Genomic DNA, 72,089 nt, shown 5'->3' on the forward strand with positions numbered 1-72,089 from the left:
CAAGTGCTAGCAGTTATGAAAAACCCACTGATCCTGACAGCTAGGGAAAGATGGGACTTAAGCCCAGGTACTGAAGCTCAGAATTCAGTTTTCCTTTGACTACAAGAGTGATTTTCAATGGAAATGGTACCATACCTTAAAGAGGGTTTTAAAGTTAACTGGGGAAGTTTTGATCATCACAGTGATTAGGGGGTATATTGGCATTTAACAAGGAGGAGCTAGAGATACTTGATAAGCAGATATGTTTCTCAACTCCTTATGTACACTGTCAATTATGGGGAGAGCCAACAATACCCAGTTGAATGCTATTTCTGTTAAAACCAAGCGTATTCACTCTCTGTAAGTGCAAGCGTCTGTCTCCTTCATAAACGCTTCTAATGCAGCTGGGCCTGAGCATGTGCAGGAGTGCATCGTTTTCTCTTAAACTGATTTCCTTTTATTCTCTATATTACAATTAGAGCATCCTATTTTTTAAATTATGCATATTGAGCTTATATAACCTATAAATTTTATTTTGAAATAATAAAAGAGAAATTTAAAGATGTATTTTAAAAGCAGGCATTGTTGGGGTTGAGAATCTCTGAACTACATTAAGCTTGAAGGGAGAGACATGGAGAGGTGAAGGAATCAGAACATGTGAGAGAACAAGCAATGATGAGTACAGACAGAGCTTGAATGTGGAAAAAAAGAGAAAGTCAAGAGAAGAAAGTTGCAAAGCAAGGATGAGAAAGGAGGTCATCTTCATGGCCCTGACATCCCTCCCTCCTCCTGTGAGTTCTCTCTCTTTCCCACACTCAGGTCCTTTTTCTCCTTCTTCATGGTCCCCAAACCCCCAGCCTGAGGATGGTGTGAGATGCCCAATGACAGCATATCACTGGCAGAAATCAACTACAAGTGACTATTATGAAGATTCTAAACCAAAACTTCACATGACTCTGCCCCTGGGCTGTGAGATGACAACCAGAGAGAAAAATGGAAGTCACTGGCCAGATGCAGAAACTGAGAGGAAACCCCTACTAGAATATTACAAAACAATTTTTAAAGTTAATTATGGAGACCAAATAGAAATATCAATATATGTCAAGCACATCATAAGTTAAAACGCAGACTATTCAATTTTACATGCCCTATCTATACCACGACAATGTTTTCAAAAATGGTAAACCTCTATGAGAGACAGCAAAAGAGACACAGATGTATAGGACAGTGTTTTGGACTCTGTGGGAGAGGGAGAGGGTGGGATGATTTGGGAGAATGGCGTTGAAACATGTATAATATCATATAAGAAACAAATTGCCAGTCTAGGTTCAATGCAGGATACAGGATGCTTGGGGCTGGTGCACTGGGATGACCCAGAGAAATGGTATGGGGAGGAAGGTGGGAGGGGGGTTCAGGATTGGGAACTCATGTACACCCGTGGCAGATTCATGTTGATGTATGGCAAAACCAATACAGTATTGTAAAGTAAAATTTTAAAAAAAAAACAAAAACAAAAATGGACAGAAACTTGGCAAGGCAGGAGTAAAACACTTTCAAAATACAAAAACAATTGCTATGAAAGTACAGAATTTATTTACCACTTTTTCTTTAAAATTTTTGTTACAATTACATATTTTGCCAAAAAATAAAAGTATACCTGTTCATTTCACTCTTCTTCTATTTTCCAATTCAAAGCATCCTTTCTTCCCATCAGTTTATTACTTGACTGGCCTAAACTTCCAAATCAAATGGGTCCTAATTTCCCTTCAAAATATGTATGAGCTTTACTAGGAGATTCTCAGTTGGCACCAGCTGCACCAATGTTTCAAATTAAAAAATGTTTACCATAAATTTTTCTCAAAATGTTAACATCAGTCAAACCCATCTGCCTCATGTTGAAATAAACCAGTTAATTTTAATAACAGGCTACAGCAACTTTTGAACATAATAAAAGCCTACAGAAAACATACACCACACATATGTATCTTACAGAAGGGTAAATCAAAGTTGAGTTTAATTTTTAATATGTGGATAATGGTGGAGTGTTTTAATACAACATATAGGAATCATAGGAAAGTTTGCTCAAGCTTGTGCAGGAGACCTGGCAATGTGTGACTCAGATTACCTGCATCCCCTTAATCCTCAAAGAAATAAATATGTTGTTCTACCTGATAAATAAAGTAGGGAAACCATTAGACCATTCAGGTATGACCTAAATCAAATCCCTATTGATTATAAAGTAGAAGTGACAAATAAATTCAAGGGATTAGATCTGATAGAGTGCCTGAAGAATTATGGACGGAGGTTCATGACATTGTACAGGAGGCTGTGATCAAGATCATCCCCAAGAAAAAGAAATGCAAAAAGGCAAAATGGTTGTCTGAGGAGGCCTTACAAATAGCTGAGAAAAGAAGAGAAGCTAAAGGCAATGGAGAAAAGGAAAGATATACCCATTTGATTGCAGAGTTCCAAAAAATAGCAAGGAGAGAAAAGAAAGCCTTTCTCGGTGATCAATGCAAAGAAATAGAGGAAAACAATAGAATGGGAAAGACTAGAGAGCTCTTCAAGAAAATTAGAGATACCAAGGGAACATTTCATGCAAAGATGGGCACAATAAAGGACAGGAATGGTATGGAACTAACAGAAGCAGAAGATATTAAGACGAGGTGGCAAGAATACACAGAAGAACCATACAAAAAAGACCTTCATGACCCAGATAACCACAATGGTGTGATCACTCACCTAGAGCCAGACATCCTGGAATGTGAAGTCAAGTGGGCCTTAGGAAACATTACTATGAACAAAGCTAGTCAATGTGATGGAATTCCAGTTGAGCTATTTCAAATCCTAAAAGATGATGCCGTGAAAGCGCTGCACTCATATGCCAGAAAAATTCAGCAGTGGCCACAGGACTGGAAAAGGTCAGTTTTCATTCCAATCCCAAAGAAGAGCAACACCAAAGAATGTTTAAATTACTGCACAATTGCACTCATCTCACATGCTAGTAAAGTAATGCTCAAAATTCTCAAAGCCAGGCTTCAACAGTACGTGAACCATGAACTTCCAGATGTTCAAACTGAATTTAAAAAAGGCAGAGGAACCAGAGATCAAATTGCCAACATCCGGTGGATCATGGAAAAAGCAAAAGAGTTCCAGAAAAACATCTACTTCTGCTTTATTGACTACACCAAAGCCTTTAACTGTGTGGATCACAACAAACTGTAGAAAATTCTGAAAGAGATGTGAATACCAGACCACCTGACCTGCCTCTTGAGAAACCTATATGCAGGTCAGGAAGCAAAAGTTAGAACTGGACATGGCACAACAGACTGGCTCCAAATAGGAAAAGGAGTACGTCAAGGCTGTATATTGTCACCCTGCTTATTTAACTTATATGCAGAGTACATCATGAGAAACCCTGGGCTGGAAGAAGCACAAGCTGGACTCAAGATTGCCGGAAGAAACATCAATAACCTCAGATATGCAGATAACACCACCCTTATGACAGAAAGTGAAGAGGAACTAAAAAGCCTCTTGATGAAAGTGAAAGAGGAGAGAGCAAAAGCTGGCTTAAAACTCAACATTCAAAAAACTAAGATCATGGCATCTGGTCACATCACTTCATGGCAAATAGATGAGGAAACAGGGAAACAGTGAGAGACTTTATATTGTGGGGCTCCAAAATCACTGCAGATGGTGACTGCAACCATGAAATTAAAAGAAGCTTGCTCCTTGGAAGCAAAGCTATGACCAACCTAGACTGTGTATTAAAAAGCAGAGACATTACTTTGCCAACAAAGGTCAGTCTAGTCAAAGCTATGGTTTTCCCAATAGTCATGTATGGATGTGAGAGTTGGACTATAAAGATAGCTGAATGCCAAAGAACTGATGCTTTTGAACTGTGGTGCTGGAGAAGATTCTTGAGAGTCCCTTGGACTGCAAGATCAAACCAGTCAATCTTCAAGGAAATCAATCCTGAATATTCATTGGAAGGACTGATGCTGAAGCTGAAACTCCAATACTTTGCCCACCTGATGTGAAGAACTGACTCATTGGAAAAGACCCTGATGCTGAGTAAGATTGAAGGCAGAAGGAGAAGGGGACAACAGAGGATAAGATGGCTGGATGGCATCACCGATTCGGTGGACATGAGTTAGAGCAAGTTCCAGGAGTTGGTGATGGATAGGGAAGCCTGGAGTGCATCAGTCCACCAGGTCACAAAGAGTCAGACATGACTGAGCAACTGAACTGACTTGATAAATCATAGAAAATTGGATTCTGTAACCTTATTCCCCTTGACTTCTTCATGTCCCTCAAAACCTTAACCATTCTTCCTTCTTAAAATACTTCCTTTCGTTTTCACAAAACAGTACTGTCCCAGTCTGCATCAGGTCACTTCTTGTAAGCAGGGACAAGCAGGTCACCCCGCAGGACAAGGAAGCAATGAGACGCACTGCTTCTCAAATTGGTATCCTGCCCAGTAAAATATCCAGCAGATGAGGCAGAACCTCAGTCTGGTCATCTTAACCATCAGAGGGATGGTGGTCGGGCAAGGTCAGACACTCACCTCACAAAAGAAACTATACCTCCAAGAAGTCAGAGCTTGTTCCCTGATCAGTAATTGTGGGGATTTTGCAAACTTGCTAAAGGTGGTGAAATTGAGTGTATTCATCAATTAGATCCATTACATCTATAACCTGCCTTCACTTTCAAGTTGTTTTTTATAAAAACTGTAACATCTTCCAAACTTCATGCCTCATAAATAAAAAGATGTTTGCCTCAGTATTTTTCTGAGGACTTCCCTGGTGGCTCAGATGGTTAAGCGTCTGTCTACAATGTGGGAGACCCAGGTTCCATCCCTGGGTCAGGAAGATCCACTGGAGAAGGAAATGGCAATCCACTCAAGTACTATTGCCTGGAAAATCCCATGGACAGAGGAGCCTGGTAGGCTACAGCCAATGGGGTCGCAAAGAGTCGGACACGACTGAGCGACTTTACCTTCAGTGTTTTTCAGAAATTTGGAGTCAGCACTGTCTACCTCAAGCTTATGCTGGTTAGGATTGGTTCAGCAACCCTCCAACTGGGCTTGCACAAATGTCCCTTGGTGACCTCTTGATGTCACAGGGCCAACACCTCCACCCTCAGGTGATGATGCCACCATTTCTCCACATGTGCCCCAGGAAGAAGCACGTAGCTTAGCTGCCCCTGTGCAGAATGATGATTCTCTTTCCTTCTTCTTTTCTTCAATTAGCTTTCCCCAACCCCCCACATGGGGACTTCCCAGGTGGCTCAATGATAGAGAATCTGCTTGCCAATGCAGGAGCCTCAGATTCAACCCCTGGGTGGGGAAAATCCCCTGGAGTAGGAAATGACAACCCACTCCAGTATTCTTGCCTAGAAAATCCCATGGACAGAGGAGGGTGGCAGGCTGCAGTCCATGGAGTCACAGAGTTAAACAGGATAGAACACACACACACACACACACACACACACACACACACACACACACACACACATACACACACCTCCCCATAACTCTGCTTTATCTCATAAACATCCCAGGGTCCTTGCCTTCCAGGAGGCAGATTTGAGATTGGTTGGTAGGTAAGCTAACCCAGTTGGATAAAAGTTATACCTGCCTCTCTGTAGTTACACCCCAGGGCAGGCAACCGTCCCCTCCACCCCTACAACTCCCCTCACATCTTTCAACCTGAAATTCACCTGTTCACATGTCTCCTCATGCAGAGTCCCATTTTCCTCAAAGTCCCAACTCAACATCTTTCTCCACTAAGTTTTTTCTGACTGCCTCAGCCTGAGACACATTTTCTTCCTTTGAACTTCCTGCCTGATTTCTTTATTTTGCACTTAGACTATGCTAGTTTTGTCTACGTATTTCTGTAGGTAAAGCAAAGCTCTCAGAAGCACCTCTAGGACAGATATTTGCCTGAAAATCCCATGGACGGAGGAACCTGGTGGGCTACAGTCCATGGGATCGCAAGTGCTGGGCATGACTTAGTGACTAAACAGCAGCTAGGGCAGAAACTGCCTCCTCATTCTCTATAATCCCCATTGTTCAAAACAGTGGCCAACCAAAATCATAAAGATAATGGTAATGCCTGCTGTCACTTCTCAACCGTCCATTCCATACCATGATTATCTGAGTGAGAAGACTCAGAACCAAGCATGTGTTCTCATCCATTCCCCTGCTTTTCTTTGAGTCACTGGGTCAAACCTGCTAAAATTTGGCTTCTTAATCTTTAAACAAGACATACATATATCACAGGCATGGCACACGGCTTGGTGAGTAAGTGGCCATGAATGCTTTGAGCTCCCCGGATGACAGAGGCCAGTTATCACTGTTATTCTTCAGTGGATCTTGTCTCGCTTCTGGTATGTTTTGTGAAAAAACAGACTGTTTTGATTCTTCATGTAACTCACTGACTCTTCTGGAGTTCACAGTACACTCCATGCCCACAAATAGGATGCAAACTCATTCCTAGATTGGACTGGTTCCGCCTCCTCTTCTTCCTGCTTGAGGCCAGTCTCAGGAATGAGCAGAGAAAACTAGCCACAAAAGGGAGAATGGGCCTATGTGAAAGGACTGTGATGTTACATGCTAGAAAATTCATACAATGGCAATTACTAATTCAAAAGACCATTTTAACTTTAATTCATGACCTTGATTCAATCCCTGGACCAGGAAGATTCCCTGGAGGAGGACATGGAAATCCACTCCTGTATTCTTGCCTGGAGAATCCCATGGACAGAGGAACCTGGCAGGCTACCATCCATAGGGTCGCAAAGAGTTGGCTACAACTGAAGCAACTTAGCACACATGCACAGAGCATGATGACCACTGAAGGTTCGAGATACGAACCCTAAAAACACGCCAAGTGTTGCAATGTCTGAAGGCCTCTGCACGCTAGAACAGACCAGAACTTCTCAGTTAAATTAAGAAAGGTATGGACTTCCCTGGTGGTCCAGTGGTAAGAATCAGCCTTCCAATACAGGGGACATGGGTTCAATTCCTGGTCAGGAAATTAGACCCCATGTGCCACAGGGCAACTAAGTCCATGTACCGCAACAACCCAGCCTGTGCACCACAAGGAAAGATCCCATGTGCTACAACTAAGACCCAACACAGCCAAATAAGTAAATAACAAGAAAGGTAAAACCTGAAACTGTAATTGTCCCCCTGAAAATTTTCTTGGATATATTTGTTAACTACCCCAAACTTCACTTTTCTGTTCTTAAGAAAAAAAAAAAGGAAGAGTCCAAGCTCTTGTGAACATGATGGCCAAAAATGGTTTTAAAATGCCTTCTTTTGTTAAGAATTTTAAGAAATTTTCCTCCAATTTACAGTTATAGCTTTTGGGTTGATGATAATGAAAGCAGTTCTACCAGAGATGAGGATGATTTTCCCCAGATTTATTTAATGGGTTTTCAATTAAACTAACATAAATTTTAAAACTTTCAGACTTTTGAAAATTTTAGACAGATGTTTTCACTTGAGGGATGGGTTTTGAGCTCTACTTTGTTTTCATTGTTCTGTTTTTAGTCAGTCCTTAAGGGCAATATATATTTTCAAAGTGTTATGTCCAAAGTTGTATTTTGGCTCTCCATTCAGGGTGACTCAAGACCAGTATTTCCCATGATGCTCTCTGGTTTGAGAGTTTAAGAGAATTAACAGTCATAGACACAAATTACTGTTAACAAATGCTGCTAATAAATTATCTGAAAATGAGAATTACTTGACTGAATATTTACTGTATTTAGTAAATATAATATTAACATCTTAAGGGATATTTATTTTAGTCCAATCATGCAGCAAAATTTATTGACTAGCTCTGTGTTCTGGCCCTATGGTTGGATACAGGACCTCACAGGCTAGTGAGAAAGACAAGTAAGTAAGTTTTGTACTATAACTGACATAAACTGTAAATGCTAAAAAAACACTAAATCCTCTGCTGATGCTGCTAAGTCGCTTCAGTCCTATCCGACTCTGTGTGACCCCATAGACTGCAGCCCACCAGGGGTTCCCGTCCGTGGGATTCTCCAGGCAAGAATGCTGGAGTGGGCTGCCATTTCCTTCTCCAGCGCATGAAAGTGAAAAGTGAAAGTGAAGTCTCTCAGTCGTGTCTGACCCTCAGCGACCCCATGGACTGCAGCCTACCAGGCTCCTCCGTCCATGGGATTTTCCAGGCAAGAGTACTGGAGTGGGGTGCCATCGCCTTCTCTGTAAGTCCTCTAGAAACATTTTAAACTCCAAAGAAGATATGAGAAGAGGAATGGAGGAGAGAGAAAGGTCAGGGAAGACTCCCATAGTTCAGTGACTCCTCAATTGAGCTTTCAAAACAAGTACTTGCAATATAGTAGTAACAATGATAGCGCAACTATCAGCACAGCATTGCTCCTAGAATTTTTGCATTCACCTTCTCATTTGTCTGGATAGGATCTCTGCATTACAGAAGAAGAATCTAAGTCTTAAAAAGGGCAAGATTACATAGACAAGTATGTGACTGTTCCAAACAATCTCAGTGAACTAACCAAAGAAACAAAAGTTGAGGTACATTCAAATTTTCCCTAACTCATCCACCAAGACCAATTGAATTGAGGTCTTATTACAACACACTTCTGAAAAGGGAAAAAGGTCAAGGAGAAAGCCAAGAAACGTATTCATTGCCTCATCATCACCACCCCTTCCCATGTTGTCTCATCTCCCACTCCCCACCAGGACCCCAGAACAGAAGACTTTTCAGTCTGAACACTTTTCCAGGGCAGATATCTGAGGTTGGTCCTGCTTTACTTATTCAGAATGAAACATTCAAATCCAGTATATATCCAATATCTCAACCTAAACTTTTTCAGAATGATGTTCACCCTACCTTTTCCAACCTGGAGGAGGAAATGGAAACCCCTCCAATATTTTTGCCTGGAGGATCCCATGGACAGAGAAGCCTGGCAGGCTACAGTCCATAGGGTTCCAAAGAGTTGGATATGACTGAAGCAACTTAGCACTTAGCACCACATTTTACAAAGGCAAAATAATAATAACAATATTCTTCAGGAATCCCCCTGCAGTGGTGAAGGTAGGATTTGACTCCAGCTCTATTTATCTAGAGTCTTATATAAAAATCCATTATAAATGCATTGTTTTTATGATATCCCAGCCACTTTTTACTTTGCATATGCATTAGCCCAATACCTTAATTCTTTTCTTACAAATTCTATTTCCCAAGACACAATCAATTTGTGTATCTACTGCTGCTCCTTCACCAAACTCACAATCCTTGATATGAACATCCCAGAACTATTTACAAGCAAATACAAACTGCCCAACACTATATTGAAAGGTGGGAAGGCAAATTATATAAGAATAAATGTTGTTATGTAAAACATTTCCAAAGCAAAATTAAATTACATTTTGTTCATAGATAACACAGATGTAGAAACATATATATATTTTTGGATCAACAGAATGGTCAACACACATTTCAAGATAGTGGTTTCATGGGGGAAGGGAAGGTACATAGCATGGAAAGGAAATGAGATTAGGGAGAGATTTACATGGGAAGGGTTAATATCCATCAGTAATGTTCTAGCTTTTAAGCTGAGTGGTGAGTACTTGAGTGTTATTTTGCTAGTCTTTACATTACCAACATTAGCTTATGTATGGGAAAAATTCATAATTTTTAAAGCAAGTGTTTATGTCAAGAAAAAAATCAATTTTCAACCTTTACATCAAAGGATGTTTATACATGAAAGCTTACATGTCACTTGTAACCATTGAACAAACAAAATAAAACAAAAATGAAGGGTATCATCTGGCCTGTCTGTTGATGATAACCTCTAAAATATCTTTTTCTCTAATATGGACCAGATAAAAAATCTCCCCAAGAAAAGCCACCGTGATGTTAAGAGGACAGGATCCAGGGAAGGCTCAGAGGTCTACTTGGTTATCCATTATCACAAAATAGCTGCTTTGAGAGCTGCTGAAACCAATACTAATTACTGCAGGAACCCTGGCTGGTTATTTGCCCCAATTCTAAGGCATTAAAAAGGCAATATGAAACTTTAGAGGCTACCATCAGCAGACAAGCCAAATGATACCCTTGATTTTTGTTTTATTTTGTTTACTAGACTCACTCAGCCATCTGCAGGAGACTGGACTGGGAACACAGCCATTATTTTATTCAGTTTTTTGTTCTCTGGCTTTAATAAATTAATGAGGTGTTAACCAAACTCACACATGATAGACTACAGCAAATTCACAAAGCCTGAGGATCTGTATCTACCCTACCAATCATTGTAATCCCTCCAGGAGCATCTTTTCTCCCCTTCCTAGAATGTATGATGTACCAAGCTACATTAAATCCATCACACACACAAACACTAAAAGAAAAATTCTCTGCGTGTTGAAGACTAAGAGTGCTTCTTTAGGGATACTGATAATTTTATCACTTTCCTATAATGACCATATTAGCTTTACCACAGTTTCTAAGGGAGAATGATATAAAAAATTTGAGGGTGGGGAATGAGAGAAAAATCTAGAGTTCTGGATAGGATCTTACATAAGAGGAAAGATGGATTTGTTTTAATTACTCCACCCAGATCAAGAAAGCAGTAAATATCCTAATCACCCATGCAGACCAAAAAAAGAAAGAAAAAAAAATTATAGATTCTTTCTTGGTTGAAGCCATGTAATCTAGTCCTAGTGGAAAGAGAAGCCCTCAGATCAGGCCAGTCAATTTCTAATTGGTTCTAATGAATTCTTCAACTCCCATAAAGACTGTTTCTCTTCTTGCCCCACAGCTTTCTCAAGGGACAGACTTTCTTCTTCACCTTTGGAAATAACTTTCCTACCTAGTGTTCCTTCAGTAATACAATAAAATAATAAAATTATTACCCTAATAACTTTTTCTTGCTGTTTGTATTTAACACATACCTACTAAAATCAAGACATGATGTTTTCTGAGTTCTAAGATGTGTGCTTTAAAGATCAGTTTTCATTCTTCAGATAGAAGGATTATCTATCACAATCATCGATAAGATCAATAACCCATTTTTAAACACTATGAATTTCAAAATGATATGATGGAGATGAGAAAAAACTGTCTCAAAATTAACTTTTCATCCATATCACAACTGCTTTTAATAAAGTCATGATCACAAAATAGATGTCTACTAATGAATCAACCACAAGGCATGTGTTAACACATGTTCATAGAAGTCCTGTATATATGACACAACAAACAAGCAAAAAATCCATAGGTGTCTTTCTGAGTCTCATGGTACCCAGAAGGAGGAAAATCCATTTCCTATTTTATACAAAATATCATAACCTGAGGGCAAAAACATTGAACCTCAGAAGAGCGGACTTAAGTTTGAATCCCTTGGATATGTACACACTGAAATATTTTAAATGGACAACCAACAAGGGCCTACTGTGTAGTACATGGAGCCCTGCTCAATGTTATGTGGCAACCTGGGTGGAAGGGAAGTTTGGGAGAGAATGAACACATGTATGGGCTTCCCTTGTGGTGCAGATGGTCAAGAATCTGCCTTCCATGCAGGAGATGCAGGTTTAATTCCTGGGTCAGGAGGATCCCCTGAAGGAGGAAATGGTAACCCACTCCAGTATTCTTGCCTGGAGAAGTCCATTAACAGAGGAGCCTGTCGGGCTGCAGTCCAAGGGGTCACAAACAGTCAGACATGACCTAGCAACTAACACTTTCCCTTTTGATACATGTGTATGTGTGGCTGAATCCCTTTGTTGTTCACCTGAAACTATTGAAGCATTGTTAATTGGCTAAACTCCAATACAAAATAAAAGGTTTTTTTTAAAGTTTGAATCCTTGGTTCTGATACTGTAAAACTTGAGGCAACCTACTTTCCTGCTGTGAGTCCATTTCCTCATGTGAAAAATGGAGAAAATAATCCTATATCACAGCGTTTTTGAAGATTAAATGAGATGATACAGGTAGGGTCCTGGTTAAAAGTAGATGTTTAATGGCTATACCCCAATACAAAATAAAAGGTTCAAAAGGAAAAAGTAGATTTTTAAAAGTGGTGTTTATCATCTCTGGGGTTTGTTTTACTTACCCTGCCAACTTTCTAATCTCCCAGCTTTCTAACCTCCAAGCTCATTTCCAAATTGTCGTTCCCCAAACTTCTCTGTAGTGGTCAGGACTCTCGTAATCACAGAATACAAATATTCAACACAAACCAGCTTAAGCAAAAAGAGACTATATATATAGTGACTGAGAAACTGAATATATAAATGGACAATGGTCAGACCATGTATCAAAGGAGAACTGTGATCCACAGTCTCTGTAGTAACCAACCCAGGAAGCCAAACCACATCCTCTGCAGCAATCAGCTCAGGACAAACTTGGTCAATAAGTTCCAACTTCCCTAATTTCTTGAATGTGCTTTCAACTTAGGACCAACCAGAGAAAATCAGATATCTCCCCTAACCAATCAAATAGGATGCCCTGCTTCTCATTAACCTGCTCCCAGTTTCTCTAAGCCAGCAATCTCTACAGTAGGGCACACATGAAGCCTTTCCAGTTTCCACGGTAAAGCCTTCCCACTCCTCTGCCCACCCTGACTCTCTACCAAATACAAACACTGGTGGCTGACTTCTTTGCCATAAGCGCTCTGAATACATAGCCTTTGCTTGTCTTCATTTGGGTGATCTTTGTTTATCTTACACCTTGAAAACCGTGGGAGCATGGCTGGATCCAGCAGTTCAAGTGATGTGCCCCTAACTCTTTCTACCCCCATTGCCTACTTTACCCTTCCTCTGGGTGTCAGCACCCTTCCTCTCTAGGGTGCGGATTCTTCCGTACATGTAGGCAAAGAACCAGGCTTATATGGTACAATGTAGGAACCAGAGCAGAAAAAGATCTTTACTTCCTCAGTTTCTCTTACTGGTAATATCATCAACCACCGTTGTCACTGAGGCCAGCCGACCTCCTCCAGTCTGAATCCTGGCCTCAGCAGGGTCGCAGCGATGCCGCACAAAGCTCAAGCTACTGGTGAGCCTGTTCCTTCTCCAGCCCCAACACCACTCACCTGTCCCCTACAAACTGCCCCAGAGAAGGCTCTGGTCAAGGTCACCAATGACCTCAGTTTTCCAAATCCAGTGGTCCATCTATTTACACTCCTCACATTATCCAAATTGACTGCCCACTTTAACCTAGGAAATTACCACAACTAATCCCACAGCTAATTATCTTGCTTCTTACTTAAGAAACTAAAAGCAATCAATATAAAACTGCCTCATTTTGCTATCAGTAACTACCAACCTGGCTTCATCTGTACCATGTACTCAGCCTTATCTCAATGACAGAAAATGAACTGTCCCCAATTCTATCCAAAAACCAGACCCTCCACTTGACAATCAGACTCTTTGCTATTAGAGTTAGTCCCTCCCTGTCCTACATCTTCAATTTTTCCTTTTCTATAGGATCATTCCCACCAGTGTATATGCATGCTGTAATATTTCTTTTCTTTTAAGTCAAAACAAATCAAAAATCTTCCTTTAATCCACATCCCTCCTCTAATTACTGCTCCATCTCTCTTTCTCCAAATGATTACTTATGCTTCCTCTTCTTCAACCCTTTCCTCTTCCAACCCACTCTAATGCAGCTTTTAGTCACCACCTCATCAGCAAACTATTCTTGTCAAAGTTGATGACCTTCACCTTGCCACATTCAAAATCAGTGCAGTCCTAGTTTACACAGCCTCCAGCATCATGTACACAGTTAGTCCCTCCCTCCTTCTTCACTTTCTTCATCTTTATTCCACAACATACATCATCTCAAGATGTCTCCCTAGCACAGAACCTTTGCCTCATCTCTGTCATCTTATAGTGCTGGAGGATGCCCCAGGACTCCTTGTCTGTCCCTCTCTCCAGCTAATGGAGACTCACTCCCTAGGCGAGGGACAGGGGTCACATGCAAAATCCCATGACCCATAGGGGAAGAGTTTCCAAATGAAGAGAGTGTTATTGCCAGAAGGAGGTGGGAAAGCCTGCCAGATAAGCCAAGGCAATTATTCCCACAGCCCCCTACTAACTCAGCCCTCAACCACTCTTGGCACCCAGCAGAGGACTTTGCCTCCAGCTTCACGGAGAAAATCAAGGTGTTAAGTTTCCCTATCCTGCACTGATCGTTATCTCTTTTCCTCCAGTTCAAAGCTACCTCTCCATTTGTTCCCTTGGTCCTGTTCTTTCACTGAGATCTTTCCATTAGCCTCTACCCAGCAAGTCCTCACCATCCTAAAAATGTTCTAGCTCCTGACTGTATTTCTCCTCTTCTTTTTAGTCAAGCTGCTTAGCGGTACAATTCACTATCCACGCTTCCTTCCCATTGTCCCCTCAATGCCACAGCCACCTTGCTCCCGTCCTCACTGCCCTTCTCTGTTAACTCCCCTCCTCTGACCCACACCATTTTGGCATCTCTATGTGCTCTTCTCTGTACACAGCATGTAAAGTGATCTGAAACAAATAGAATAACTGAATTCTCAAATCAATAGGTCAATGCTGCCTAAAAGATAAGCCTGGAAAAGAATAGCAGAGAAATATAGTCCCAATTTTCTCATATTTTAGCTTAGAAATATATATACATAAACATTTAATGTTGATCAATTTTATGCTAAATATCCCTGGTAGAAATAATCAACTAAAAATAACTGACAAAGTAAAAAATATTCATAGAAAACTTCTAACAGAATTTTTTTGTTAAAAAAAAACACTGAAGAATTGCTGCTTTGTTGAAAACTAAAAATTGTCCTGTGAAAAATAATCACAAGCATGTGAAACTAGCCACAACTAAAATTTTGCATGGTAAAAATTTTAAGAATTAAATTTGACAGACAAGTCAACAATCCTTGACTAAATTTGGGTCTTTAATATTTTAAACAGGCAAATTGGGCTTGATTGACATAATGACTACAGAATAAAACAATGCAACAACTGCAAACTGGTAAACTGTCTCTGTAAATTTCCCATGAAAAAGAATTTCTCCAAAGGAAAATAATTTTGATTAAATACCAATGAAAATGGAAAATAATGGGTTATTTTAACAATTCTGAATATAAAATTGATTAAGGCATTGAATTGGCTTTATAGAATTAGCTCCATAAACTATGCTATCAGGAAATGTTACCAAAGTGGGCATAATATTATTTAAAATGTTACCTTCACATAGAATGAACATCCACAGAATCAAGTTAGCAGTGTACTTTCTGTTTTGTTTTTTTTTTTTTAGCAGTATACTTTCAATTCAGGAAGAGTTTCTTCACCTACCACACTAGTTTAACCATTTGCATACCTTATTTATTTATTGGCAATTACCACCTTGGACTGAAATTACAAACAGAATGTAATTTAGTTTACATTACATTGAGCAAAGTAGTCTTATACATCTTTGCATCCATAGCGACTAATACAAAGCCTAGCCTTTGTAAATGCCCAAAGGTTGCCTAACAAAAATGAATCCAGTAAGTCAATATCTGAGGAGAGGATTTTTCAAATTTACTGTACATGAGCCTTTAGGATGTGAGAGTATCCCTGAGATTCTCTTGGTTTCCCATTTGCTTGCCACCTCATGGCTGATAAGTGTCTGCTGTAGTTGCAGACATCACATTCAGGTTCAAGGCAAGAATAAAGGGGCCACCTTGAGTGGTTTCTTTTATAGCAAAAGCTTTCCAAGAAGTTGTCCCATCGACTTTCAAGGATGCCCTACTGGCTAGAACTGTGTTTAGGGCCATCCCTAAATGGAAGAGCAAATGCTATCTTCTCTTGCCCCCTGGTGAAAAGTGTAAAAAAGACTGAGAATGACTTGTGGTTCAGCCAAACAACATCAGCCATATTGTGACCTCAGCAAATCCTCATCTATCCTGTCCCCCAAAGAAGAAGACGAAAAAGAAGAATAGCAATACCTTTATATAGCACTAAGCATGTGCCAAGGATTATTCTAAATGCTTCACACCTATTAATTTATTTAATCCTTACAGTAACTCTTTGGGATTCTATTATCACTGTTTTATAGATGAAGAAACTGAGGCATAGATAGGGTCAGCAGCTTATCCAAAGTCACTCAAAAAGTAACAGCATCAAACACAGAATTTGACTTTAGAATCCATGCTCTTAACCCAAACACTCCGTGGATTCAAAAATAAACTCATGGTGAGTGAGTCCCTAAATAAGTAGTCACTGTCCAAGGCAGCTGTTAGCAATCTTTACTGCATTGTAACAATGTCACCTAGTAAACAGACCTTCAAATACCTACCTTTATCTTTCAACCTCTCTTTGAAATGCAGCCCCAGCACGGGGTAACTTTTTTAATATGCATTAAAATTCAAAACTTGTCCTGCTGCCTGATTTATTTTGGGTCTGTTATCTTTCATCATACACATTTGGCATATGAACCCCATCCACATTGCAGGCTTGACACGAAAGTCTTGCAAATGAGGTCCCAAGACAACAGTAGCCATGTCCTTATTACAGGCCTGTCTTCCAAAATGGGGGACATATTCAAATTCTCACTGAGCCCCTGAGGCCTCCTAATGACTAAGCCTATTTCTTCTAACTAGGATATGTTCCGGAAGTTCAAACATCCCAAGATAAATTTTCCTTGGAGCTGCACATATGGCAATGAAAAGAAAACAAGGCCAAATGATAAAAATAACATTTACCTCCTTCAGAGAACCTAAAAAGTTTTTCTTCCCTAATCACAGCCAAGTGATATTATATCTGAATTATTTCTTTTTCATGGGAATTTTAATATGAAGAACCAGGAATTAATGCCATTACTTTCAATTGTTAAAGAGTTGCTATGTATTTTCAAATTAAAAATAACTTTTCTCTTATAACAGAAGCCATATATATATATATATATATATTCATTGGAGAAAATTAAACCAAAAAAGTAAGAGAGAAAAGAATTTTAAAACCCACAATCAGATCATTCATAGAAAACCATCATTAATATCTTGGTATATGATATATGATAGTCCCACTTCTATATGGGAATATATTATATATACATATATATATTTCCAACAACACAGCTCTACACATGGACATCACCAAATGGCCAATACTGAAATCAGATTGATTATATGCTTTGCAGCCAAAGATGGAGATGTTCCATAGAGTAAGCAAAACACAAGACTGTGGCTCAGATCATCAGTTCATTATTGCTAAATTCAGGCTTAAATTGAAGAAAATAGAGAAAATCACTAGGGCATTCATGTATGACTAAATCAAATGCTTTATGATTATTCAGCAGAGGTGATGAATAGATTCAAGGGATTAGATCTGGTAGACAGAATGCCTGAATAACTATGGACAAAGGTTCATAAAACTGTGCAGGAGGCAGTGACCAAACCATCCCAAAGGAAGAGAAATGCAAGAAGGCAAAACGGTTGTCTGAGGAGGCTTTACAAATAGCTGAGGAAAGAAGAGAGGTGAAAAGCAAGGGATAAAGGGAAAGATATATACCTAACTGAATGCAGAATTCCAGAGAATAGCAAAGAGAGATAAGAAGACCTTCTTAAATGAACAATGCAAAGAAGTAGAGGAAAACAGTAGAATGGAAAAGACTCTAGATCTCTTCAAGAAAATTGGAGAGATCAAGGGAACATTTTATGCAAGAATGGGCACAACCAAGGACAGAAACAGTATGGGCCTGACAGAAGCAGAAGAGATTAAGAAGTGGCAAGAATACACAGAAGAACTATACAAAAAGGTCTTGATGACCTGGATAACCATGATGGTGTGCTCACGTACCTAGAGCCAGACATCCTGGAGTATGAAGTCAAGTGGGCCTTAGGAAGACTTACTACAAACAAAGCTAATGGAGGTGATGGAATTTCAGCTGAGCTATTTCCAGTCCTAGAAGATGATGCTGTCAAAGTACTGCACTCAATATGCCAGCAAATTTAGAAAACTCAGCAGTGGCCACAGGACTAGAAAAGGTCTTTGCTTCCTGATCCCAAAGAAGGGCAATACCAATGAATGTTCATACTACTGGATAATTGCACTCATTTCACATACTAAAAAGGTGATGTTCAAAACCCTTCAAGCTAGGCTTTAGCAGTATGTGAACTAAGAACTTTCAGATGAACAAGGTGGGTTTAGAAAAGGTAGAGGAACCAGAGATCAAATCACCAACATTAGTTGGATCATAGAGAAAGCAAGGGAATTCCAGAAAAACATCTACTTCATTGACTATACTAAAGCCTCTGACTGTGTGGATCACAACAAACTGTGGAAAGTTCTTAGAGATGAGAATACCAGACCACCTTACCTTTCACTTGAGAAACCTGTATGTGGGTCAAGAAGCAACAGTTAAAACCTTACATGCAATAACTAACTGATTCCAAATTGGGAAAGGAGTACATCAAGGCTATATATTGTCACCCTGTTTATTTAACTTATATGCAAAGTACATTATGCAAAATGCCGGGCTGGATGAATCCCAAATTGGAATTAAGATTGCCTGGAGAAATATCAACAACCTCAGATATGCAGATGATACCACTCAGGCCTAAAGGTCCGTCTAGTCAAGGCTATGGTTTTACCTGTGGTCATGTATGGATGTGAGAGTTGGACTGTGAAGAAAGCTAAGCGCCAAAGAATTGATGCTTTTGAACTGTGGTGTTGGAGAAGACTCTTGAGAGTCCCTTGGACTGCAAGGAGATCCAACCAGTCCATTCTGAAGGAAATCAACCCTGGGATCTCTTTGGAAGGAATGATGCTAAAGCTGAAGCTCCAGTACTTTGGTCACCTCATGCGAAGAGTTGACTCATTGGAAAAGACTCTGATGCTGGGAGGGATTGGGGGCAGGGGGAGAAGGGGATGACCAAGGATGAGATGGCTGGATGGCATCACTGACTCGATGGACGTGAGTCTGAGTGAACTCCGGGAGATGGTGATGGACAGGGAGGCCTGGCGTGCTGCGATTCATGGAGTTGCAAAGAGTCAGACACGACTGAGCGACTGAACTGAACTGAACTGAAAGAGCCTCTTGATGAGGGTGAAAGAGGAGAGTGAAAAAGTTGGCTTAAAACTCAACATTCAAAACATTAAGATCTTGGCATCCAGTCCCATCACATCATGGCAAATAGAAGAGGAAAAAATGAAAGCAGTGACAGATTTTATCTTCATGGGCTCCAAAATCACTGCTAATGGTGACTGCAGCCATGAAATTAAAGATGCTTGCTCCTTAGAAGGAAAGGGATTACAAACATAGACAGTGTATTAAAAAGCAAAAACTACATTGCCAAGCACTAAAGAATTGATGCTTTTGAACTGTGGTGCTGAAGAAGACTCCTGAGAGTCCCTTGGACTTCAAGGAGATCAAACCAATCAATCCTAAAGGAAATCAATGGTGAATATTCACGGGAAGGATTGACGCTGAAACTGAAGCTCCAATAGTTTGGCCACCTGTGGGAAGAGCCGACTCATTAGGAAAGACCCTGATGCTGGGAAAGTTTGAAGGCAAAAGGAGAAGAGGGCAGCAGAGGATGAGATGTTTGGATGGCATCACCAATTCTATGGACACAAATTTGAGCAAGCTCTGGGAGATTGTGACGGACAGGGAAGCCTGGCATGCTGCAGTTCCTGGGGTTACAAGGAGTCAGACATGGCTTAGTGACTGAACAACAATAACAACATATACATATATATAATAAATCCCAGGTGGTTTCCTACTAGGTTCCATATTAACAACTACTGTAATTAGATAGAGTTAGTTCTCAGCTTCCAGGCAGTGTCATTGAATACTCGGCCTGGAGGAGTATAGATGGGACTGAACTGGCAGCAGACTTTTAGCAGGAAGCTGATAAGAGCAAAAGGAGATAAAGGTACTGAATTGCAGGCAAGGATCCTTAATCATAGGCCAGACCCAACAGAGGTAAGGCCAATTCCATTTGTGCCCCGAGAACCAGTGACACTTGACATAGTGGTAGTATCAGGGACATGGATCATTTCAGGAATTCCACCTGATAAGCAGATGGGTAACAGAATGGGACCACGCCCTGAGACATGGTAGCATTAAGGCTACCAACACCAATAGGCTGTTGTCAACCTTCGGAGACACAAAGCAGGGGCACCTCCCCAGCTAGAACAGGAACAGAGTAGGGTGAGAGTAGCTTGGAGATCCAGACAAGGGTAAGGGGGCATCAGGACAAAGAATGACTTTCAGGTTTCTGGTTTTATGCAGCTGGATAGATTCTGGTGCCTTTTACTGAGAAAGGGAACTTAGAAGAGGACAGCCTGAGAAGGGAAGTCGCAAACTTACCTTGGTACATGTGAGCATGGGTGCCCTCTGGCAGATCCAGACAAAAGCACTGAGAAGGCAGTTAAATAATAGGTGGATCTGTGTGTCTGGCCAAGGGAGATAACGTCCAAGAGGCAAGAATTGCCCTGCCCTGGGACTGGGTTGAGTGGTCCCCACTTACACTGAGGCTCAAGTCCAAGGATATGCCTCTGTATCCAGGGATGTTAGTAATGATAGTGGTAAATGTCATGATTCCATATTTAGTGTTACTATTATGACAGTTAGAATTTATCAAGTTTCTGTTATATGTTAGGCATATGGATTATCTCATTTAGTCCAGACACAATAGTTTAAGGTGTGAACCATCAACATTATTCTCTCCATTTTAGAAAGGAACCTGAGTCCGAGAATTTAAGCAGTACAAAGTCACAGATGGTAAGCACAGAAGCAGGACCCAACCCAAGTGTGTCAGACCTCCAGAGCTGAGCCTGTACACACTGACAGCAACCTGCTAGGAATAAACTCACAGGAGGGACTGGTAGTCTGGGCTCGGGGCAGAGTTCAGCCCAGCACAGGGGGACTTGCACCATCTGAGTGAGGAAGGCAGCTGAGGGAAGCCAGAGCTGGGAACTTAGCAACAGTGACAGCCTTGGTGGGGGGGACATTTGGGCAGATTAGTTAGGCCTTTCGTTGCTGCCAGTATTATCTTGACACAAATTCCTCCATTTTAGCACACTTGGGATAATGTGGAGATATATAGGCAGAGCCTAATGATTAAGCTAAACATGAGTGTCTCCCTAAATCAGTGGTTATTAAATTTTATATGCTTAAGACTCCATAGGGAGGTTGTTAAAATTCTGATGCTACAATCCCACCTCTAGAGACTCTGATTCAGTAATTCTGAGGTCAGTGTTTTTATAAGCACCAGGTGATCTGGTCTGGATGGTATTCAAATCATACCTTGAGAACCTCCTGGAAAAGCTTTCTCTTCTTGGCCTTTTATCAAAAGCAGTTCCAGTGTCCCTGCTAATTCTCATGAAGTCTTATCTATGAAGAGGAAGGAAGTTTGCAATGACATGCAGCAACACTTACAGGAGGTGGGAGCAACATCTCAGAATCTTTCACACTGCCTGTATCCCTACTCACAGTAAAATACCACAAGGACCCTCTTCTCTACTACAAGGACCCTCTTCCCTATAGAGCAAAAAGATCTTCGGCACCCACTGACAGGTTAAAAATGCTCAGAAATGATCAATAGTATTGGGGGAAATTGTTTCATTGACTCAAGAGAGAGAAATCTCAATTGATGATTTCAGTTTTTCAATGAAATAACCAGTTCTCTGACCCTAGAGATGAAGTGCCCAGAAACCAGACTTCCGAATGTCAATTCAATGACAGGCCCTCTTCCTAGAGGGTGGCAATGAGACAATTTGGGATGGATGACAGGTACACAGTCCTTCTATAGCTCTCAGGTGAACACATGACTGCATGGTGTGCTGACTCCCAGGTTTCTCTTTTGCTATTTGTCTGTGGGTTTTCCCCAGATGACATATATCGATTCTTTTTTTTTTTTTTTGGCATATCATCACATAAGGTTGAAAACACAGGTAACTTTTTTTCATCTTTGTAACATGAATACCTATCTTAGTAGGTTCAAATACCAATTATGTCTACCAGTCTGCCCCCCACAAAAGTGAAAGGTACAAACAGACGAAATATACGAGGGCATTCAAAACTGTAAAGAAATAAGATGAAAGCACTGGCGTTAATTCTCCCAGTGAAGCAGCCAGTGGCAGTGCTCACTCACTTGGCTAACCAGAACACAGGGTATTATACATAGTGCTGCTCAGTGGTTCTCAAACCATTGGATTGCAAAAGGAGTCACCACCCAGAAACTTCTATAGCAGTTTAACAATGACATGCCACCCAGGTGCACAATTAGAGGACTCATCTCCTTGAACAAGCTATGGATCAGTCCGGGTATGGAGCTCACCTAGTGAATTTCAGGTGGGGTGAGATGAACATCAGCACAGGTATGTAAAGGATCGGAAAAAACCAACTTGGTCCTGTGTCTCAGAGGGTTTGATACCAGGAGACATGACACCTAGCGACACCGGGGAATAGTGAGGCTTCATCAGGAGACCTAACTCTAGTCTCGGAATGTAAGGGCCCAAATTTCCATAATAGCAGGTGGCTTTCTCCAGTTGCTATTTCTCAAGTCCCATTTAAATGATTTTATGTTCCAGAAACAGTGTTGAATACTTACAACAAAGCTTGTACAACCTTGGTTTGAAGACTATGGGTGAAGACAGGAAATGGCCTTATGAACCAGAAACCAAATTCCTGAACCTCAAGCACAATCTTAGGCAGGAGAAGGAACCGACCCAGGACAGAAAGCAAAAGAAGACCAAGATTAAGTGACAACATTCATACCAGAAGTAAGCCAGAAGTGAAAAGGGCAAGCTATCCAAACATGCCTGCATCCTTGATGGAGTCATTCCCAGGAGCTATTCAACTTGTGAGAATTCTTTTCTTCACACTCACAAAAGCTTTCAGAATGTGAGGCTTGGGGTCTGACTTTGAATCTCAGCTCCAACATTTACTCTATGTGTGCCCTTGGGCAAATGATTTAACCCTGCTGAGACTCAGTTTTCTCAGCTATGAAAATGGACGATAATAATAATAATACACAGTATTTTATCACAGTACTGTTATGATTACAAGAAATATTACATTAAAAATTATTAGAAGAGTAATTCACATTTAGTGAATCTTTTAATACTACTGACCATTATTATTACAATCATTTAAGACAAAAAATTTCATTTTAAAGAAGGAAGAACTTCTTTAAAATGACGGTCTCCATTACTTTCAAGACCTGTAGTGCAAAGCAATTGTCTTTTATATTTGAAAAGCTAAAATGTATCATTTAGACTCTCAAAAGGCAACCTACGTAGATCATCTATATTTCTCATAAAACCACAAGTGAGATCAATTACTAACTTCTCCAAGCTCACTTCTATGATGTTTCTTACTGTCTATTTTCTAAGTCCCTGGAGGAAGGGAGAAGATATATGTTTATACTTACAAATTCATAGAATATTACCAAAGGAGCACGTGGGAAAGAGGGAATGGTGAGTGTATCCAGTAAGGATCAATACATTGCTGAGGAGAGAGGGAGGAAGAATTATTTTCCACTCTATATCTTTTTTAATATTTTCTAATTTAAAACCATAGGCACATATAATAATTTAAAATTCATTTAATTTCAAAAAAAATGCTCAGGACGATTTAGTGTAATGTGAAAAATACTAGACAAGGATCCAAGAGATCTGAATTCTATCGCTTATGTACTATGAGATCATGGCGAGACACTTTATATCTTCTTGGATTTCACAGTTATAAAATAAAGAAAATAATGCCTCCCAAACCACCTCATTGGGTTTACATGAGGGTCAAGTAAGATTACAGAGGCAAAGCTGCTTTCCAGAGGACAAAGCATTACACAAATGTAAGATATCCTTATTGTTATTGGAATCCATCCTCCTCAGTTGTTTTGGTTCCTAGGACACAGAAGATGGAAAAGTTTGGCTTAGAGAATCAGGAGTCATCTATTAGCAGAGTAAATGGTGCAGGTCAAACCTCTCTCTACTTTATAACATGCTTCACTTCCCACTCCTCGATCCCCTCACCAAGCACAATAATATCCCAGAGATGTGACAGGAAGAGCTAAGAGCAGGAAGCCAGCAAACAAGAGTCCATTGTGGAGTGGCCATCCATAGCGATCTCACCCAATAGTTTTACTTTTTGGACCTCAGACCTCTGGAGTTTGAGAGCATCTATTCACTGGGGATGCCTCAACATCTTGGCATTAATGACAACACTTTGACCTAAACATCACCTCCCCATGTCCTACATCTATAGATGAGATGAATTCCAAATGGAGGAACATGCCATTGCCAATCAGAAGAAAGGTGAAAGACCCAGCGCTAACTATCTGACCTCTCCAACCACCAAAGGAGGTTTTACAAACAAGAGGAATTCCTCATCACAGACAGCCCTGTCATTAGATAGGACAACCCATGATGTCAGAGAGAAAAACACCAACCAGGGAGCAATTTTTGAACAATCTAAGGACTTCACGCTTCTAGCGCTGGAGCTGAATGCTGTGGGCAGCCTCCCTCAGCTTCACTAAACAGCCCTCTTAAGTCTCACAAAAGTTCTTATTACATGAAGACATTTCTAAACCGTCATCTGAGAGGTTCTCCTTTCTAAAAATTCACATATAATAGCACTGTAAGAAGCTATTTCATTTTTACAAGCTTTGCCTTGTCAGAGTAAACCAATACTTACTAAGCATTTATTGTGTATCAGACTCTTTCAGACATGTAATCTTGTTTGTCCATTGAAACCTACCCAAAAAAAGCCTCAGCTAATCCTGTTTTATAGTTAAGAAAACTGAGGTTCTGAGAGTCCTAACAGAATCTGTTCATAAATGTCCAGCTAAGTTCTGAATCCAGGTCCCCAAATACTAGATCCAGAGTTCCTTCTCCTTATTCTGATGCCCCCAAATTAAACTGACCACAGAGTACTCTCCAACACTGAAACATTATAAGTGAAATGTTTAGCTATACTATAGAAAGAGCTAAATTTAAAGCAAAATTCAGACTGTAAATCAGATCGTTCAAGTTAAGGCATAAGTTTAAAATATATAAAGGCCAGAGGCAGTGTGGGCAATGGTTAAACTTCACCTAAATTCTGTTACGTTAGTGCTAGAGGAGATTATGTCCCCTCTTTGGACCACTGTACACTGTTGTGCAGGCTGCACACTGCATAATAGTAAGCTTGGATGTTGCCCCCTAGAGATGTCAGTATACATCCTCAGCAACTGTCCACAGCAGTTTACTTTCTCTTGGATATCACTTGCAATTGTGACTATAAAACATTAAAATGTAATCCTGTTTGGAAAGATGAACTCTCCAAATTCCAAATCCAGGAAGTTTAATTATTATTTAAAGGCCCAATGTGAAAAAGAAACTCCCCCCCCCCCTCAAAAAAAGAAAAAGATTTTAACACTAATTTTAAGCCTGGAGATTATCTACAATTTTCTATTCAGAGAAGAGTTGGAGGAGCCAAAGAACACGAGATGTGGAAATGATCACATCACTTTTTTATTCAGATGAACACAAAAACAAACACACCACTTTCCAAATAATCCATCCTCCTTGTCCCAGTCCTAGAGCTCCAAACCCCCTGAAATCAAGCTGTTTTACTTATTCAAACCATGGGATATGCAAAAGATGTCAGGGAGTTATATCACTATTGTCACATCTTTGCATTTATCTCCTGAAATTCAGGGCCGAGGAACTGAACCAGAGCAATCCCAATTTCTCACTTTCTATTGTTGTAGAGGATACTATCTCCCATAAAGATTACAGGAAGTATCTAGACTGGAACCATCAGGGTTCTGTGGGCAAGCAGATGGCACACTTAAAATAAGATACTGTAAGGAACATTTACTTACAAAGCTACAGGTATAAGAGGAACCACAGGGACAATACAGTAACATGAGGCTTATTAGTAGCCAAGGTGTTAGGCCTAAAGAGGAGAAAAATAAGTTAATAGAGCCTAGAAGGAGAAAGTGTATACAGGCCATATCTTGAGAAGAGCTGTGACTCATGGGTGGATGGATACAGCAATCCAAGCAACCTAACAGCAGGGAACCTGGGAACAAATGCTGGTTCTCATTCATCCCTTTCCTCTGATCTGCTGGGACTCCATACTGAACAGACACAACTGGAAGCCAGAAGACAGAGATACCTTTTGTGTGAACCATGTAGTTGGTGTTCAGTCAATAAGTTGTGTCTGGCTCTTTGAGACCCCATGGACTGTAGCACACCAGGCTCTTCCGTCCTCCACTATCTCTCAGAGTTTCCTCAGAATCATGTCTATTCAGTCTGTGATGCTATCTAAGCGTCTCAAACTGTGTCTCCCCCTTCTCCTCCTGCCCTCAATCTTTCCCAGCATCAGGGTTTTTCTTTTTCAATGAGTTGACTCTTCACATCAGGTGGCCAAAGTCCTAGAACTTCACCTTCGGCTTCATCATCAGTCCTTCCAATGAATATTCAAGGTTGATTTCCTTCAGGATTGACTGATTTGATCTCTTGGCTGTCCAAGGGACTCTTAAGAGTCTCCTCCAGCACCACTATTCAAAAGCATCAATTCTTTGGTTCTCAGCCTTCTTTATGATCCAACTCTCATATCCATACATGACTACTGAAAAAAACAGCATTGACTATAAGAACCTTTGTTGGCAAAGTGATGTCTCTGCTTTTTAATATTTAGTGGGATCCATATGGATTAGCTTCTCAGAGCAGAGCCAGGTCAGGATTAGGGGAGGGAGAAAATGGGGGAGAGCGATAAGGGGAGGTGCAGGTGACTACAGAAGGAAGTCTGGAGGGGGCATAGGCCCACCCTCCCCCGCCCCACTGCAGGCGCGGGCCGCTGGGGTCCCCATTGTTTGAAGGGGCAGGGCGACACCCCCGGGAGCGACCTGAGGGCCAGACTGCGGGGCGGAAAGGGCAGCGCCCCTGCCCAGTGTTCGTGAGGCTGCCCACGGAAGGCTGACACCCCACAAGAGCCGCCCAGTCCTCCAGGCCCAGGGTGCGGACGGCTTTGGGTGGCAGGAGACTGGGAGTGGAGGAAAGAGGGTTTTCCTTGCCAGGGAATCGTGTAGAGTACACTGCCAGTTTCTTGTCTTCTCTTCACCTTGGCTTCCTCTATATCCAGGGGAAGGAACCGGAGAAGTGTGCCTCAGCCAGGCTTTTGAGCTGATTCTCAGCCCTCGATCAAAAGAATCTGTCCCAGGATTTCCCCTTCCCCCTCCTAAGAAGAAGGATCTTTCCCTGGAGGAAATTCAGAAGAAATTAGAAGCTGTAGAAGAAAGACACAAGTCCCATGAAGCTGAGGTCTTGAAGCAGCCTGCTGAGAAACCGGAGCGTGAGAAAGAAGCGCTTCAGAAAGCGATAGAGGAGAACAACTTCAGTAAAATGGCGGAAGAGAAGCTGACCCACAAGATGGAGGCCACAAAGAGAACCGAGAGGCGCAGAGGGCCGCCAAGCTGGAGCATTCGCAAGAGAAGGACAAGCACATTGAAGAAGTACCGAAGAACAAAGAATCCAAAGATCCTGCTGATGAGATTGAAGCTGACTAATTTGTTCTGAGAACTGACTTTCTCCCCCTCCCCTTCCTAAATATCCAAAAACTGTACTGGCCTCTGTATGCAGGTCAGGAAGCAACAGTTAGAACTGGACATGGAACAACAGACTGGTTCCAAATAGGAAAAGGAGTACGTCAAGGCTGTATATTGTCACCCTGCTTATTTAACTTATATGCAGAGTACATCATGAGAAACGCTGGACTTGAAGAAACACAAGCTAGAATCAAGATTGCCGGGAGAAATATCAATAACCTCAGATATGCAGATAACACCACCCTGATGGCAGAAAGTGAAGAGGAACTAAAAAGCCTCTTGATGAAAGTGAAAGAGGAGAGTGAAAAAGTTGACTTAAAGCTCAACATTCAGAAAATGAAGATCATGGCATCTGGTCCCATCACTTCATGGGAAATAGATGGGGAAACAGTGGAAACAGTGTCAGACTTTATTTTTCTGGGCTCCAAAATCACTGCTGATGGTGATTGCAGCCATGAAGTTAAAAGACGCTTACTCCTTGGAAGAAAAGTTATGACCAACCTAGATAGTATATTCAAAAGCAGAGGTATTACTTTACCAACAAAGGTCCATCTAGTCAAGGCTATGGTTTTTCCAGTGGTCATGTATGGATGTGAGAGTTGGACTGTGAAGAAAGCTGAGCATGGAAGAACTGATGCTTTTGAACTGTGGTGTTGGAGAAGACTCTTGAGAGTCCCTTGAACTGCAAGGAGATCCAACCAGTCCATTCTAAAGGAGATCAGCCCTGGGTGTTCATTGGAAGGAATGATGCTAAGGCTGAAACTCCAATACTTTGGTCACCTCATACAAAGTGTTGACTCATTGGAAAAGACTCTAATGCTGGGAGGGATTGGGGGCAGGAGGAGAAGGGGACAACAGAGGATGAGAGGGCTAGATGGCATCACCAACTCGATGGACATGAGTTTGGGTAAACTCCGGGGGTTGGTGATGGACAGGGAGGCCTAGCATGCTGCGATTCATGGGGTGGCAAAGAGTCAGACACGACTGAGCGACTGAACTGAAATGAACTGAACTGAGCTGAATAGCATCTCCATCCATTTCTGACTCTGTTTCACCTTCACGCACATGGCCCATTAACAGACTTCTGGATTTTACTCAATCTGTTTTTTCAGTTTTGAGGACAGAGATCTAAAGTCATCTTCACAAATACAATCCACACTTAAGCCATTCATCCTTTAGCACATAGCCCCTGGGAAAATCATGTTTGAAAAGGGTATTACCTTTAAATAATAAAGATCATGTTTATTTTTATTTGTGGGAAAAAGTATGTTTAAGTCCTCTCAACTCTCCTTGAAGAAAGTGCTATAAATTACTCCCTCCAGCTTGCCCAGTAGGGCCATGAAACACTGTGATCTTGGCCATTGGGAGTTTGATGGAAAATAGTGACATTGCTTGGGTCACATGATCCTGTTTCATTAAACTTTCATTTGACTGCACCCTGATTTCTTCCTGGAATCACATTTTAAGTCCTCTCCTCAGTTATTCCACCAAAACTTGGAGGTAAAAGGTTCAATTACCTCAGCCAAGGAGCACTGTCTGCCCAGGCAACAATCCCCTCTCCATTCCACTCCAGGCCACTCAGGGAGCCCTTGGATCCCTCTAGAGCAGGGGTCCGCAATCTCTGGGATCTGATACCTGATGGTCTGAGGTGGAGCTGATGAAATAATAATAAAGTACACAATAAATGTAATGCACTTGAATCATCCTGAAACCAACCCTCCCTTTCCCAGGCTGTGGAAAATTTATCTTCCATGAAACTGGTTCCTGGTGCCAAAAAGGTTGGGAACCACTGCTCTGGAGACACCTCATCAAGCCTCAAAATCAAAACCTTTATAGTATGTGTGCCCATGGGAGGGGGAAAGTTGAGGAACACATCCTCCATCGGCCTGGGGATGAATGCTATCCCTTTATTTGTTTCTCTGTAAACTTGACAGAGAGGTAGGACTAAGGTCGATAAATGAACTGTCAATCCGGAAACAGCACTCTAGGAAATACTGTGTTTCACTGAATCTGAGATATCTAAGAATCTGTAGGCCACATCACTATTTTATGAATCACTGAGAAAGAAAAAGTACCACCAATCAGTGACACCAACTCCCTGCTTCTTTGAAATTGACTTATTCTAAGGGCTATGAGAACTCCTTCTGCCCTAAGGGGCATCTCTTGCTCTGTTCAGGCAATTCTTTTGCACACATTTCAGTAACACATGTAACACAGCTCCAGCTACTTAAGGGCTCTTTCTTTCTTACATCCCACAAAACCCTTGAAAACTATGAAATTGCAGCCATTCTGCCAAGATGAATATTTGCTTCACCAACATCCAAATTATGCCTCATTGCTCTGTTTTGTGCCTTTGTGTACACAGTTACTTGTTTCCAGAGCTGAATCATTATGCAAACTTTCCGAAAATATTTTAAACAACACTAAGTAGTACCAACAATGAGCATAACTCAATTAAAATGAGGATTCTGTGACCACCAATGACCAAGTTCATACCTCCCCAGGAAACAGGAACCACTGCCTCGCTGGTGGCAAAATAAAACCCACCACTTGTAAATCATCTTAATTTTGGAGATGCTGAAACACATGTGGGAAGGGGGGTGGGGCACATATTAGAATCATTGAAATATGATATATGTTTCAATATAACTATGTTTTACTTGCTAGTACTCTATAGTAAGGGTACATTTTGAAACATTTGACCTTAGAAGGTATGTGGGTTGGGTTCCAGCAGAAAATAGATGGCACATGTAAGAAGGGGTGATTAAGAGAATTTCATGAAGATATTATTTTATCAAGGTATAAGTAGGGTTAAAGAAAAACAGCAAGCATCTCTGGCTAGCAAAACCAGAAGACTGCTATGACCTTTGGGCCTCAGAATGTAATAGAAAAGGGTTTACGTGAACCCAGAGAAACCCTCAGTGTAGAAGGGAGTCATTCCAACAAGAGCCAAGGCCTTTGGTAGAGGAAGGCAGCTTATTCCAGGCAACCAGACAGGCAGGGACTAGAAAGCATAAATATCCTGACCCTCTGTCTGTCTGTCCTCCAGTCTCCCGCCTTTGCCCACGCCACATCCAGGGTGGAGGTCACCCACAGAGCCAGCCTGCCAGGGCAGAGGGCAGGGTAGACTTTGGAGTGGGGGTGAAAGAGAATCCCAACACTGAGGGTCCACCAGAAAGCCAAAAAGTTTAAAGTGAGGGATTTTGTGGTTGCCTTATAACACTTTTATGACCAAGGTAGACATTTCATAGCTCCTAGAAGAAAATGCAGAGAAGGCAATGGCACCCCACTCTAGTACTCTTGCCTGGAAAATCCCATGGACGGAGGAGCCTGGTAGGCTGTAGTCCATGGGGTCGTGAACAGTCGGACACGACTGAGCGACTTCACTTTCACTTTTCATTTTCATGCATTGGAGAAGGAAATGGCAACCCATTCCCGTGTTCTTGCCTGCAGAATCCCAGGGATGGGGGAGCCTGGTGGGCTGCCGTCTATGGGGTCGCACAGAGTCAGACACAACTGAAGCGACTTAGCAGCAGCAGAAGAAAATGACTATGAACAGAAAGGACCTGAGATTTTGAACTTGATTGCCCATTCGTCTGAGTGTCAGATAAGATCCAAATTTGTGTTCTGAAAAAAAAAAAAAATCTTATCTCTAACTCTAGCTGCTTCATCTGTATAAGATTGAGATAGGTAAATGGTAGCTAGACCGATATAGACAAACACAGGCTAACCTCGCCTTGTTCCCACAGGCAGCACCGAGTGACTTGGATGAAAATAACTACAGCTAGAATGAGATGAGTTTAGTGGCTCAAAAAGCCAGATTTTTTTAAAATTGAAGTATAGATGGTTTACAATGTTGTGTTAGCTTCTGGTGTAAAGCAAAGTGGTGGTGTTGTTTTTTTTTTCCAGATTCTTTTCCATTTTAGGTTATTTCCATTATAGGTAATTATAAGATACTGAATATAATTTCCTGTGCTATTCAGCAGGTCCTTGTTATCTATCTATTTTTTTAACTTTTTTATTTTGTATTGGAGTGTAGCTGGTTATCAGCATTGTGATAGTTTCAGATGAACAGCAAAGGGGCTCAGCCATACATGTACATGTATCCATTTTCTCCCAAACTCCCCTCCCATCCAGGCTGCCACATAACACTGAGCAGAGTTCCCTGTGTATACAGTAGGTCCTTGTTGGTTATCTATTATAAGTATAGCAGTGTGTACATGTTGATCCCAAACTCCTTAACTATCCCTTCCCCCAATCCTTTCCCCTTGGCAACCATTCTCTAAGTCTATAAGTCCCCTTCTCTAAGTCTGTAAGTCTGTTTTGCAAAATAAGTTCATTTGTATCATTTCTTTTTAGATTTATCTACTTTCACATAGTAGTATGTATCTGTTAATCTCAAGTTCCTAATTTATCCCTCCCCCTCTTTAACCTTTGATAACCATAAATTTGTTATCCATGTCTGTGAGTTTCCTTCTGTTTTGTCCATAAGTTCGATTGGGTTTCCCTGGTGGCTCAGACAGTAAAGAATCTGCCTACAATGTGGGAGACCTGGGTTCAATCCCTGGGTTGGGAAGATCCCCTGAAGAATGGAATGGCAACCCACTCCAGTATTCTTACCAGGAGAATCTCCATGGAGGAGCCTGGCGGGCTACAGTCCATGGGTTGCAAGAATCAGACACAATTTAGTGACTACACCACCACCAGACTGTCTTCTCCACTAGAATCAAAGTACCTCTGTTCAGCACTCTATCCTCAGCACCCAAAACTCTACTGGGCAATAAATAAACAGTGGAATTTGTCCAAGGACTTGGGGTCACTGAATGGACAGGGCTTGCTCCCAAATAGTCTGTCTAGAGTCCTCCCCATTCCCCCACCTCCCCCTCAACTCCCAGCACACAGGACTGCCTCTAAGATGGTCCTCCCCACTCTGTGGATGGGGAATAGAGCAGCATTTATTTACACTTGTATCCCCAGTGTCCCCACCCAGCTTGGCTGAACTGAAAGAAAAGGTGCATGCCACTGAGCCAAAAAAGGAAAATTCTGCACCTTATCTCCAGTCCCAGCCATGCTAAGTTGTGTAGGAACTTAGTTCTGCTTCCCCACAAAGCAGGAGAAGACACTGCTGTTGGCATTCAGAAGACAGGGACAAAAGCAGCATCATTACCCGGAGGTGTCAGGCTCTGGACTTGTACCAGATTTCCCTCCCTCCCCACATTATTCATCTTTAAGCTGAATCACAAAAAGAAACAGGATGTACAAAGCCACAAACAACATCATCTCTTTTCCCTGAGGAATATAGCACCACTCCTTTTGTATAATCTCCTGAAGCTTTTATACATTTCCTTCCTCTGGTGCTGTTTTCTGCTTCTCCTGGCCTTTCTAACTCCTCCTCGATTTTCTTTCTGCCAGAGAATTTATTCACCGTGAGCACGTGCACACGTGTCTTTTAAAGCACAACGCTGGCTGCATTCCCAGCAAGGGAGGAAGCAGCTTTGTGGCCCAACTAATTCAATAAGCTTCAATTATTCATGGAATATTTATTAGGTGGGAAGAAAGCAATGGTTCCACCACTTGTTATTAGCCCACAAATCTATCAGAGGAGTGAATTAATGTCCTGTCACTAAAGAAGTCTCCGGATCCTCAAACACAGGAGTGGCTAATGACCAAAGATTGGAAACTGTTTTACAGAGGGGTCATGACACACATCACTTATACCACGTGGTACAAACAGAAAATAGGGTTGGGAGCCGAGGAAGATGAAAGCAGAGAAGTAGGAAAGGGCACACAGTCCCCTGAGCTCTCCTTATCCCAAAAACCTCAACCAGGCAACCCCAGGGTCAGTTGTTCTATATGCTTTTATGAGACACTCAGGTACAGCCGTTGGAGGAGACACAGGAGAGGCTCAGGAAAATAACATGCATTATACTCACAGGCCCTAGAGACAGGAGGCATGCCACATCATGCAGGACCACGTAGGAATTCACCAACATGGTCTGGAGACAGAGGCAGAAGGAAGACTTAGGCCATGGGGGCTACTGGGGTGTCCTTGGGAAAGGCAAGGTAAGGCAGGGGGAAGCAGCTCAGGATGGGCTGGTTTGAAAACCTTCTGTAGGCTTTGAACTATCAGGGTGGTCCCTTTTGCCTGGTACCTAGCCCTGGGATAATTAAGACAGAGGAATACTGCCTTCAAGAATGTTTGGGCCAGACAGGAGGTGTGGCTCTGGAAATCAAAGGCATGTACCCAAGCTGAGCCTTTGCTATCTCTAAAAATCAGCAGTCTCTCCCCCACCAGAAAGGTTTTCTAAGATGTCAAAAATCATAATACACAGGAAATGTTTAAATATATTCACTGCACCAACCTTCTAGTAGAACAGAACCCAGCACCATCAAGCTCCATATATCTGCAGGGACAGAGGGCAGGGAATATCTATGCAGGCATCATCAGGATGCTCTCGTGTCAAGGAAGTGGACCCTTTAGAAATGGAAGTTGTGGAGCTCAGGGGCCAGAATCAGTCTGTTTTCTCAATCCAGGTAACCCAGACCAGTTGAGTCAGGTCTCTGCTAAGCTCCTAAAAGGTGAAGAAAAAAAAAAGAGAGAGAGACTCTAGGACCATGGGACTTTCCTCTCCTTGGAAGCTAAATGAGTTCATTTCCCAGTGAACAGAGCCTGGAGATACTGAGTCCACTTGAGAAGCAATCAATGAGGGCTGAGTCCTTCATGAGCTCTTCAGTCTCAGGGGGGCACAGCAGCCAGTTTGGGATTCATGGTCAGTGGGATTTGACAAGATGACATAAGCTTCATCAAGCACACAGATACAATGGTGGTTGCCAGGGGCAGGGGGTGGGGGTGGGGGGCCAAAGAGTGGGAGGGAGTCAAAAGGTACAAACTTCCAGTAATAAATAAATCATGGGGGTGTGATATACAGCATGGTGACTATCATTAATAATGGGGTATTGCATATTTGAAAGTTGCTAAGACAGTGAATCTTAAAAGTTCTCATAACAAGAAAACACAATTTACAACTATGTATGGTGAGAGATAGTATGGTGATCATTTCACAGTATATACAAGTATCAAATCAATATGTTGCACACCTGAAACTAATATAATGCTATGTCAGTTAATATCTCAATTTAAAAATAAATAAATAAAATGTAGGTTGCATTATTTCTCAGGTACAGTGAAACCAACAGATGAGGAGATGACTGCCATTGGAAAGATAGTTTAGTATACTCAGATTCCAAAAGGATGGCATGTCTGGTGGGGCCACTCAGGGAAGAATCAGGGTCAGTTAGGAGGTAGATGGAGGGAAAAGTAGACAAGAGCTTTTATTGTGGTTTCTACAGGAAAGAATGAGAGGCAGGGTAAGCAGGCTTCAGGCTGGCTAGTTTGAAAGATTTCAGTAGGCTTTCAGTGGAGCAAAGTGGCTGCCCTTACTTGTCTGGTACCTGACGCTGAGGTGACTAGGATAGGCAGATAGTGGCCTGGGATATAAAAGCTCCATAAAGAGGTGACTGTGGTGGGCGCTGGGCTGGATGGTTTCCATATGAAAGGCACCCTAGCCCACCTGTCAATTACTATCTCTAGGAACAGGCCAACCCTGAAAAACGCAGGTCCTCCAGTGTCAGCAAGACCTTAGACATCAAACATCAAAAATACAGAAAATTAGTTTTAGGTGTACAGCAAAATGATTCCGTTATACATATGTATGGATCAACTACACTTCAATATAAAATAAAAAGTTTTTTCAAATAAGTAAATAAAGTCAGATAATAAGAAATATACAGAAAATTAAAAGATGTGCTTGATATAATATGTCCCCAGGCTGATGACAGAAACCTGGGGAAGACTTCTCCATGTGAATGAAGGTCTGAATCCAAGGATGGGGCTGCAATCTAGGACTCCCCAAAAGGGTGATGGGGAAATCTACCTAGAACTTGAACTAGGCCTTTATAAGTAGAGTTGATCAGGAAATGAAAGTGGTAAAGAGATGCTGAGATAAGGAGGAGGCAATGGAGGGAAGGAAAGGACAATTACCAAGTAATGAAAATGGTGTGAAAGTAAAGAGGTGAAAAGACCCTCTGGTCACCTGTGATTACAAAGTTCAGTTCAGTTCAGTCACTCAGTCGTGTCCGACTCTTTGAGACCCCATGAACTGCAGCACGCCAGGCCTCCCTGTCCATCACCAACTCCCGGAGTTCACCCAAACTCAACAAAAGCCATTCCTTTTCTCTGACTCCCATTTAAATTAAATATTGAATATATGCAAAAGAATATTAAAACATCTGTCTGGGGCCAAATGGAGACAGCCCACTACCTCACAGGTGGTAGTGAGGATTACATGAAGGAATACTTAGACGATGGCTAGCACAGCGCTTGCACAGAGGAGGTGCCAGGGAACGTCAGCTTCTTGCCACCCGCTCCCTCCTCCCTTCTCTTTTTCTCCCTCAATCTTTCCCCGACATCTGCCTTTACCCAGCCCAACCTCTGGGCAGTCTGCCAGCCCCATTCTCAGAGATGCAGAATCCCCTCTGTCAGGAACTGCATGTTTGTGTTTCCCCCCAAACTCATGTTGAAGCCTAACTCCCAGGGTGATGGCATTTGGGTGGGGCTTCTGGGAAGTATTTAGGTTTAAATGAGGTAATGAGGGAGGCATGTCCTCTTGTAAGACAAGGACAAGACTTGACCTCCCTCTCTCTCAAGCACGTGAGGACACAGCCATAAAGAGGCGGCAGCAGGTGGCTGTCTGCAAGCCTAGAAGAGAGGTCTCCCCAGAACCCAACCAGGCAGGCACCCTATCTCAGAAATCTAACCCTCACTGTGAGAAATAAGTCTGTTGTTTAAGCCACCAGCCTATGGTATTTTGTTATGGCAACCCTCACTGATAAAGACATCCTAAACCTCCTGGAAGAATAAAACCCTTAGTTCCAAAACAGGAAAGGAAGATGAATGTGCCTTTGATGAAATACTTCTGGACCATAAAGATTAGTAAAATGTCTTTCCTTTAATGAATTAAACTAGACAATTTAAAACCAGAAATCCCAGAATGCCAAGATCTCATAGGCTAATGATCTGAGAGGTTAAGACCCACACCGGCACAGACTGCTGGGGAACCGGATGCCAATATTTCTCAAAATGTAGCTCCTAAATCCCCTGGAAGAGGGCATTGCAACCCACTCCAGGATTCTTGCCTAGAGAATCCCCATGGACAGAGGAGCCTGGCAGGCTACAGTCCACAGGGTCGCAAAGAGTTGGGCACAATTGAGCAACTAAGAACACACACACAGACCACCTTTATCAGAAATTACCCAGAGTGTCTGTTATGAAAATCAGATGTCTTGTGTCAAAAAAATAAAATAAAATACATAGAAATAAACCTAACCAAAGAGGTAAAAGACTTATACATTGAGAGCTATAAAATATTGATAAAGGAAACTGAACATGATTCAAAGAAATGGAAAGATACTCCATGTTCTTGGATTAGAAGAATTAATACTGTGAAAATGACCGTACTACTCAAAGCAATATACAGACTTAATGTAATCCCTATCAAATTACTCGTGACACTTCTCACAGATCTAGAGCAAGTAATTCTAAAACGTATATGAAACCACAAAAGATCTAAACTTGCCGAAGTAATTCTGAGGAAAAAGGACAAAGCTGGTATTATGTATTATATAATAGCATTTGCATGTGGGATCTAAAAAGGCAATACAAATCAACTTATTTACAAAACAGAAAACAGACCCACAGATGTAGAAAACTAACTCACGCTTAGCAAGGGGAAAAGGCAGGTAGTAGGGGGCCACATAATTAGAAGTATAGGATTAAGAGATACACTGCTGCATACTTGCCTGGCAAGGGAGATACCATGATCAAGAGACACACTGCTCTATATAAAATAGATAAACAACAAAGATTTACTGTATAGCATGGGGAACTATATTCAATATTTTATAATAACCTTTCATGGAGAAGAATCTGAAAAAGCAGATAGATAATCAGAATCACTTTGCTATACACCTGAAACTATACACAATATTTTAAATCAACTATACTTCAATTTAAAAAAATCAGATATCTGCAACCTATCACATTGAATGCAGTAGTTGGGATGCTAGAAGTCTATATTTTGCAAGCTCCCCAAGGCTGTCTCAGGAACAGTATGGCACACACTCTGACCACCACCAGCCCATCTCTACAGACTGGGACATTGAAAATCTTTTCTAAACTCTTGCACTAAGAATGTGGTCTGCACTCCAACAGCATCACATCACTTGAGAGACTCTTAGAAATGCAGAATCTCAGGCCCTAGCCAGACCAAGTACTTCAGAGTGCATCTGTCCATTTGAGTTTGGAAACCATGCTCTGCTCCAGTGAATCCAGACTGACCCAGGTCCTGTGAATGCCTTCAGGATCTGCCTAGGAGTTTCTACTGTCAAGATTTCAAAATCAAATTAAGCTACTCAGACAGGAACCAAGGGGAGTGTAGAATAGGCAGGGAGGAAAATAATGTTTTCATGAACTGAGTGACCCACATATCCATTTTACACCTTTTGCAGAGACTACAAGGTGCCCCCTACTAACCATTCTTCTCTGCTTTCTTTAATAGGACCCCTGGTGTTTAGCTGGTATTTGACTGCCCAACACAGAAACCATATTACTCAGCCACCCTAAGCTGAAAGTGTGTTCATGGAAGTTCTGGCCAGGGAGATGTCAGTGAAAGTATCCTTTGCCAGTTCTGGGAAGTGTCCTTATAGGAATAGGGCATGCCCTTCTTCATCTTTCTTGGCCCCTGGCTAGTATGTAGACATGATGGCTGAAGCTCAAGCAGCCATCTGGGACCATGACGTAGAAGCTACATGATGAGAATGTGGTCCCTAGCAATATCATGAACTAGATATCTACCTCTTGACTTCTTAACTTACTATTTTGTTTGTGCCATTTTAATTGGGGTTTTCTTTTACTCTCGGGTGAACCAATTTTTATATATGTCCCCTTTACACTATAGCCTGGTTCAGGTGACATTAGCTGAATGACCCCTCTGTTCTCAGAAAGGCAGAGTATCTTGACTATAAGAAAAAAATCCCATTATTCAGGGGGATTTAGTACCATTCTGGGCTTGACTGTATCTCCCAGCCAGTAGCAAATGGAGGGGGAAAGGGGAAGTCGGGGGCAGAGAATTAAGGACCTACACCTTTCTTCTACAAGAGCTATGCTTAACATTTCTGTTGCCATAGATACCTCCAGAAAGAACGTTAACCCTCTTGGAGCTCTTGCCAATATTTCTTTCTGCTTGTAGCTGGCAACTCTAACCTATATTTCTCTTACTGCAATTTAGACAAGTCCCTCTTCACCTTTAGAGGAAAAAGAAGTACAGAGACTGCCTGCTACAAACAACTTTTCAATATAAAATCCTCTCTTCATCCATTAGATAAATTCATATTTGAGGGCATATTATGTGCAAATTACTGCGGTAGGCATGGGACAGAATAAAGTCTTCCTGAAAGCTGTTTTTGATTAGTGTATTTGTCTCTAAAAGCCAACTCCTCACTCCAGGCAACAGGCCAATTAATTATCTCAAAGCCAAGTTTGAGCCTTGCCCTTGAAAATGTTATGCAAGGATTAGACCCTTCTGTAAATCAGAGGGGGGAAAATGCCCTTTTTTTCCTGATACATAATTACCTTCCTTATGCTTCCTCTCAAACTCTTAAATGACTTTTCATGACACTCATATAAATTACCCTTCTTTCAATGACACAGGAGACGTTCTCCAAAGGGATCTAATCGCCCTCTCACACTCTCTTGCTCTCTCTCATACACACAGACACACACACACACCCTAAGAATACATGAAGAGCTGAGTGCAGTTTCTGGCATGTTCAAAGTGTTCAATAACCTTTCCCCAAATCTCATTTCCTCAGTTTTATGCTTTATGTTCTATATTTTATCTCTTGCAACATACTATGTAATAAATACTTATATTAGTATATATCACAACTATTTTATTCTTCTGTTTCTAATATTACTGCAAATTACCAGTTACACACACTTGTCTTCAGGAGATTCATCCAGAAAAAGCACTCTCATTCAGGGTACAAAGAAATCATATATAATGTCTACCTGTCATTGAAATGTGTTTCTGTGGTCACATTTGAATGTGGAAATGTCTCTTCTAAAACTGTTACAAGAAATTCTCTTTGACTAAGTCGAGTCACGAAGCCATGAAGATCTGCACCAGAAGCAACTGGAAGGCTGGCTGGCTTCCCCAGGACTGTGGTTTGGGTTGAAAGGAAGAAATCAGACAAACACCCTGTTAATGGGGTGTGAAACGAAGATGTTTATGCTAACCAGGAGGCAACCTCCTTTCCGGACACAAGCAAATGGGACTCCCTTCTTCACAGCTCGCTTCACTAAGTGTCTGACAGCTAATGAATTATTTGAATTCGAAAGGGCTTTTCCAGAGCAAATGATGAAGCTGCTATAGAGCATTCACATGGTGATAGGAAAAAGCATTAACTAAATTAGAGCATCCTGCATTCAGGAAATAAGGAGTCCAAAATCACCCCACCTGCGCCCTCCAAGGGTGTAACCCTTTTTTGGAGTGGCTGAGCTGGAATAGGCCAACTTTTGTTCCTTAAACTTGACCCACTCACCCTATGTAAAAGTCTGAGCAGAAGGGCACATAAGCCAGTAGTGTAAGAAGCCTTAAGGTAACATTTCAGTGCAGGTCCCTCTATCTAAAAAGAGGCAACCGGGGTTAACATCTAGATCTTGGGCTTTGTGTAAACAATTTAGACACACTTAATGGCATGTTTACTGAGAAGGAAATTTTCTTACTCACTTCTTTTTTACAAGTCTGAAGTTATATGCATAAAAAGAAACAGAGCTTTTTCCATTCATCTGGTTTATGCACTATTTTTTCTTATCCCTTTCTCTCAACATCCTGTTGGGCTTACTCTGCTAAGAAAGCCTCTTACATATTCGGGGTTTGTGAGGGGAGCAGGACACGGGGAAGGGAGGATGTAGGAAAGCTCTTGATGAATTTGAACAGGAAATGTCTTTAACAAATGAAGTCTCTCTTCCCTTGCCTAATTCTGAAATGCCTCTGGCTCGAAAATCCCCCATATGCTTGTTATTTATGTATACCACGCAAATTCTAAACAAAGAGTTCCATTCTTGGTCCCCCTCCACACACCCTTGAGCAGCAAGAAAATTTTCCACCAGAGAGATATAGGGAGATCTGGAGCAGAACAAAACCAATGATCACTGCACAAAACCTTCTGGGCAAAAGCCAAATCGAAGGTTGTGTATGAACCACGTGGGGCTGATTAACCCTGCGTGATGAATTCGCTTTCTTCCAGCAAGTCCAAGCCTGGATCATTTTGTAAGGCTGCTGGAGCAAAGTACCGCAGACTGCATGGCTTACACAACTGCAATTTCTTGCCTCATAGTTCCAGAGGCTACAAGTCCGAGCTGGAGGTCTTAGCAGGTTCGGTTCCTCCCAAGGCTGGGAAATTTGTTCTCTGCCTCTCCCCCAGTTCCCGGTGGTTCGCTACAATCTTTGGTATCTCTTGGCTTATAGAAGCATCATGCTGATGCCTGCTTTCCTGTTCACATGATGAACACTTTCTGTGTCTATGTCCATCTCCCACACTTCCCCTATAGGTAAGGGCATCAAGTCGTATTGAATCAGGACCCCCGCACTAATGACCTAAGTACTTAATGTAAGTGATGAAAGTGAAAGAGGAGAGTGAAAAAGTTGGCTTAAAGCTCAACATTCAGAAAATGAAGATCATGCCATCCGGTCCCATCACTTCATGGGAAATAGATGGGGAAACAGTGGAAACAGTGTCAGACTTTATTTTGGGGGGCTCCAAAATCACTGCAGATGGTGATTGCAGCCATGAAATTAAAAGACACTTACTCCTTGGAAGAAAAGTTATGGTCAACCTAGATAGCATATTCAAAAGCAGAGACATTACTTTGCTGACTGAGGTCTGTCTAGTCAAGGCTATGGTTTTTCCAGTAGTCATGTTTGGATGTGAGAGTTAGACTGTGAAGAAGGCTGAGCGCCGAAGAATTGATGCTTTTGAACTGTGGTGTTGGAGAAGACTCTTGAGAGTCCCTTGGACTGCAAGGAGATCCAACCAGTCCATTCTGAAGGAGATTAGTCCTGGGATTTCTTTGGAAGGACTGATGCTAAAGCTGAAACTCCAGTACTTTGGCCACCTCATGAGAAGAGTTGACTCATTGGAAAAGACTCTGATGCTGGGAGGGATTTGGGGGCAGGAGGAGAAGGGGACGACAGAGGATGAGATGGCTGGGTGGCATCACTGACTCAATGGACGTGAGTCTGAGTGAACTCCGGGATTTGGTGATGGACAGGGAGGCCTGGCATGCTGCAATTCATGGGGTAGCAAAGAGTTGGACATGACTGAGCAACTGAACTGAACTGAACTGAAAGTACTTAACATCTGCAAAGACCTTATTTCCAAGTAAGGTCACATTCACAGGCACTGGGGGTTAGTACTCCCAACACTCAGTCCTTAGTGGTGCCCAGTGTAAAGCACCTAACCGCAAAGCTGAAAACTCTGCCCAGAGAACAGCCAGTGGGGTGATCAGGTGTTAGCCTTCTCAAAACACCATGGCCCCTTCTAGGCTATGGAGAGCAGGTTTCTGAGCTGCAGGGATCCTCTGGGAAAAGCTAACTGCTGAAATGTGCTCTTCAAGAACAATTCAAGATGAGCGGCTCTCCCCATGCCCTGTGGTTCTCAGAGCACCAGTCTCTCCAAGCAGGTGGGCAAAAATGAGGCTGAATCTGAGAGAGCCATGGGTCTGCTGGGCTTCGCCTACTCAGAACCAGCTTTTCCCATTGTTTCTCCTCTGGACTTGCACGGCAGTAGAGAAGGCAGAAGTGGGGACTAATCCTCAACTTTGGGGCTCACTGCATTCCACTCTGATTCATTTCCCTCTAATCAGTTCTCCCTGCTTCCTTCTCCCCTACTTTTTTCAACCCGGAATACCAAGAATGTTGACCACAAGAAATTCAGAGGAAAGTGGTAAAGTGAGAAAGTAAAAAGGTTGCAGTCAGAAACATGTTTGATGTCTCTGAGTCCCATCCCGTTTGGGATTCCACAGCCTCGGAGCCCCATCCATGCTGGCACTGGGGACCAGTGGATGTTTTCCTTCCGTGTTTTGACTGAACTTCCTCAGGACTCAGAGGAGCAGGCAAGCTATTTGTGGAGAATCGTTTTCCAAGTCATTTATTTGTTTCCTTCTAAGCATCTGTGCCTCCCTCTGTTACCCAGTGCAAGTAGAGAAAGGAGGTGCAAGCAGCCAGGGACGGGAAATGCACAGCCATGCCCAGGCCGGATGAGCCCTGGCCAAAGTGGCCCCTGACCTGCCTTCACACCTAAGGAGAAGCCACTAAGACAGGATGGAAGCCCTGGGCACCAGCACGCTGGGCAACCAGCGGACTTTGCTGCTAGGAAATCAGGGCACAACTTACTGTGTCATTTGGGACTCCCAAATGCCAGTTTCTTCAGAGAGAATGCCACCCACTGCCCCCTCCTGGGGGATGTAAGCCCAGGATGGAAGACTCCAGAGGCCCAGAGGAGGAAGAAGGAGAAGCCCACGCCATCCAGTTGTGATAGGAGAAGTGGGAGTTAAAACTCTCCACAGGGGCTGTAAATGTCCCCTGTCGTGATTCTCCTTCTCACCTGGATATAGGTCAGTTGTCAGGTCTCTCCCACCAGAGCAGACCCTGGAGACAGCCCTACCCTGTGGCTTGGGCCAGCTCCTGATCCTGCCTCACCTGTGGATCTTAACCACCATTGACCCGGGTCCTGTCACCTCCTGGCTGAAGTGCTGTAAACACCTCCAAGTCAGAATGTACTGCAGGCTTTGTCCTCTGTCCTCCCAGCTCCCTGCTCCAGCAAATCTTTTGTTTCACCCCGTTTGCAGTGAGGCCAACTTTATGACCCACCAGTGGATGGAAAGGCAGACAATCAGTCTCACCTGATGAAAACATCTGACACTTCTTCTAGGACACCTGGTAGCTACAGCATGGGCAAGGAAGGCCTGAGAGCATAGAACCCTGAGCAGTCTATTAAAATCAACCCTGGGGAAGTTGGGGGCTGTTTGGTCAATACATGTTGACTTTATTTTATACACTCTCTGAAATAAGTTAGCATCAGACTCCAAAAATCTGTTAAACTACAGTCTAATCCATGAATTTAGAGCTTCCAGTTTGTCGAACTGCAACTGTGCAGGACCCTGTGGGGGTTCCTGAGGATACACCTCCATGTCTCTCGCCTCTTGCTTGTAGAAAATCTTTAGCTTCTGGGGCCTTCCCTGAGTTCCAAAGAGCAAGTATCAACACAATCAAAGAGGTGAGAAAATTCAGAAACAAAAGAAAACCATCAGGCAATACAAAATCATGATAGTTTAGCCTTGAAAAAGTCAAGGAACTTTAGTTCCTCCGTAAGGGCTATAAATAACATCCTCAGCCACAGCCTTGAGTTTTTTTGCAGAGACTAAAACCCCCGTTAGGTGTGAGAAGTTAACTACATTGCTGACCAGAAGTACATGGTCCCAGACCAGCTGAAACCAGAAGGTTGATGATGTTGACTCCCAATCACCTCACACCCATCCACTAGAAGAGTGCCCACACGCTCATGAGGCACCCTGAGGCCTCACCCTGTGTTTAGAAACCTCTCCAAGAAGCAACCAAGGAGTTCAGGTCTTTCGAGCAGTACACTCCTTGCTTGGCCTTGCAGTCAACACTGCACCTTCCTTCACTACAAACTGGTGTCAACAGATCGGCTTTACTGCACACAGGCTGGTGGACCCAAGTTTGGTTTGGTAGCAGGATGTCATTTATTTAGCAAACATGATATTCACCACTCATCTGGAGCTGTCTTATGTGCTTTACAAATATTAAGCCGTTTAAATCAGCATAACTATATGAGGTCACTGAAAGTGATTTCATCCTTACGGAAGAGGAAAAGGGCTTTCAGCTGGTAAGTAACAGAGCCAGGACTCACACCTGTGCAATCTCATATATAGAGTCCAGACTCCTGAGCACTGCATGGAGGGACCAACTATAGCTTTAATATGTCTGATGGAGCAAAAGACGGGAGGGCATAACTGAAATGGTATAGCTAAAATGGGGGCCTGGGGATGTGAACTCACTTATGTTTCCCTGTGAGGTGTTTACTGCACTTAAACACATTTCTCTAGCTCGGGCTTCCCAGGTGGCACTAGTGGTAAAGAGCCTGCCTGCCAGTGCAGGAGACGTGAGAGAGAGATGCAGGTTCAATCCCTGGGTCGGGGAGATCCCCTGGAGGAGGGCACAGCACTCCAGAATTCTTTCCAAAAGAATCCTATAGACAGAGGAGCCCTAGCTCAACCAGGCTGTCCAGAGACTGTACAAAACTGGTCCATTTGAGCACTGCAGTATGGCTGCAACTATCAGAGCGATGCCCCAGCCCCTAAGTAGGATAGTCCAGGCCCCTGAAGGGTGCTGGTCTCCACTGTACCTCCTCCCACTGCTGACAGCTTTCCCCTGCTCTTCTCTGGATGAGAATTTTAATGTGCAGAGAGAAAAATATAGTACAATTCCTATTAAATGGTATCTTTCCCACCTAAAAGAAGAAAAAGAACTTTCAGATTATTCATTTTCAACTCAGTCACCGACTTGCTGATTCCCAGCTGTAACAGGGCCCTCCAGAGGCCGTCTCCAGTCCCACCTTTAGACTTGCTTCTTTTGCTTGCAAGTTGACTCTCTGCTCTTAGGGAGGGAGTCCATCATGCGTAAGTTCATCGTTCTCATCGTTCGCTTGGAGAAAGGCCCTCCAAAGTGTTCCCCAGCAAATCCAGATCATAGCGTCTGTCACATGTGCCCACACGTTTGTTGCTTCTTGACAATGGAAGAAGCTGGCAATTCCTGCTGACTAAATTAAACTTAACGGCCCAGTTTATTCCAGCAGGTTCCTGGTAAACAGCACTGCAGCTGAAAAGGCTTATCCTGTTTACATTAGCATGAAATAGCCTCTGTTGGGGCTTCCAGAGCAGGGCCGACACTGAGCTCCCTGAAAGTCAGCTGTTGGAAGGCTTTGTGTTTAGAGAAATGGTGTTTAGGTAAGAAAGCCGCTGTTGATGTGATCTTTTGTACCCACTTGAGGCATATGACGTAGATGGACGCTGTTCTGTTTCATTACATGCCGGGCCTTCTCCAAGAGGAGGGCCATCCGGGTTTGTAACGATTGGAAGCTCTCTGTTGACTAAAACTTCATACACGGTTTGGTCTTCTTTAGCTTCTGCTTCTGGGTCAGGGTTTCCCATCATGGGCACTGTTAACATTTGGACCAAATCATCATCTGTTGTGCATCATAGAAGTCTGGCAGCAACCCTGGCCTCCACCTGCCATATGCCAATGGCACACCTCCCCTGAAGCGTGATGTCCAAAAATGCCTGCAGATAATGCCAAATCCCTGGAGGAGGGCAGAATCACACCCCACCTGAGCTGAGAACACCACTGGAAGCTGAAAAGAGTTTTTTCTCATAAAGGCCAGGAGGAAAGAGACCATTTGGAGACGACTCAGTAATTCTCGGAGCATCCTCAGCCTGATCTCACTCTTCATGCATCATCCATATCCACGGGGAATTCTAACTGATCCTGCTACTGGAACTTGGAAACACATCTACTTAAAAGACTTTAAGAAAAGTGAGCAGAAAATGGGAGGGGAGTCTGGGGGAGAATGGATACATGCGTATGTATGGCAGAGCCACTTTGCTGTGCATCGGAGACTATCACAACATTGTTAATTGGCTATGAAAGTGGACACACTCAGTCATGTCCGACTCTTCTGCAGCCCCGTGGACTGTAGCCCACCAGCCTCTCTGTCTATGGGATTCTCCAGGCAAGAATACTGGAGTGGGTAGCCATTCCCTTCTCCCAACCCTGGGATCGAACCTGGATCTCCTGCACTGTAGGCAGATTCTTTAATCGACTATTGTCCAACATGAAATAAAAAGTATTTTTAAAAAATGTTACCATAAAAATAGGAATCCTCCAAATGAGTATTCCGTGCACTTTATGTATCCAGCCAGTGTGGTCTGCTCTCTAGAATCTTTAAAAACAGCTGTCCCATCCAGCAGATCAAAGGAAGAAAATTCTGATCCATGTTACACGGATGACCCTTGAGAACACGATGCTAAATGAAGAAAGCCAGACACAAGAGAACAAATACTGTATGCTTCCCACTCGTATGATGTATCTAGGGTAGTCAAATTCAGAGCCAGAAAACAAAATGGGAATTACCAAGGCAAGAGAAATGGGGAGTTGTTTGATGAATACAGAATTCCAATTTCACAAAATGGAAAGAGTTCTGAAGATTGGTTGCACAATGATGTGAAGGCACTTAACCCTACTGAACCATCCATTTAGAAATAGTTAAGATGGAAAATCTTCTGTAGTTTTTACAACAATAAATAACAATAACATGTGTGTGTGTTAGTCACTCAGTCATGTCCAACCCCATGTGACCCCATGGACTATAGCCAGCCAGGCTTCTCTGTCCATAGAATTCTCTAGTAAAGAATACTGGAGTGGGTGGCCATTTCCTTCTCCAGGGGATCTTCCCAACCCAGGGAATGAACCCAGGTCTCCTGCACTGCAGGCAGATTCTTTACCATTTAAGCCACCAGGGAAGCCCCAGTTTTACAACAATAAATATACTAATAATGTAAAGTAGCAATACACCAGGGGAAATACCTGTCCTAACTATCCTTATCTTCTACTAAGGCCAGAACAGATGTACCAGTATCCTGTAATACTCAGGTGCCTCATCCCTCACATACTTGGAAGCCCCAATCTGATCCTGAACAATCACCCACCTGAAGTCAGCCAACATCCTAACATAAAATTGACGAGAACTGCTCTTCATCAACTATAACTTGCTTCTCCAATAAATCTTTTTATGGTACTTTAAAACGAGTACATTTAAAACCATGTCCTTTCCCTTTCTGGGCCAAATTTCTGTAGGCACCTCTAATGAAACTTGGAACAACTGAATGCCTGGGAGTTAAGGAATGGGAATTGATACTCTTCCAAATTGCTAATCAGGCTCCGATGAAGCCGCAGTTGAAGAAGTGTGGAGCTATGAGGAGAAATCCTCTGCAAGGCTGATTCCAGCACAGAACAGAGCAGCAGAGGCACCTTGGGTTGAGAGGGAAGGGACCAGAAAGAATGGGAGAGAGGCCACTGGCTGAATGCCATGAGAGTCTGGTCCTTCCCCCAAAGTTCCCCAATGGGCAGGAAAGGTCTCCCAAACTTGCACACTCATGTGACCAGTGGCCATCTTCAGCTTCCTGTTCTCAGATAAGCAGAAACAAACATGGAAAACAACACAAGATTCAGATGCTCTTTTGTGGTAGTCAAAACAACCGCTCAGATCTTACACTGACTTCCTGGTGTGGGAACATTCCACAGGAGCAGAGAATGCTATGCTTGCTTCCTGTTTACAGGGCCCAGAACATGTCAAACCTGCCTTCCTCACCAACGTGGGTTCTTTAGCCAGTACCACTTTTATGAGGGTTATTTTACTGTTAAATCACATTCTGTATTCCCTTCTAACAGGCAGATAGTTTCTGAACTATCTTCCAAATAAATATGTATAGATAAATAGGTAGATAATATAGAGATAAAGGCAATATTTTTCTTTTAAATATATAAAATTCAGTTCAGTTCAGTCGCTCAGTCATGTCCAACTCTTTGCGACCCCATGAACTGTAGCACACCAGGCCTCCCTGTCCATCACCAACCCCCGGAGTTCACCCAAACCCACATCCATCGAGTCTGTGATGCCATCCAGCCGTCTCATCCTCTGCCGTCCCCTTCTCCTCCTGCCCCCAATCCCTCCCAGCATCAGAGTCTTTTCCAATGAGTCAGCTCTTGGCGTGAGGTGGCCAAAGTATTGGAGTTTCAGCTTTAGCATCATTCCTTCCAAAGAACACCCAGGGCTGATCTCCTTTAGAATGGACTGGTTGGATGTCCTTGCAGTCCAAGGGACTCTCAAGAGTCTTCTCCAACCCCACAGTTCAAAAGCATCAATTCTTCGGTGCTCAGCTTTCTTCACAGTCCAACTCTCACATCCATACATGACCATGGGAAAAACCATAGCCTTGACTAGACAGACCTTTGTTGGCAAAGTAATATTTCTGCTTTTCAATATGCTATCTAGGTTGGTCATAACTTTTCTTCCAAGGAGTAAGCATCTTTTAATTTCATGGCTGCAATCACCATCTACAGTGATTTTGCAGCCCCAAAAATATAAAGTCTGACACTGTTTCCACTGTTTCCCCATTCTATTTCCCATGAAGTGATGGGACCAGATGCCATGATCTTCATTTTCTGAATGTTGAGCTTTAAGTCAACTTGTTCGCTCTCCTCTTTCACTTTCATCAAGAGGCTCTTTAGTTCCTCTTCACTTTCTGCCATAAGGGTGGTGTCATCTGCATATCTGAGGTTATTGATATTTCTCCCGGCAATCTTGATTCCAGCTTGTGCTTCTTCCAGCCCAGCATTTCTCATGATGTACTCTGCATAGAAGTTAAATAAGCAGGGTGACAATATACAGCCTTGACGTACTCCTTTTAAACACATATAGCTTTATTTTAGTTCTCTGAGTCTAAAATGAATATTTTTCACATTTTAATGCTTCTGAAATCAATGTATACTTAGTATTGATGTGTGGCACCTCATTTTCTTCCTAAAAAGCTATGATTAAATCAATGGTGTGACCCCAGGAGTCAAAGCAATGAAATACTGTATCCTGTCACCATGAGAGAGATCACATGACCTGACTCACAGACAACTAGGATGCCAGGCACAAGGCTTGCATGAATATTGTGAGCCTACGGGGCACATCTTGGTGATCATGGGCAGGGCAATTTGTATCTCCAAGGCAGGTTGTCCTACCAACAGTTGTCTGCTACATGATGGCTCATCTGGAGTATGGATTTGATCTTAAAATGTCAACAGATAATTTTTATTTTATTAAATACTAACATGTATACCTAATATACTCATTTCCCATGGTGCTATTTCTAAAAGAAAGATATTTTGCATAAAATATAGAGGCTGATGACTCTCAAAGTGTCTAAATCAAACATGCAAAAGTTTGAAATTCTCCAAAGTAAAAATGAAAATGTTCTGTCTTTGATTTATAAGAAACTGAGAAATAGATTGTCTAAGATGGGCTCGATAAAGGACATAAATGGTATGGAACAGAAGCAGAAGATATTAAGAGTTGGCAAGACTACACAGAAGAACTGTACAAAAAAGATCTTCACGACCCAGATAATCATGATGATGTGATCACTAATCTAGAGCCAGACATCTTGGAATGTGAAGTCAAGGGGGCCTTAGAAAGCATCACTACGAACAAAGCTAGTGGAGGTGATGGAATTCCAGTTGAGCTGTTTCAAATCCTGAAAGATGATGCTGTGAAAGTGCTACACTCAATATGCCAGCAAATTTGGAAAACTCAGCAGTGGCCACAGCACTGGAAAAGGTCAGTTTTCATTCCAATTCCAAAGAAAGACAATGCCAAAGAATGCTCAAACTACTGCACAGTTGCACTCATCTCACATGCTAGTAAAGTAATGCTCAAAATTCTCCAAGCCAGGCTTCAGCAATACATGAACTGTGAACTCCCTGAAATTCAAGCTGGTTTTAGAAAAGGCAGAGGAACCAGAGATCAAATTGCCAGCATCTGCTGGATCATGGAAAAAGCAAGAGAGCTCCAGAAAAACATCTATTTCTGCTTTATTGACTATGCCAAAGCCTTTGACTGTGTGGATCACAATAAACTGTGGAAAATTCTGAAAGAGATGGGAATACCAGACCACCTAACCTGCCTCTTGAGAAATCTGTATGCAGGTCAGGAAGCAACAGTTAGAACTGGACAGGGAACAACAGACTGGTTCCAAATAGGAAAAAGAGTACATCAAGGCTGTATATTGTCACCCTGCTTATTTAACTTATATGCAGAGTACATATGAGAAACGCTGGACTGGAAGAAGCACAAGCTGGAATCCAGATTGCCAGGAGAAATATCAATAACCTCAGATATGCAGATGACACCACCCTTATGGCAGAAAGTGAAGAGGAGCTAAAAAGCCTCTTGATGAAAGTGAAAGAGGAAAGCGAAAAAGTTGGCTTAAAGCTCAACATTCAGAAAACGAAGATCATGGCATCTGGTCCCATCACTTCATGGGAAATAGATGGGGAAACAGTGTCAGACTTTATTTTGGGGGGCTGCAAAATCACTGCAGATGGTGACTGCAGCCATGAAATTAAAAGACGCTTACTCCTTGGAAGAAAAGTTATGACCAACCTAGATAGTATATTCAAAAGCAGAGACATTACTTTGCTGACTAAGGTCCATCTAGTCAAGGCTATGGTTTTTCCCGTGGTCATGTATGGATGTGAGAGTTGGACTGTGAAGAAGGCTGAGCACCAAAGAATTGATGCTTTTGAACTGTGGGGTTGGAGAAGACTCTTGAGAGTCCCTTGGACTGCAAGGACATCCAACCAGTCCATTCTGAGGGAGATCAACCCTGGGATTCCTTTGGAAGGAATGATGCTAAAGCTGAAACTCCAGTACTTTGGCCACCTCATGCAAAGAGTTGACTCACTGGAAAAGACTCTGATGCTGGGAGGGATTAGGGGCAGGAGGAGAAGGGGACGACAGAGGATGAGATGGCTGGATGGCATCACGGACTCGATGGATGTGAGTCTGAGTGAACTCCGGGAGATGGTGATGGACAGGGAGGCCTGACGTGCTGCGATTCATGGGGTCACAAAGAGTCAGACACGACTGAGCGACTGAACTGAACTGAAGACAAAAATAAGTCATGAATTTTAAAGTAATCTAGTTCATATTGGCCTGAATATTATAAAACATTCAGATGAAGTTCGTCTTCCTTTAGCTGTAACATTCCTAATGCAAATGGAATTTCCAAATTAGACTAATTTTGAAATATGTAAGAATGGATTCTATACTGCATTTGATATGAGAATCTGACTCAACAATATCATAAAATTTAGCAGACATGGAAAAATGGTCATAAACCTGACTCTCATAAAGACTTAAAATTCTAATGCATTTACAGAGATAGAAAAAAACAAGCTTAAAATTTGTGTGGAACCACAAAAGATCCAAATACTCAAAGCAGTCTTGGGAAGGAAAAGAAAAGCAAGAAGCATCATACTTTCTGGTTTCAAACTATATTACAAAGATATAATAATCAGAACAGTATGGTATTGGCATAAAAGCAGACACACAGATCAATGAAACAGGATAAAGAGCCCAGAAATAAACCTATGTACATATGGTCAATAAATATACAAGAAAGAAGCCAAGTATATACAATGGAGAAAAGACAATATCTTCAACAAATGGTGCTGAGAAAACTGGACAGCCACATGCAAAAGTATAAAACTGGACCACTGTCTTACACCACATACAAAAATTAACACAAACTAGATTAAAGACTTACATGTTATACCTGAAACCACAAAACTTCAAGAAGAGAGCATAGGCATAAGCTCCTTAACATGAATGTTGGCAATGGTTTTTGGATTGACAACAAAAGCAAAAATAAACAAGTGTACTACATCAAACTAGAAACCTTCTGCACAGTGAAATAAATCAACAAAAGAACCAGCAACCTGTTTAATGGGAGAAAATACTTGCAAATTATACATTTAATAAATATACAAAGAACTTATAGAATTCAATAGCAAAAAATGCTATTGAGTTAAAATTTTTTAAATAGACAAGATATGAATAGACATTTTTCCAAAAATACATACAGATGGTCAACAAGTACATGAAAACATGCTCAATAATTATCAGGGAAATGCAAATCAAAACCATGAAATATCACTTCATACCTATTAGTCTGGCTATCATTAAAAAGATAAAGAATTAACAAGTGTTGGCAAGAAAATAAAACCCTTGTGCACTGTCAGTGGTAATGTAAATCAATACAGCCTCTATGGCCAACAGTATTCAGTTTTCTCAAAAAACTAAAAATATAACTACCGTGTGTGTGCTCAGTCATGTCCAACTATTTGTGACCCCATGGGCTGTGGCCCATCCTCTGCCAATGGGATTGTTCAGGCAGAACAATCTGGAGTGGGTTGCCATTTCATCCTCCAGGGAACTTTCCAACTCAGGGATCAAACCCATGTCTCCCAAGTCTCCTGCATTAGCAGGCAGATTCTTTACTAATGAGCCACCTGGGAAACCCATACTATCCAGCAATTCCACTTCTGAGCAGTTATCTGAAAACACTAACTCAAAAAGATCTATGCACCCCGCCGCCCAAGTTCATAACAGCATTATTGGTAGTAGCCAAGACATGGAAACAACCTCAATGTCCATCGATGGAGAAATGGATAAAGAAGATATTGTGTCTGTGTGTGTGTGTATACAATGGAAGATTATTCAGTCATAAAAAAGAATGAAACCTTGACACTTGTGACCATATGAATGGACCTGGAAGGCATTACACTAAGTGAAATGTCAGAAAAAGACAAATACCATATAGTCTCTTTTATATGTAAGATTAAGAAAATGGAGTTCATGTAAATAGGGAACAGATTGGTGGTTGCCTGAGGTGAGAAGTGTGGGTGAGTAAAATGGGTGAAGGAAGTCAAAAGGTACAAATTGCCAATTATAAAGTGAATAAGTCACAAGGACGTAATGTACAGCATGGTGACTACAGTTAATAATACTATATTACACATTTGAAAGTAAGAGATACTTGAATGTTCACATAACATGAAAAAAAATTTGTAACTATGTATGGTGATGGATGTTAACTGGACTTTTGTGGGGATTATTTTGCAATATATACAAATATTGAATCATTACACTGTACATCTGAAAGTAGTATAATGTTATGTCACTTACACTTCAAAAAATACTTCACAACTTCTCTCAGTAAAAAACTTAAAATAGAATTTTTCTTAAATATAGATTTTTATTCTTAACAAAAAATTTATTTATATAATTTTTTCCTGTTATAAGAAAAATTTTAAATAAAATTTGGTTATTTCTTGAATCAATTTATTCATATTGATTCAATATTTGCTCTCTATTATAATTCCCATACAAATTTTATTTAATAAGCTCTTTTGGTGCTTTTTCAATTCACTATAACTTGAAAAGTGTCCTTTAGCCAAATGAGATCAGAAACCCTGCCTTCATATGAACTATACAGTCTCTTGTTGACAGAATACACAGATGACACCACCCTTATGGCAGAAAGCAAAGAAGAACTAAAGAGCCTCTTGATGAAACTGAAAGAGGAGAGTGAAAAAGCTGGCTTAAAACTCAACATTCAAAAAACAAGGATCATGGTATCTGGTCCCATCACTTCACGGCAAATAGATGGGGAAGCAATGGAAACAGCAAGAGACTTTATTTTGGGGGCTCCAAAATCACTGCAGATGGTAACTACAGCCATGAAATTAAAAGACGCTTACTCCTTGGAAGAAAAGCTATGACCAACCTAGACAGCATATTAAAAAGCAGAGACATTACTTTGCCGACAGAGGTCCATCTAGTCAAAGCTATAGTTTTTCCAATAGTCATGTATGGATGTGAGAGTTGGACTATAAAGAAAGCTGAGCACTGAAGAATTGATGCTTTTGAACTGTGGTGTTGGAGAAGACTCTTGCGAGTCCCTTGGGCTGCAAGGAGATCAAACCAGTCAATCCTCAAGGAAATCAGTCCTGAATATTCATTGGAAGGACTGATGTTGAAAGTGAAAATCCAATACTTTGATCACCTGATATGAAGAACTGACTCCTTGGAAAAGACCCTGATACTGGGCAAGATTCAAGGCAGGAGAAGGGGATGACAGAGGATGTGATGGTTGGATGGACATGGGTTTGAGCAAGCTCCAGGAGTTGGTGATGGACAGGGAAGCCTGGCATGCTTCAGTCCATGGAGTTGCAAAGAGTCAGACACAACTGAGCGACTGAACTGGAACTGGTTGATAGAATAGGCAGCCTCTGTATTTACAGTTATTTGCTAACATCAAGCATAGCAAAGGGTCATCCTAGTAGCAAAATGTTTGGGAGTACCATGTCTCTCTGAGGATTTTCCCATTACAAACAACTAGTCACTATGTGACACCAGAAATCAAGAATCCTAAAAATGGAAGGTAAGTTGAAACCCTAACAAAAACTTTTTTTGATGGAGAAAGAAGATCATGCTGTTTATCAATATTTCATGACAGGTCAGGGGTCAACAATAAGATATGAAGGGTCCCAATGATGTCGGGTGGTCAGTTGGAGAGTATGCTTGAGAAGGGTTCGGAAATGCACTGTAATTTGGAAAGGAGATTCCCCTGAGTGAACCTTGGTCAAATTTGAATTCTTTGAGCTGGCCCTACTCTCAGAAGGCCAATAGCTATTGTGAACCCCACTGGTCACCCTATGGGATTTGGAGCTCTACAAATCACCCCCTTCAGTATTTTTAGAGAGGGGTATATGTGTGCTTTGCATGCCTGATGCTCACGTGTGAGGGAAGTAATCGTAGTACACTAGTGGAGAAGGCAATGGCACCCCACTCCAGCACTCCTGCCTGGAGAATCCCATGGGCGAAAGAGCCTGGTAGGCTGCAGTCCACGGGGTCACAAAGAGTCGGACATGACTGAGCGACTTCACTTTAACTTTTCACTTTCATGCATTGGAGGAGGAAATGGCAACCCACTCCAGTGTTCTTGCCTGGAGAATCCCAGGGACGGGGGAGCCTGGTAGGCTGCCGTCTGTGGGGTCACACAGAGTCAGACACGACTGAAGCGACTTAGCAGCAGCAGCAGCAACTTAAAACTTGTGACATCCACTTTATTTATTTTTTTGTCACCCTGCTTATTTATTTATTTTTTATTTAAATTTTTATTTTTACTTCATTTTACAATACGGTATTGGTTTTGCCATATATTGACATGAATCCGCCACGGGTGTACATGAGTTCCCAAACATGAACCCCCCCTCCCACCTCCCACCCCATATCATCTCTCTGGGTCATCCCAGTGCACCAACCCCAAGCATGCTGTATCCTGCATCGAACATAGATTGGCGATTCGTCTCTTACATGATAGTATACATGTTTCAATGCCATTCTCCCAAATCATCCCACCCTCTCCCTCTCCCTCAGAGTCCAAAAGTCCACTCTACACATCTGTGTCTCCTTTGCTGTCTTGCATACAGGGTCATCATTGCCATCTTTCTAAATTCCATATATATGTGTTAGTATACTGCATTGGTGTTTTTCTTTCTGGCTTACTTCACTCTGTATAATCGGCTCCAGTTTCATCCAACTCATTAGAACTGATTCAAATGTATTCTTTTTAATGGCTGAGTAATACTCCATTGTGTATATGTACCACAGCTTTCTTGTCCATTCATCTGCTGATGGACATCTAGGTTGTTTCCATGTCCTGGCTATTATAAACAGTGCTGTGATGAACATTGGGATACACGTGTCTCTTTCAATTCTGGTTTCCTCGGTGTGTATGCCCAGCAGTGGGATTGCTGGGTCATAAGGCAGTTCTATTCGCAATTTTTTAAGGAGTCTCCCTAAAAGGAAGGGAAGCCAAATGGGAAAATGAAACTCCAAGAGTCTTAAGAAAGAAGCTTAACAAACGGTGATGCATGAATCCCAGAAGTTCCGCAGAGGCCAGGGGTGAGAGGGTCAGAGGACAGGAGGAGGGGCAGCATTCCCGGGAGGAGGCCACACCTACCTCCCCCAGAGCAACTCCACATGCACATGCTTTATATACAGGCCTCCACCTTAAAGTTCATTTTGAAGAAAGAATTCAGCTTCTAGAAATTGAAAACCAGTAGACTCTCTGGAGAAGGAAATGGCAACCCACTCTAATATTCTTGCCTGGAGAATCCCATGGACAGAAGAGCCTGGAGGGCTATAGTCCAAAGGGTCGCAAAGACTGAAGCAACTTAGCACACATGCAGACTAACTCTAGAGTCCTCTCCTGCTTAAACAATCTGCAGTCCCATTAAGGGTGGTTCATCATTCATTGGTTTATTTAGCTGGCTAATATCCCTAAACTGGGGACCCAGATATAATCCAGGCACACAGCACTAAGAAATAAAAATGAGTAAGACAGTTTCTGTTATTAAGAAATTCATGACCTAATGAGACTCAACAACATGTAAGCCAAAAAACAATTTCTGTCTAGCATTCTAATAAAGGATTTAAAAATTGAAATGGGAGCAAAAGGAAATCTTTCCCTGGGAGGAGGGAGAGGAGGAGATTCAGAAAAGATTTGCAAGTGGGGCCTGACTGTTATAAAGAAGAAGAAGGAACTCTACCTAGCTCAAGTAGAAATGGGATTTAGCAAAACCTGTAGCTAGAAAGAGTTGAAGAGTAGCTCACAAGATGCAGATCAGAACTGCAGAAAGCGGGGATTAAGGGGTTCAGAAACACAGCTTTCAGGGCTCACTCACTGAAAGCAGATCCTCTGGACTCCAGAGAAAAATATGCAATCGCCCCCCTGTTACTCACAGGGGAATGATTCCAGGACTATCGTGGATACCAACATGCTCAGATGCTCCAGTTCCTGACAGTCAGCCCTCCCTCCATATCTGTGGATGCAGAACCCTGGTTGCAAAGGACCTACTGCACATGGGTGCCCAAGTCCCACATTAGTGGCCAGAAGGGAGAAAGCACCACCCTGCTCCACTCGGTGCTTCTCTATCAATTCAAGGAAGGGCCCGTTTTGCCTCTAAGTTCTGTGCCACTGTACCAGGGAATGCAGCATGACTGGCCACCTCAGGGTCCTGTGTACCCTGCCCATCCCCCCACCCATCATCAAAGGAGTTAAAACCAAGACAAAGAGGGATGGCAAAGCCTCTGAGTAGAACAGTCAGCACTGCAGGAGGCTTAAAACAATCCAGGCAGAGGAACTCAACTGTGTGAAGAATGACTGTCCCGCCCTCCCGCCAGCCTTCTTTCTGTCACACTGGGTTATACCACCCAGATGACCTAGAGCAATTTCTATGAGTGATACTTCCAAAGGAGGGAACTGGAGGCCCAGACATCATTAGCCATTCATGTTCTAAGGCTACCATAACAAAGCACCGCAAACTGGATGGCTTTAAAGAACGGAAATTTATCCTCTCACAGTTCTGGAGACCAGACGTTCAAGATCAAGGTGTTAGCAGGGCCATGCCCCCTCTGAAACCTCTAGAGAATCTTAGCTTCTGGAGGTTTGCCAGCAGTCTTTGGCATGCCTCTGCCTGGAGATACATCGCTCCAACACACCATCTTCCCAGAGCATCCTGCCTGGGTGTCGGTGTCTTCACAAGGACATGAGTCACATTGGACTGAGCCCAGTCCACTCCAATGTGACATCATCTTAACTAATTTCATCTGCAAGGATGCTATTATCAAATAAGGTCACACCCGAGTTACTGGGGGTCAAGACTTCAATATATCTTTTGTGGGGGGACACAATTCAAATCATAACAGCCATCTGCCTAACCAGACACCGGATACTAGGGCAAAAACTCTGAAAGGAAAATCTTAAGCCTTGCCTACTTTGGGTGCACCTGAGAAACATCAGTTGCCACAAGGTCAAAGACTGTAGATGAGGCACAGTCTAACCAGAGAAACAGAGTCCACACTCCCTTCAGGAGTGAAAGAGCTCAGTCCAGTTCAGTCGCTCAGTCATGTCTGACTCTTTGCGACCCCATGGACTGCAGCACGCCAGGCCTGCCTGCACATCACCAACTCCCAGAGTTTACTCAAACTCATGTCCCCTTCTCCTCCCACTTTCAATCTTTCCCAGCTCCACGGTTTTTTCAGATGAATCAGTTCTTTGCATCAGGTGGCCAAAGTATTGGAGTTTCAGCTTCAGCATCAGTTCTTCCAATGAATATTCAGGACCAATTTCCTTTAGGATGGACTGGTTGGATCTCCTTGCAGTCCAAGGGACTCACAAGAGTCTTCTTCAACACCACAGTTCAAAAGCATCAATTCTTCAGCGTTCAGCTTTCTTTATAGTTCAATTCTCATATCCATAGATGACTACCGGAAAAACCATAGCTTTGACTAGATGGACTTTGTTGGCAAAGTAATGTCTCTGCTTTTTAATATGCTGTCTAGGTTGGTCATAACTTTCCTTCCAAGGAGTAAACGTCTTTTAATTTCCTGGCTGCAGTCACCATCTGCAGTGATTTTGGAGCCCAAAAAAATATAGTCTCTCACTGTTTCCATTGCTTCCCCATCTATTTGCCATGAAGTGATGGGACTGGATGCCATGATCTTAGTTTTCTGAATGTTGATTTTTAAACCAACTTTTTCATGCTACTCTTTCACTTTCATCAAGAGGCTCTTTAGTTCTTCTTTGCTTTCTACCATAAAGGGGGTGTCATCTGCAGATCTGAGGTTATTGATATTTCTTCTGTCAATCTTGATTCCAGCTTGTGCTTCATGCAGCCCAGCATTTCTTATGATGTACTCTGCATATAAGTGAAATAAGTAGGGTGACAATATGCAGCCTTGACGTACTCCTTTCCTGATCTGGAACCAGTGTGTTGTTCCATGTCCAGTTCTAACTGTTCCTTCTTGACCTGCATACAGATTTCTCTGTAGGCAGGTAAGGTGGTCTGGTATTCCCATCTCTTGAAGAATTTTCCACAGTTTGTTGTGATCCACACAGTCAAAAGCTTTGGCATAGTCAATTAAGCAGAAATAGATATTTTTCTGCAACTCTCTTGCTTTTTCGATGATCCAACCGATGTTAGCAGCTTGATTTCTGGTTCCTCTGCCTTTTCTAAATCCAGCTTGAACAACTGGAAGTTCTCTGTTTACGTACTATTGAAGCTCGGCTTGGAGAATTTTGAGCATTACTTTGCGAGCATGTGAGATGAGTGCAATTGTGCGATAGCTTGAGCTTTCTTTGACATTGACTTTCATTGAGATCGGAATGAAAACTGACCTTTTCCAGTGCTGTGACCACTGCTGAGTTTTCCAAATTTGCTGGCATATTGAGTGTAGCACTTGCACAGCATCATCTTTCAGGATTTGAAACAGCTCAACTGGAATTCTATCACATCAACTAGCTTTGTTCATAGTGATGCTTCCTAAGGCCCACTTGACTTTGCATTCCAGGATGTCTGGGTTTAGGTGAGTGATCACACCATCATGATTATCTGGGCCATGAAGATCTTTTTTGTATAGTCCTTCTGTGTATTCTTGCCACCTCTTCTTGATATTTTCTGCTTCTGTTAGGTCCATACCACTTCTGTCCTTTATTGAGCCCATCTTTGCATGAAATGTTCCCTTGGTATCTCTAATTTTCTTGAAGACATCTCTAGTCTTTCCCATTCTATCGTTTTCCTCTATTTCTTTGCATTGATCACGGAGGAAGGCTTAAAAAGTGTTAAAAAAAAAATACATAATGCAAAAAGCTTATATTAACATGAAGTTCCAAGCTGGAATTCATGGTCTGTGCCTGCAGAGCCTACAGTTTTGACTGCCCTATAAACATCAGAATTCTGCAATTTTCCTCATTATACAAAACCATACGGTACTTTATGGAAACATAAAATTGGTAACTCAGTCCTTAAACCATATGTTTTAATAAGCAGCAGCTCATCAGGCATCGTGTTTGCATGCCTGCTATTTTGGGACTATTTCAGCATCTCCCAGGGACTGTAAATGTCCTTATTTACAGCAAACTGCACCCAAAGTAGCAGCAAAGTATAAGCCACAGCTATGCAATTGTGCTACTATGAGAATGTGCTCTTTGCAGGTAAGAAGGTGAGCCCAGGCAAGGTGATTAGGAAAAAACCTAGCAATGAAGGTAGCCCTCGGGAGAGAACAGGTGAGGGAATGTAGCCTCTGAGTAGACATCACTTACCTCTGATGCAAAGAACTTAACTTTGTCTAAATATTGAGCTCACCATCATGAGATCAGTTGTCGACTAGCTTGGGACTGCCCTTGTTACAACCTTGGCCCAAAGGTCAGCTTTACTTACTTTTTTACAAAGAGAGAGAAGCAAGAGAAGACTGAGGAAAGCAGGAGAGAGCAAGTTGCTTCTCGTTGTTTGTAAGAGCTTGAAGTCAATCAACCTTTTATTTTTCTGAAATGAGGAATAGTGAACTACCAAGTGACTTCTGCTGCCCTGACAAATGATAAATGCTTATTAAGCAAAGAAGGTCTAGTCACCCAAAGTAGCATAATTTGGACACTTTCACCCTGTGCGCTTGCAGGGGTCTTATCACCCTAAATTCCACCTTAATTAGCATTTGAGGAAACAAGCTGCACCTTTTCCTGCTTTAAAATGCAAAAGTTCAGACACAACTCAAGTATAGTCTCCCTGAAGTAACTTTTTGGAATTCCCCTCTGAACTTTCACCCCTCAACCCACTGGCTGCTCCATTGGACTAAATAGCCCCTTCTCCTTGTTTCCATAGCTCCTGGTAACATAGTGATTCCACTGGGATTTTTGAGTGTCCCCTTTCACTGCCACAATTTGGATGAAGAAGCACACAGTCAACTTATTCATTCTTATCCCCTGCCTGCCCTGCCACAGTGCCCCACATCTCCCATCAGAATGAAAAGACGGAGACTGTGTTGTATTTTCTTGTTTACTGCCAGTGGCTGGAGGTACCTGGCACTTTAAGAACCTCCAACACACAAAACCAATAACAACAGCAACACCTGAATTTATTCCATTGTGAGAATTACGTATACAGGTTCCATGTGGGTCATAGCACTAAGCTAGTTGGGGAGAGAAACTAAGGAGCATAAGTCATAGTCTCCACCTTTAAGAGATGTACAATCGAGTTCAAGAATGAAGTCAACTAGGGATCCTCAATGTGTAATCCCCAAACCAACAGCATCAGATGGAAACTCTGAGAAATGCAGATTCTCAAGCTACAGCCCAGACCTACAGAACCAAAGTCTTTGGGGGAGGTGGGTCAGGGTTGCATCATAACAAACTCTCCCTGTTAGTGCTTCTGACAGTTCAGGAGGATAGCTGGGCAAAAAGAAGAATCTAGACTCTGCCAAGAGGTGGCTCTACTGAACCACCCAGTGCCTGCGGTTAGTTTCCTGTAAACTGAACTCTAGAAATAAGTGCAAGCTGCAGATGAACCTGCTTTCATTTGTAGCTGGACTGCAAGTCATTTGGGGGCCCACAGGGTCTCAGATCCTAAAATTAAATCCACAAGACCCTGGTATGCACCACAGGCATCCAGCAGAGGCAACAGAAAATTCCCTCTGGAGACAGATAACATTCTAGGCCTCAAACTATGTTTACAAATAATGTTTTCAAATACAATGTCCAGCGCACAATCAAATATAACCAGGTCTCAAGAATGCAAGACACTATGAACAACAGCCAGCACAAACGACAGTAGAAATGAACACAGTGTGTCCAGACGATGAAACTACCAGACACGGACGCTAAAACTACTGTGATTCATGTGCTCAAAGAGAGAAAAACAAAACCAAACCGTTTCAGCAAGGAAGTGGAAAAAGAATAACGCTGACACCGCACATTTAAAAAGGACACAGGGTGAAATTCAGGAGCATAAAAATACAATGACAAAAATTAAAAACAATATACTGGTTTACCAGCAGATTAGAGAAACCTGAATAAAGAATGCATGGACTGGGAGATATGTCAGAAAAAGCAGAATAGTATAATGATGATAACACTATAAACAAATAGAAACAGTAAAATGAATGAAATACAGAAGGCATGGAGAAGAGACCAAAAAAAATCACAGTGAGAAGATCAAGAGTGTGTTTAACTAGAGACCAGAAGGGGCCAGAAGAAGGCATGCTGCTGTGACATCCTAATCAGGTGAAGTGAATCTCTCTCACGGGCTCTTGGAACTGACCCTACAGTCAACCACTAAGTGACAGATGCTGGATCTGGGAAGGGGGTGGGGTGGGGTATAGAGGAACCACTCACATTTATCCATTTCCAATAAAAACTTTTTCAACCAATATAATTTAAGTTTAAATTATTTAAATACTGGCTTTAAATAACAAATTCAACACCAGTGGTTGATTATCACATTATCCAAAAAGAAAACACTCCAGTTTGGAAGAAAGATTCTGAAGCGGTTGGTTGGAAGCGGGTTAGCCGCTGAATGAGTGCATCGAAGGCGGTGTCTGAGGGAAAAGATAGAGGAGGAGCCATCAGCACAGTCTGACACCGAGACTTAAGCCGGTGTCAGACTGGCTGAGTCCGAGAGGGCCTTTGCGCGGATGCTGAAGGAACTGCTTTCAGGAAGGACACAGCAGACTGCTCTGTATATACGGGTGACAGGGAGCTCGGAGTTGGAGGTGGGCAGTCCCCAGTTCATCAAGGAACAGGGCTTGGCATTGCCTCAGGCAGGACTTCAAGGAATGGGGCCTTCAGTTGGCAACTTGGGAACAGCAAACAGAGAGCTGTTTGCACAGCCTTCCAGGGGCAGCCTGCAGCAGGGGCAGTGGCCATGGGGAAACACGTGCCCTCCTGCATTTGCAGGGAACACACAACCGTGGGAAGTGTGAATAAGTACCCTTATAACTTGAGAGCAGGTGAGGCGAGCAATGCCCCAGTGAGGTGCTGAGGGATCACCATGGAAAAAGGAGATCCCCTAAAATTCGCTGTTGTGATCTATTTACTCTGGTGCATTTACTCTGTTTGGTGTACAGAGAGCCAGAGATCAACTGTTCATCTGACCAACTTTCCTCCCAAGGACTGAATGGGCCATTTTAATACAGAAATACTGCACAGCCTTTATTTTGTGCTCACGTCAAAACACTTCCCGTGAAAAGGCAACTGGGAAGCAAAACAGAAGCCAGTAGAGAAAGCGGATCCACAATGTAAACAGAAATTTCTCGCCCATTTTTTGTTGTTGTTGTTATATTTTAGGGAAAATCCAATGCAAACACGAGGCCAAGTTCTGATGGAGTATGGTAAACTGGGTGTGTTTAGAGGGCTTGTGCTATAGATTTCAGCTTTAGGCTGATGACTTGATAAGAATGACTCCATTATTTAAAACATCTCATTAATATGTTCCTCCTTTAAAACATATCAAAACCTCAAATGTCACCGGAAGACCATCTATACTAAAAGAAACAGTGCTCTTAGTCTAAGAGAAAATTTGGGATCACTACAGAAAAGGTACACAGATTAAATGAGTTCTTGCTGTTTTTCAGTTTTGACGAAACAGTTTATTTTAGATCTAAACATCCCCCTGCTGTACTGTGAGCCTAAAAATTGTTGTATATTTTAACTGGAGAGAGAAACTAGCCAAAAAATAAAGGAGATAAACACATTGGCTTAATAGATTCTCATTTTCAAGCAAAACTACAGGCAAACTGTAAATGACACAGAAAAAGCAAAGGCCTTAAATGTTGCAGTTCCAACTTACCGAAATGAGTATGTGTGAGAAAAGGAACGTCTTGCTGCCCAGAGAGGACATCACGAGGCAGATGGGTCTGCCCTTACTCCCAGCTTGGCTCTTTCCCAGGGACTCTAATGGCCTCCAGCGTAAGGAGCTAGCTGCCAGTTGGGACTGATCATATTGGGCTCACGCTTCAGGAGTCATAGTGATGGTCCTGCCTAAGCCCCCTTCATCTTCACAGCAACTCCATGAGGTATCACCATCATTACCCCTGACTATCTACAGGTGAGGACACCAAGGCACAGGGTGGGCGCCCAGCCACAGTCACGTGGTCGGCCCGGGGCTGCAGGCTGCCAGCCAAGCCTTCAACAGTGCTTCCCGGAACATGGGCCACACACCTGTCCCAGGTGGAGGACTCTGTTTCTGATATCAACTGCAAGTAAGTCCTCTGAAACTACTATAGAAACGTGCTCCAGAGTAATCTTATCTTTCTTAAAATCAAATTATTTTTAAGTGGGGCTTGTACTGGATTTTTAATGTAATGTTTCACAAAGGTAAAATTTTCTTGTTAAACAAGTATCAATCTGTGATGGATTGGGAAAGACAAACATCATATGATATCACATATACGTGGAATCTAAAAGATTACAAATGAACTTATCTACAAAACAGAAACAGAGTTACAGGTGGAGAAAATTAACTTATAATTATCAGGGAGAAGAAGGGGAAGGGATAAATTGCAAGATTGGGATTGACATATACACACTATGCACATAAAATGGATAACTAATAAGAATCTACTGTACAGCACAGGAAACTCTACTCAATACTGTATGATGGCCTCCGTGGGAAAAGAATCTAAAAAAGAGTATTTATAACATGTTAAATGGCAATCCACTCCAGTATTCTTGCCTGGAAGATCCCATGGATGGGATAACATGTGTATTCACCATTTGAATCAGCTCTAATGAGGTGGATGAAACTGGAGCCTATTATACAGAGTGAAATAAGCCAGAAAGAAAAACACCAATACAGTATACTAACGCATATATATGGAATTTAGAAAGATGGTAATGATAACCCTGTATACGAGACAGCAAAAGACACAGATGTATAGAACAGTCTTTTGGACTCTGTGGGAGAGGGAGAAGGTAGGATGATTTGGGAGAATGGCATTGAAACATGTATAATATTATATGTGAAACGAATCTCCAGTCCAGTTTCGATGCATGATACTGGATGCTTGGGACTGGTGCACTGGGATGACCCAGAGGGATGGTATGGGGAGGGAGGAGGGACGGGGTTCAGGATGGGGAACACGTGTACACCCGTGGCGGATTCATGTTGATGTACGGCAAAACCAATACAGTATTGTAAAGTAATTAGCCTCCAATTAAAATAAATAAATTTATATTTTAAAAAATGTGTATTCACTTTTCTGTACACCTGACACTAAGGTGTTTGGTTTACAACATTGTAAACCAAATACACCCCAATAAAATTTTTTATAAATAAAGATAAATATCTATTTGCTTTAAAATATAAAAGCAGGTCCTTCATCACACAGACGGAGAAGGCAATGGCAACCCACTCCAGTACTCTTGCCTGGAAAATCCCATGGACGAGGAGCCTGGTAGGCTGCAGTCCATGAGGCTGCACAGAGTCGGACACGACTGAATCGACTTAGCAGCAGCATAACACAGTGGGAGGAAGCCTGGTCCCAGAGCTCAGAGAGCCCTCGGGTTCAGGGCTAATGAGCAGGACCCTGGCTTCCCTCTGTCTCCAGCAGGAACTGCTCTTAGTGGCAGAGCTCATGTCCTGTGAAAGAGCCACCTACCCACTGAGAATGGCCACTGAGAAGACATGGGGGCTGGGGAGGTTGGGAGTACAGGGGTTCGAGGTTGGTCATCTCAAATTCTCTTTGATGATCCCCGAACTCTCCCACTACAGTAGGTATGTCATTTTAGGAAGAAATTGTGTTTCAGAGTCCTGCAGAGATCCATAAGAATGTCACACTACAAGTGACCCTGAATAAGGTCATCTAATGCCTCTCCTTTCCCCCGAGGAATGAGACTACAAGGGGACAGGGCACCATGTCCCTCAGGAACAGCAGCAGTCGCTGTGGCACCTGCAAGCCCATTTTGTTGGTCTATCTGATCCCAAAGCGCCTCTCCCAATAAACATGGTGTTTGTGTTCCCTTCTCCTTGTAAAACAGGACACAAATGCATCAACCCCTCTCCTTAGTCTAGAAAGGAGCATAGAAAAGGACCCTGAATATCTGAAGCAAGTAAAGGATTAACTTGAAGCCCCGGATGGATAGTCCCTTGCACTGCAAGGAGATCAAACCAGTCAATCCTAGAGGAAATCAATCCTGAATATTCACTGGAGGGACTGATCCTGAGGCTGAAGCTCTAATCCTTTGGCTACCCAAGGCGAACAGCAGACTCATTGGAAAAGACCCTGATACCAGGAAAGATCGAAGGCAGGAGGAGAAGGGAATGACAAAGGACGGGATGGTTGGATGGCATCACCGACTCAATGGACATGAGTTTGAGCAAGTTCTGGGAGATGGCGAAGACAGGGAAGCTTGGCGTGCTGCAGTCCATGGAGTCACAAAGAATCGGACACAGTTGAGCAACTGAACAACAACAACCAGATGGATAAATGAAAGCCTTCCTGGCCCACAGTGGGAGGGATAAAAAGGTCTGCACAGGACACACTAAGGTCAGTCTTCCTCAGACTCACAGGCTTTGTCTTCTTGGAAAGCCTATCCCAAATAAACCAAGATGGAGCTTTTGTATCTCCAAAGCCACAGTTCACCATAAAACCTAACATTTACAGAGAAAGTAAACAACTGTAATGGGGAAAGCTTCAGCTGAGGCACTCTGGACCACAAGGAACATTTTTTGGTAGATGAGATGCATACGTGTGAAAGGAGCTTTGGAGAAGAGTCAGCCGAGGCCAAGCTTATGAAGACGTGGGCTGTTATGGTTCATGGAAAGTGAAAGAGAAAACCCAGAGAGGTCACTCACCAGTGGACAAACTAAAGCCCAACCTAGTCTGTTGCTACCTTTAAGACATTTGGCCTGAGAGGCAAAATTCCAACACTTCCACTCAATAGAATTCATGATAGTAATAATGGCAATATTATTATTAAGGTTTTATGGCTTTTTATAATTTACAAAGTCACATTATCTCATTTGATCCTAATCTTCATCCTGAGCAATAACCAGTAGAGATTTATAATCCCCTTTGGAAAGTAATCATGAGTAAAGAAGAAGAAACTCAAGACATTTTGCCAAGATTGCAGGGAGAGTCGGTGGCAGGGAAGTTTCTGGCACTAGAACATCAGCTTCTCTCTCCAGAGCTCTTCATGCATCAGCTACTTGATTCTATGTCACTCATTTCTCGGTTCATGAGTCCTAAGAGGGGTTCATTTTGTCGGCTACTATCAGGTCAGGAGACTTGGAAAATAAATAAGTAATGATACTAATGTAACTTAACCAAGTGCCTGTTACTATACAAATTTTAACTCTGTGTGTGTGTGTGTGTGTGTGTGTGTGTGTGTGTTTGGAATAGTTAATATAGTCTTCCTTCATTTTTTTTTTACTGGATCTGAATTCCAAATGGACTCATGTAGACCTTTACACAAGCACATTTTTTTTCACTAAATTTCTGGTGAATTAACAAATGAGTGAATGAATGAAAGAAGGTTAGAATGCTTGCTATGATGCTCATATCCTGGTGACCTGACCAGAACCACCTGGAATCGGCTGAGTTCCCCTTCTTCCTCACCCCCACCACCCAAATACACACTCCAGGGGCCCAGCCGTGATTCTGTGGGAGAGGATCTACTGGTTTCAAATCAGACTCAGGGGTGTGCTTCTAATTAAGAGTTACTACCTAGGCCAACAGTAGATAGTTTTTAAAAGGAGGAAATAAAGGTCATTTCATTTAAGAAATGAGGAAATGAAGGTCCCATGATCTGCCCAACCTCACACAGCCCGTGGGCGCACACCACCATAGCCCACCACTCCAGGTCATGCTGGAACAGCTAGAAGAACTAACCAGAAAACATCACATGGTACCAAATCCTCTATGAGTCTAGATGAAGACCTCCTCTCTCTTGCCAAAAACAACTATATTTGACCGCTTGAACGATCCAAATGCAGCGCATCTTTTTTTACTTCTGTTTGGATGAACTATGCAAAGTTCTCATTAAGAAGACATGTTGGGTAAATATGAATAATTCCTAGGCTTGGCAGAGGAAGCAGACCTCTGTGATTCAGAGCAAAATTTATAGCCAAAAGTATCAAGCCAAGTTAGCCTTTGACTATACAGAAGTTCCCTCAGGACAGTGCAGCGTCTCCTGGTCACCCCAGTGAACGCACAGTGGACTTGTCTCCTAGAGGCTTATCACCTGTGAGGAGGTTCTAGGAGATAATGTGCTACCTGATAGACCCACAGCTGGAGACCAGCTCTTCATCCCTCAGGATGCAGGAAGTGCGCTTGTCAAGCTGACTGTTTCCAGAAGAGGTGGTGTGTCCTTGAGGATCAACTCTAGGAGTCTGTGAGAGACAAACTAGGAGGGCGCCCTGTAAGAAAACACTGAGCAAAGTATATGAATGTGCCTCATGAGAAGGTAAGGAGTTACTGGGCTAGCGTTAGTTGCTCAGTTGTGTCTGACTCTTTGCAACCTCATGAACTGTAGCCAGCCAAGCTCCTCTGTCCATGGGATTCTCCAGGCAAGAATACTGGGCTGGGTAGCTTTTTCCTTCTCCAGAGGATCTTCCCAACCCAGGGATAGAACCTGGGTCTCTTACATTGCAGGTTGAGTCTTTACCGTCTGAGCCACCAGGGAAGCATAAAGCATAAAGAAACACTATGAGCATAGTATGTGACTGTGCTCCATGAGAAGATAAGTGGATACTGGGATAACATGGAGGGAAATATTGAAAAGATTGAAACTGCCACTCAGGTTAGAGCAGCTCTGACCTTTGGGGCTGCCCTTTATAGAAGACAGTTATCACACACATCATATTTTTCAAGGAAACCATCTTTTTTTGCCCTACTGAATTTCGTGCAGCCTGTCCTGTGAATGGTGATTTGCTGCCCCCTAGTGTCCATTTTCTTTTACTAAAATTCACAAATCATTAGTCTATGTTCCTTTCCCTCCCAGTCTCTTCAAAAAAAAAATCATCCAAAGCAAAATAAAGTAAAAATAAAAATTTTTTAAAAATATAAATAAATAAATAATCATCCCTTGACTGTCACTACAGTAGCCAAATTGAATGATGACGAAGTTGACTTACAGACAAGGGCCTTCATATCACATCACAGATGCTCTGCCTCTCCTCCCGTCACCACTCACAAACCCGAGCCATCACATGTGGGAAGGAACCCAAGGACCTGCACCGCAAAGCCCGAACTACAGACTCACCCTGTGTTACTCCAACTGCGTCTATTTAAGGAGAGTGTAATTCTCTCCCTGAGGAAAGGCACCAGCAACCTCAGGGGTTCTCATATCAGGCAGGCATCTAGGGGTCAGTGTTTAAAAGACCTAGTCCTGGGACTTCCCTGCTGGTCCAGTGGTTAAGAATCTGCCTTCCTGTGCAGGGGACAGCTACTGAGCCCAAGCTCTAGAGCCGGTACGCAGCAACAAAAGATTCTGCATGCCACAAGGAAGATCCCACGTGCCACAGCTAAGAGCCAACACAGCCAAATAATTAACTATTTCAAAGAAAAGAAAATCCCGAGTCCTGCAAGGCAGGGGTCCCAACCCCCAGGCCACATACCAGTGCAGTCTGTGGCCTGTTATGAACACAGCAGGGAGTGAACAGTGGTAAAAACCAAAACCATCTCCCCCTACCCCCGTCCATGGAAAAATTGTCTTCCACGAAACCAGTCCCTGGTGCCAAAATGATTGGACACCACTGCTGTAAGGGATTAATCTCCAAAATATACAAACAGCTCACGCAGCTCTATGTCAAAAAAAAAAAAAAACCCAATCAAAAAATGAGCAGGAGATCTAAGAAGACATTTCTCCAAAGAAGACATACAGATGGCTAAAAAAAAAATCACATGGAAAGAAGCTAAACATCACTAATTATTCAGTTCAGTTCAGTCACTCAGTCGTGTCCGACTCCTTGCGACCCCATGAATCGCAGCACACCAGGCCTCCCTGTCCATCACCAACTCCCGGAGTTCACTCAGATTCACGTCCATCGAGTCCGTGATGCCATCCAGCCATCTCATCCTCGGTCGTCCCCTTCTCCTCCTGCCCCAAATCCCTCCCAGCATCAGTCTTTTCCAATGAGTCAGCTCTTTACGTGAGGTGGCCAAAGTACTGGAGCTTCAGCTTTAGCATCATTCCTTCCAAAGAAATCCCAGGGTTGATCTCCTTCAGAACAGACTGGTTGGATGTCCTTGCAGTTCAAGGGACTCTCAAGAGTCTTCTCCAACACCACAATTCAAAAGCATCAATTCTTCGGTGCTCAGCCTTCTTCACAGTCCATCTCTCACATCCATACATGACCACAGGAAAAACCATAGCCTTAACTAGACGGACCTTAGTCGGCAAAGTAATGTCTCTGTTTTTGAATATACTATCTAGATTGGTCATAACTTTTCTTCCAAGGAGTAAGCGTCTTTTAATTTCATGGCTGCAATCACCATCTGCAGTGATTTTGGAACCCCAAAAAATAAAGTCTGACACTGTTTCCACTGTTTCCCCATCTATTTCCCATGAAGTGATGGGACCAGATGCCATGATCTTAGTTTTCTGAATGTTGAGCTTTAAGTCAACTTTTTCGCTTTCCTCTTTCACTTTCATCAAGAGGCTTTTTAGCTCCTCTTCGCTTTCTGCCATAAGGGTGGTGTCATCTGCATACCTGAGGTGATTGATATTTCTCCCAGCAATCTTGATTCCAGCTTGTGTTTCTTCCAGCCCAGTATTTCTCATGATGTACTCTGCATATAAGTTAAATAAGCAGGGTGACAATATACAGCCTTGACGTACTCCTTTTCCTATTTGGAACCAGTCTGTTGTTCCATGTCCAGTTCTAACTGTTGCTTCCTGACCTGCATACAGATTTCTCAAGAGGCAGGTTAGGTGGTCTGGTATTCCCATCTCTTTCAGAATTTTCCACAGTTTATTGTGATCCACACAGTCAAAGGCTTTGGCATAGTCAAGAAAGCAGAAATAGATGTTTTTCTGGAACTCTCTTGCTTTTTCCACGATCCAGCGGATGTTGGCAATTTGATCTCTGGTTCCTCTAATTATTAGAGAAATGCAAGTAAAACTGCCATTAGGTATCACCTCACTCTGGTCTAAATGGCCATCATCAAAATATCTAGAAATAATAAATGCTGGAGAGGGTGTGGAGAAAAGGGAACCCATCTACATTGCTGGTGGGAATGTATATTGGTACAGCTTCTATGGAGAACTTACAGTGGAATACTGCTGCTGCTGCTGCTAAGTCACTTCAGTCGTGTCCGACTCTGTGCAGCCCCAGAGACAGCAGCCCACCAGGCTCCCCCGTCCCTGGGATTCTCCAGGCAAGAACACTGGAGTGGGTTGCCATTTCCTTCTTGATTGCATGAAAGTGAAAAGAGAAAGTGAAGTTGCTCAGTCGTGCGGCCCCATGGACTGCAGCCCACCAGGCTCCTATACTACTCAGCCATAAAAAAGAATGAAATAATGCCATTTGCAGTAGCATGGATGCACCTAGATCATACTAAGTGAAGTAAGTCCGACAGAGAAAAACAATGATATCATATGATACCATTCATTGATCTCTCTGAAATGTGACCCTTCCATGTCTACAGTTGCCACTTTAATCCTGGTATCTAGGCAGGAACCAAGGTCAAAAGAGACAGGGCCTATTCTAAAATATTTTCTTTATAAAACCTTCTACTTGAAGATATTCCGCTGGTTCCATTTTGCGTGTTTTAAAGGATAACTTCCACAGATTCACACTAGACTCCTCTTTTAATAAACCTTCAAAAAGTGATGGCATAAAGGCACCTCGTTTTTGTGGCCAACCAAACATGCATACTATCTCTTCAATTCTTTTGCAAATTGGCAAAAAAAA

At 42.4% G+C, this 72,089-nt stretch overlaps 1 pseudogene; it reads left to right on the forward strand.

Moving 5' to 3' along the window:
- The first annotated feature begins 12,994 nt into the window (after window positions 1-12,994).
- On the forward strand, window positions 12,995-27,529 carry LOC138421957 (stathmin-like; annotated as a pseudogene).
- Window positions 27,530-72,089: the final 44,560 nt, after the last annotated feature.

The sequence above is a fragment of the Ovis canadensis genome, chromosome 16 (genome assembly GCF_042477335.2).
Source record: "Ovis canadensis isolate MfBH-ARS-UI-01 breed Bighorn chromosome 16, ARS-UI_OviCan_v2, whole genome shotgun sequence".
In the NCBI taxonomy this organism is placed as follows: domain Eukaryota; kingdom Metazoa; phylum Chordata; class Mammalia; order Artiodactyla; family Bovidae; genus Ovis; species Ovis canadensis.